Source organism: Ursus americanus, chromosome 6 (assembly GCF_024610735.1).
Source record: "Ursus americanus isolate L20-20 chromosome 6, mUrsAme1.1.p, whole genome shotgun sequence".
Taxonomy (NCBI): domain Eukaryota; kingdom Metazoa; phylum Chordata; class Mammalia; order Carnivora; family Ursidae; genus Ursus; species Ursus americanus.
The window spans coordinates 37,955,684-38,015,836 of NC_142132.1; the positions used below are offsets into that span (position 1 = coordinate 37,955,684).

The 60,153-nt window shown below is 50.7% G+C and overlaps 1 protein-coding gene and 1 long non-coding RNA gene across 6 annotated transcripts; one reads left to right on the forward strand and one right to left on the reverse strand.

Moving 5' to 3' along the window:
- The first annotated feature begins 8,577 nt into the window (after nucleotides 1–8,577).
- Nucleotides 8,578–35,687, forward strand: TMEM72 (transmembrane protein 72). Of its 5 annotated transcripts, XM_087862922.1 has the most exons (6): nucleotides 8,706–8,792; nucleotides 14,702–14,880; nucleotides 26,243–26,309; nucleotides 30,171–30,242; nucleotides 31,775–31,914; nucleotides 33,292–35,687. In XM_087862922.1, exons 2-6 carry the CDS (start codon nucleotides 14,838–14,840, stop codon nucleotides 33,768–33,770), a joined length of 801 nt encoding a protein of 266 aa, XP_087719048.1. In that variant the 5' UTR covers nucleotides 8,706–8,792; nucleotides 14,702–14,837; the 3' UTR covers nucleotides 33,771–35,687. The 5 variants fall into 5 exon arrangements, with proteins under 5 accessions (XP_045665877.2, XP_087719048.1, XP_087719049.1 ...); XM_045809921.2 differs by lacking the exon at nucleotides 14,702–14,880 and having other exon boundaries at nucleotides 8,578–8,792; XM_087862923.1 differs by lacking the exons at nucleotides 14,702–14,880; nucleotides 26,243–26,309 and adding an exon at nucleotides 30,633–31,376 and having other exon boundaries at nucleotides 8,707–8,792.
- A 10,731-nt stretch (nucleotides 35,688–46,418) lies between these two features.
- On the reverse strand, nucleotides 46,419–55,154 carry LOC123800294 (uncharacterized). The gene is made up of 3 exons (XR_006781877.2): nucleotides 54,969–55,154; nucleotides 47,460–47,643; nucleotides 46,419–47,019 (listed from the first exon to the last, which is right to left on the reverse strand). It is a non-coding gene; the product is annotated as an uncharacterized LOC123800294 (long non-coding RNA).
- Nucleotides 55,155–60,153: the final 4,999 nt, after the last annotated feature.

Sequence of the window (60,153 nt, forward strand, 5' to 3'; positions counted from 1 at the left end):
CGAGTGCATAATTCCAGTATATTTTTAAGTTTAAAAAAATCGATTATTTAGCAACATGCACGTTATCCTGTGGTAGAAAATATGTTTTCCGCATATGCATAAGAGTGTATCTAGAAGACGACACTCTAATATGGTAACATCTGCAGAGGGGTACTTTCTTAATTCTTACCCCGTTTCCTGTTTCCAAATGTATTTTATTTTTTTCCAAGTATTAAAAAACGAACCAAGCTTAATATTTCAAGAGATGATAAGAGGCTTCAAGCAGCAAATCCAGCGAAAACAATAAAACAAAGCTGTCCCCTATTCTCCGATTCCTCTCCCCAGTTCTACTCTCCAAAGAGAAACATTGTCAATTCTTCTGATACTCACTGTCCTATTTTTTGGTAATATATTCATGTTGCAATTTTTGATTGATCAGCTGTAGGCATTGGCTTCTGGCCTCCCCATCACTACCTCTCCTTCCATCTTCCTAAAATAAAATCATTGTGGATACGCTTTTTCTTCAGTTCTCAGGAATTTTCTTGTGTTACATCTTCCATACTTTTTTCCCCCCTCTGTCCGCCTTTCTGGAGCTCCCTTAGGTCAGTAGACATAACCTATTTCCCTTTCTTTGTCTTTTTGTTGTACTGGATTTTAGCTGCTAATTGTTCTATTTTTTTAATATTTTATTTGGACTTTGTTTTTCATTTTGAGATTCTTTTGCTCCCCCCCCAGTGTATTCTGTCCTTGTTTTGTAGATATAATACATTCTCATATATCTCTCAGGATTGGAATTATAGGGTTTATGGTTTTTAAATGTTCTATGTGTCTTACAAGGTCTGTACCTTCTCTCTGGCTCCTCTTACTGTTTGTCTTGGACTCTCTCCGTCATGTTGGAGCCTCTCCTCAAATACTAACTTATACCTACAATAAGATACTAAAAAACTGATTGGAAACGTGATGTGGAGACTTCGAGGACTTGGGGGTTTCACCAGAAGGTCGTGAGACTTTTCGGTCCCCTACAAGTTAATATTTAGGTCTTCTCTGGGGCTATTCACACTCTGCAGGAAAAATCCTCTGCCTGCCTCCCTGGGACACAGGGCTGCCTGCTTCTGTTCTACAGTCAAATCAGGGAAAGAGCTGAAGAGCCCACAGTTCAACACACGTCTGCCTTCAATGCCTTGCCTCACCTCCCAGAGCCTGACCCGTCACCATTAGGTTCCTCTGGACAATAAACCTCTGGTCTCCTTTGGAGGGAGGAGGAGGAGACAAGCAGGGCAGAACGAAGGGATGGGAGCCCGCAGATGGTGCGGGGTAGGGAAAGGACCTGAGAGACCAACCTCTCAGTTTCCAGACTTCTAACTATTCCCCCACTTTGAGCCCCCAGCCTGACCCTAGCTCTTTGGTCCGTGCTGTGCCTGGGTGCTGAACCTCTCAGGGGTCTGCAGGGTGAGACACTGCTCACGGGAAATACCCCTGCAGCCAAGTAGCCCCCAACTTGCCATGTTCTGCAAAATCGGTTGCAGCTCCTCCATCCCCCTGCACTTGAATTTCCCCCATCTGTTCTTGTCTTGTGTCCTTGGAGTGAACAGTTTTTAAATTCTCACCCTCCATCTTAGTGGGGAGGAGCTAAATGCTTATCGTTTAAAAAAAAAATTCATCTGGAAGCCCCCATGTTTTCAAACTGAACCTGGGTGTTTTTTTGTTTTTTAGTTATATCAGAAAAAAAAATTTTTTTGGGTGATGGTGGGGGAATGAAAGGAATCAAACGAGTAAAACATGATTTTAGCACTTACAGAAGTTAAAATGACCTTGCTTGACTTCCGAACAAAATTCACTGACAGGATTCACCCGACAGAGACTTAGACGTCTTTTCCGAATTAATTTCAACCAAAAAATCAAATCCGTTCAGAGACACTCTCACGAAAAGCACTGACGCGGAGGGGAAATTGTAGCTTCCCCTGCTAATTTCACCCCTGCCCTCACATTTCACGGCGGGTGTGGTTTTCTGGGAGATCACAGCCAGGACCCTCAAGAAGGAGCCTGCGTTCTTTCTCCCGAGCCCCCCTTGGGGCTCTGATTGATGAGGAAACCCCTTCCTCACAGCAACAACAGAGGGGGACCTTGTCTGAGGCGACGCGGCGCCTTTGACTAAAATATTATTTCCTCCACATGTTAGAGTTCAGTCCTGGGAGCACTGGGGGTTTAACCTCCTAAATGCTACAAACCTGGACAGGTATTTAGTCTCGCTGTGTCCCCTGGGAGGACTGATGTCAGAGACCAATTTCCCGAAATCCGTGGTCATCAAGAGGGCCAAGCCCGTGAAATGTTTAAAACCTCCCGTGGCCGCGCACCATAAATCTGTGTCTCGACTGATGGTCCCCGGAGAGCCCGCTGCACCGGCAGGGCCATCTGACCACGTCCGACGAGGCTTGCTCAGCAGAGCAGGTGGTCCCCGTGGCAGGCCCCATCGGGCCTGGCAATCGCTCACGCTGTCAGTCTACTCTTTCAAGACAGCTTAATTGAAATGGGATTCAGGGTTATAAAGACCACAGCCTCACTGACTTGCAAAGATCTGAAGGGTCCGGCTGCTTCATTTATAATCACCGGAAAACCAATGCCCAAGAAGCACGACCTGTCCTGGTTCACGCTGACCTTTAGAGGCAAGTTGGAGTTCGCCCCCAGGTAACTTGGCCTGAAGACCACGGCACCATCCCCTCTGCCAGAACCAGGGTGGGAAAATGACCGTCGCGAAGCCCTTGCCTGAGCTACAGCAGGACGGACCCACGGGGCTCAGCAGCCCTCCCCCTGCTCCAGAGAAGGTGTCTCACCCTGCCCTGCACAGACCGACACCTGGTGGGCCCTGGGCAGCTCTGCCTCCCCAGGAGCTGAAGACTCATGGGGAAATTGTTAACACAACCCCGTACCATAACGCGGGCCTTGCACGGGTGAATTAGTACCCCTGCCCTGTGAGGGAGCAAACACAGATGGCACCAAAGTTAGAGAAAGAGAGAGGGGTGAAGGGCAAAGAGGAGTTTACCTGAAAATGCACGCACTGTACCTTTTAAACTGTTGGGTATGTGGCTTTGCCTCCTTCCTGTGCTTTGGCTAAATTGATCCTAAAGAGTTAAAATATAAATAAAGGGTTCCCTTGGGCAAGACTTCTTCATTCATTCAAGCATCCGCCATCCCTTCGTCGAGAAATCTCGCCAGCACGTGGAAGAGGCCAACACTCCGTCAGCAAATGGTAATACAATGTGGCCAGTTGCTCGGGGACCTGCAGGTCTGGGGATCTCTGTTGTCTTCTGCGGATGCTGAGATGAGGGTCTAAGGAGGTCAAAGGTTTAGCCCAGCTCCAGGGATCTGTCTCCAGGGCCAGGCACTTGCTTTGAGTTATGCCCATGAGCTTCCTACTATTTTGTGCAAGCTTCCTGACCCCCTAACAGATGAAGATTAACATACACCCACATTTCATCTTTTCCTGACTTCTCACTCTCCCCAGAGCCATCCTGGGCATCTAGAAGTTTTGTGCTGTTATTAATGGCACACAATTTATGACCATCCCATATGGCAGGGCGTATCTGTGAAGCATCCATACATTGCAATGCACAGAAGTTCTAGACAAGGCCAGGAGCAGCTGCAGCCCAGCCTCTGGGGCCATTCATTCCCATGATCCACCGTGTGAAGACAGAGGAGCTCCTTCTCCCAAGTCCACAATCACCTCCTCCACTCTGAGACCAGTGAGGAAATCAACACCCAGTTTCTCACAGAAGCCCTCCGGAATGGTCTTCGGGGCTGCTGGGATGGGCTCTTCTCACTGGGCAGCTTTATGATGGAAGCACCTGGAAAATCAGAGGGCACAGCAGAGGGAGCCCAGCTGAGGCCACTGGATTCATTGTCTCCTCGTTTCTGCTTTGTGTGATCTTGAGTAAATGCCCTTAATCTAACATGACTGCTTTCTCATCTGTAAAATGCGAATTATAATAAGAATAGGGTTGTATATATAGTGCTTAGCACAACACCTGGAATGCAGTTAATGTTGAGCAAGCACTAGCTATTATCATTGTCACCGACATTATCACCAGTTTTCACAGCCCTGGAGGCAGGACATTTATTACCAAGCCGCTTGAATGATTATAAGCTTATTGAGTTCGGCTGCCTTCCTATGGTTACAACACATAGGAACTCTGGTTAGTGTGCAGTGAAATGAACCAATATAGTAAATAAAGCTCCGGGTGAGTCTTGTTGTCCCAAAGAACAACTACTCCCTCTAGCCTGGTTTTCCATGAGGTCAGGACTCATGAGGCTGTGCCCCAAATCGGAAGTGTTGTCGGTTCACTGGGTGGAATCCTGTTGTAACAACACCTACAAAAGGTTGTCAACAGTGCAGACAGTTTTCTTTGTTCACTTTTAATATTAGACCCCATTTTCTGGCATCTGTTTTAGACAGGTACTTTTGACACAATACTTCCAACTCAGTGAGACACCCCGTAGACCCATTTGACAGATAAGGAAGTGAGGACTGACAGAGGATAAAGAATGTCCCAGGCCACACAGCTGTTAATCACGGATCTGAGCTTGGCATCCCCTCTCCCTCTCTACACTGCTTCTTGGCCCTGGACGGACACCCAGGGACTGTGGACAGACACACAGAATAGGAACTAGGCAAGGTAGGAGATCCTGGCTCTCTTCCTTTGAGTTCTCGGTGCATCCCTGGCACTTCTCAGAGCACCTGTCTGGATTTTTTTAGGAACCATAGCCATCTGGTATTACAGACTCCCAGGTCCAAATCATCCAGTCAGTGCCTGAGAATGGCTCACAGTGTTCCCCACCTATGCACATGTGCATGCGTGCTCACACGCACACGCACACACACACACACACACACTCTCACACGTTGTGCTTGGGGGCTCCAAGGAGTTCATGACTTCCTGCATCAGCCCATCCTATCAGTGAGGAAAAGATGGATAGAACACCTTCCCCTCCCATGAGCTTCTCCCCATACGTCCCACCCATGAGTGTAAGGTTAGACTCCTTCCAATGCACCGGAGTGGAAAGTGTGCTTTCTCTGTGTGATACCCACATCACACCATTGAACGGAGCAACGGGGTCCCTGCTTCTTATACTGCTGTAATCTGAGGCTCCCTTCTTGTTCCTTGGGGTACTTTTCCACTCTTTACGCAGGTCCCTCACAGCCATCCACAGTCTGGGTCCTTCCCTCCATCCTTTCTCAAGCTTGTTGGAAGCAGAGTTCCCTGGGCAGTCCCCCGATTTCTCAGGAAGGTGCCCCTGTCCTTTTCCTCTGGGCCAATTGGTGACGACAATGTCTGAGAGCTCCACCACCTTCACAGTCAGCTTCTATCTCGGGGCCTCTGGCACTTGGTTCCTGGAAATCTTTTCTCTGAATTCTGAGATGTCTGAGGACCTTGTCTGCCAGCCAGATTTCTCCTTTCCCCATGGAGCTCCACAAATGGCTTAATGGTAGTAAGAGGGGCCAGACACTCTGCCAGAGTCCTCCAGGCAGTTTCTTCGACATGACACACCCTGGGGCTCCTCCCCATTGTGCTTTTGCAACAGGTTGTACCCTCCTTCCACCACCAGCCCAACACCCCACTTCTGTCCATCTTTGCAGCAACGCCGTGAAACAGGGGTGCCCTCTGGGGTAGAGCTCTTTGGTTCTGAGCCCCAAACCTAAGCCCAGTGTGCAGGAAAGAGTTTCCTCAGGAAAAGTCTTGGCAAGAACTCAGTTCAGGCATGACCCACCATGTCAGGCAAAACGCTTTGAGCTGTAACCGAAACCTAGGTCAACTGCCGTAACGATAAGGAACAGGTAAGCTTAGCAGCTCCCTAAGGACAGCCGGTGCCCAGTGTTGCTGCCACATCACTGGCCAGACTCCACGTGCCGACTGTGCCCTTTGCCTTGACCCTCTCAACACGACGGAGCTGCCCGTCCCAATACAGGTGCACCCAAAGAGGGGGAGCCCCGCCCATCCTCAGGCCCCTTGTTAAAAGTGATGGATGCTTTCCCAGAAGTGCGTCCGTCAGCACATGCCCCTTCCAGGTTGTTTGACCAGAATTGGGTTTCATCCTCATTCCTAAAACAAAGGCACTAAGAAGGGGAGGCTATAATCAGGACTGAGCTAAACAGACCTCGTCAACCCAGGCCTGGAAGGACTCTATGTCTTCTGTGCAGGCAGGTGTCAGATACCCAAGAAAACCAGCTGCTGTGAGCAAGGAGGAAGCAAGGCATGCCGCGGGGCTGGCCAGACTTTCCCAAGTTGCTCAGAGAGAACAGGCTTCCACAGGGCTGCAGCCCCCGGCCCCCAGCAACAACATCTGTGCAGTCTGCATCTGCCGCAGAGACCCAGGTACCAGCGTGTGGGGGAGGGGACGCACGGATGTGCAGCTGCGAAGACCTGTGGAAAACTGGGAAACTGGAGCTAATAAACACAGTCCACTATTAAACAGTCAGCTGACCCGAGAAATAAATGTGTCAAACCACACAGTTCTAAACTTGATCTTAAAGATCCATGAACACAGAGATTCAAACTCATTCAAAGGGGGGAGATGAAAAAAAAATGATAGCCTTTATGGAATATTATGAAATCTTGATCAAATTAATCAATCACATCAGAATAACTTTATTTTTTTTCATCATAATAAGCCTTTAATTCCCATCCTCGGTTTCCCCCATCGCCCCATCCACTTCCATCTGGTAACCAGCAATTTGTTCTCTATGGTTAAGAATCTGTTTTTTGGGTTGTGTCTCTCTCTTTTTTCTTTTGCTCGTTTGTTTTGTTTCTTAAATTCCACGTATGAGCAAGATCACATGGTACTTGTCTTTCTTTGACTGACTTACTTCACTCAGCATAATACTCTCTAGCTCCATCCACGCTGCTGCAAACGGCAAGATGTCCTTCTTTTTTATGGCTGAGTAATACTCCACCGTGTGTGCGCACCACATCTTCTTTACCCATTCATCGGTTGATGGACACCTGGGCTGCGTCTATAGGTTGACTATTGTAAATAATGCTTCTATAAACATAGGGGGGCGTGTATCCCTTTGAATTAGTGTCTTTGTATTTTGGGACTAAATAACGGGTAGTGTGCTTTCTGGATGACAGGGTAGTTCTATTTTTACCTTTTTCGAAAAACCTCCATATTGTTTTCCAATGTGGCTGCCCCGGTTTGCATTCCCACCAATCATGCATCCTGACCAGATCCTCACCAACACCTGTTGTTTCTTGTGTTTTTGATTTTAGCTATTCTGACAGGTGTGGGGTGATATCTTCTTGTGGTTTTGATTTGCATTTCCCTGATGATGAGTGATAGCATCTTTTCATGTGTCTGCTGGCCGTCTGGATGTCTTCTTTGGAGAAATAGCTGTTCATGTCTTCTGTCCATTTTTTATTTGGATTGTCTGTTTTTGGGGTGTTGAGTGGTATCAGTTCTTTATATATTTTAGATACTAGACCTTTATCAGACATAGCATCTGCAAATATCTTCTCCCATTCAGTAGGTTATCTTTTAGTTTTGTTGATTATTTCCTTCACTGGAAACTTAGAATTTTAATAGAGAAAAGTATCTATTCATTATATGAGGGTGTATGATCCCCACAAAGCAATAAGCAAAACAGACTATGCCTGAGTTTTTCGTCACTATTAGAATTTGGTTTAGGTGGGGTTTGTTGTTGTTGTTGTTTACCTGATTTGGTTGTTTTGCTGTCTATCCCATTTGAGCACAGGGGTAAAAGATTTCAGAAAAATGGCTGGGAGAAACCCTAGAACTTGATATCATTCAATTCCTTGCATCAATGAGTAAATTGAGAATTAGTAAAAGCCCACGATTGTCAACTTTCAGAGGCCGGGCTTCTGGGAACGGCTCTCAGGACATACTTTGAGAACCACCAGTCCAGCCAAATCCTCCCATTTATTTTCTGCAAAAGTTAGTACGGCTCACAAATGTCTTTGGGTTTCCCCAAGGTCACCCAGTTAATTATTGACATAGGAAGTCCACTCCCAAAGAGTCATAGTGATTTCCCACATCGCATGTCAGGGAAGCACATCAGGGATAAAGGAGGGTCCACGTGTGGTGTCGGCCTGAGCTACAGGTATGTCTGGTCGAGTCCAAATACACCACAGACTACAAAGCTTTCCACCTGTATGCAGAAGAATAGAAGCTTGGAACTCATGTCACAAGCTGCTTCTGCTAGTAACTTCAAGACACATCTTTCTCTCCCACACACGGACCTGTCACCTCTAGGCACCGATGTCCTAGACCCAGTGGGCCTGAGGTGAAGGTGTGAATTCCTCAGGGCTGACCAGGAAGGGAGGGCCTGGGCTGGCTCTTCGGCTCTCTCCTCCCGCCCAGAAATGGTTAATTGCCAGCTCCAGGCTGCCTCCAGCCCAGCCCTAATTGGCCTGATCTCAAGCGGCTGGCCGAGCTGGAGCTCAGCAGCTCCGGGCCAGGCTGGAGCAGCACGGAGCGGCAGGGGCATTCTTCCAAGGTAATGATTAAGCTAAGCGTCTGGCAAGGGCACAGGCAGCAGAGCCGGGAAGGTGAGCCCTATTCACACCTCAGCCAGGCTGTGGTGGCCAAGACTGGTTTGGAAGGCAGGGCCCCAGGGCACGGGGGCCCAGAGCCGACAGCCACAGCCTCCCCCTGCACACGGGCATCCAGGAGCATCTCAGGCCGGAGCCTCTGCTGCCTACCCTACTGGGACCCTGCCCTCAACCCTGGCACCATGAAGCTGCAAATGTTCTGGACTGGTCTGGAATACACCTGCCGGCTCCTGGGCATCACCACTGCGGCAGGTAAGACCCCGCCTCCCAGCTGCGGTCCCCTATGCCCTGGGCACGGCAGACAAGGCTGCTCAAGGGGTGGGAGCCAGCCGGCTGGGGACAGATGGACACATCCGGCCACATCTGCCCTCACTTTTCTTCCCAATGCCTCCAGAAACACTGCTCTGCAGGGCAGCAGCAGGTGCAGTGGGCTGAGCCTGGGTGAGGGGGCCTGGTGCTGAATGTGCACCTGGCGAGCCACCACCCATGTGACCTTGGGAGCCCTCAGCGTCCTCATCTGGCAAATGAGTAGAGAGGGTCTGCCTTTCCTCCTTGAGGGCTATTGTGAGGTGGAGGTGAGAGCTGACGCTGAAGGCATGAAAGACCCGGCAAATGTGAGAATCGGGTGCCTCGCTGTGTAGTTATGAAGACGGGCAACAGAGCCCATCATGTGGTACTCGAACCACAGCTCCATCTCATGGAAAGGGAATTCCCAGCTCTTGGGACAGGATGTGGAGATCCTGGGCTTCCCTTGGCCACTCTAACCCCGTTAACAGAGAGTCCTGTAGCAACCCAGGCCCCCTCTCTGTGGTCTGACTATAGGAACACACCGTGGGTCTGGGGTCGAAACGGTTCCCTATGCTGGACTCCTCACCCTCACCCAGCCTGATCATAGGGCAGCTCGACTCTCAGAGCAGAGCCAGAGCAGCCACGATCCTGAGTTCTGCCTGCTCCCCTCCCCAATGCAGACTCCCAACTTGTAGACCCCCAGGTCCCCCGCATGGTCAGAGTCTGTGTGCAGGAAGTGAGAAGGCAGGATTCTGAGCTCTCAGCTCTAGGCTCCACTGTCCCTTGGGAACAAGGAAGAGACACACATCGATCGCCAAGTCCTTCCTTGCCACTGGACAAAATCCAGTATGAGTCTTGGCAAATAGGAAGTGTCCCCCAGCTCAGACTTCAGCCATGCTTCTTCCAGCCCCTGCCCTGTCATTTGCTGATATGTGACCTTGGGAGAGCCACCCGGCCCCTCTAGGATAGCACTTTCCGATCAGGACCTGCTAGCCTGGTATTTTGGAGGGTCAAGGATGCACGAACTGAGCAGAGCTCAGTGGAACTGAGGGCATGCACCTCTTGGGAGAAATCCGCATGACCCGGTTCAGAGCTTGGTGGGGAGGCTGGCCGGCAGGCTCTTCTAGAGTCTAGGTCCTCAGCACAGGAAGTTAACTGTTGAAGAAGGTCTAATGATACTCCTCCTGTTGCAAGATGGAGCACTTGAGCCCAAATAGGGACAGCGACCTTGCCCAAGGTCACACTGCAGATCAGAGGGACAGGCGGTCCGGAGCCCAGATGCCTCAACTCTTAAAAAGACCAGGACTCTGGCCAAGGAACTCCCTGCTTCCCAGAGTAGGAAACTCTACCCAGTGGATACCAGGAAGGGTCTGAAATTGCTCTGCTGAGGGCCCCGAGTAAACGGGCTGGTGGGGGAGCCCATTCCAGCCTCCGCCGGAACCAACTTGTCACCTACATGTAAGGGAATGACTGCGAAGGCATACAGCTTCCCACGCTGGGGAGAGGACGGTAAACCTAAATAGGGTTCCTGTGTCTGGGGTTCAAGTCCTGGTTCACCCCTGTTGATCTTGAGCCCACCCTGCTCTCCTCTAAGCCTTGGTTTCCAGATCGGTAAAATGTACCCTTCCCAGCTGTCAGATAACTTGGTGATGGTTCCCCCTGCTGCATCCTGCCCAGAGCTGAGGCCTGCCTCCTGTCAGGAAGCCGATTTCAGATATATCTATTTTTCTAATAGCCTAGCAAGAGACAGTTTAAATGTCTGATTTATCTCAGCCAGTGGAAGGGTCTGCAGCCATACACGCGCGCGCGCACACACACGCTGTTCCTCTTAACCACAACTCTTATCTCTGTGCGGAGGGCCGCTGTTAATGCGGAAGATGGGCCTTCCACTTGGTTTTGATATAGGATCCAGGCTAAAAATAGGCCATGAGATGCCTTTTAATGGCCAGGCTTTCCAATAATCTTGTTGGAGATTTCTAGAGTGCTGGGAGCAAGTGGGAAGCTAGAGAGAGGGGCTTTGGTGCTCTTGGGCAAATCTCAAGTTTCTTCCAGCGTCACTAAACTCCTGGCCTATTTCCAGTGTTTAGGATTTGCAAATTCCTTATTCCCTAAGCCTCTTGTTGTTGAAATCTCTGTTGAGAAGTCCAGGCCCCATTTACAGTAGCACTGCTACTAGAAAGGAAATAAGACTTGAGACAAGGGCTGTCACTTTGCAGAAAGCCCAGGAGACCTAAAGTAGCCCCCGGTCCTTCTATGAGAAGAAATGTAGGTCCTCCAGAAGCTAGGAAAAGCATGTGGCCCAAGGCCGCTCAGAATGTCACCTGCAGAGACCAGGCAGCTGCCAGTCCAGCAGCCTCTTCCCTGGATCCCGTTCTCTGTAGATGGGATCTGGGGCTTCTAGAGATTCCAAGGGTGCCAGACCCCAGGAGGCCCCACCAGAATGGCAAGGCCCAGTGGCGGTGGCCTGGCTGGCTAAGTTCATCTCATCTTCTCCTCCCAGCCACTCGGAATAAAGCTTCATCAGGATGTCCAGGGGTCCCACGGGCCATTGCTGCCCCACCCCATGCCCAGCCCCACACCACCAGTGGGCACTGACCAAGCATTGCCACTGCCAAACAGGGGAAGGCAGGCCACAAGCAGACAGCACCCAGCTGAAGTGTTTCTAAAATTAGAAAATTCTCTCCTATGAGACTTTTCTTAATGACTTTGAGCCACTTATAAGGTTTCCAGGTCGTCACAGAGCTTCTCCCCAACATTTGTCTTACAGTTGGCTAGCTTCACTCATTTGCATTACCTCCCTGGCTTGGAAGGCTCTGTGTGTGTGTGTGTGTGTGTGTGTGTGTGTGTGTGTGTGTGTGTGTGTGTGTGAAATTATCAGGTGATTCTTATAGGCATGGAAAGTACCAGCTGAAATTGTGTGTGTGTGTGTGTGTGTGCGCGCACGCGTGTGTACGTGTGTGACCACTGGTGTCTCTCCTGCTGAGATGTGGCTCCAGGCGTCACCCAAAGAAGCAAACCCAACTGAGGAACTGCACGCAGACTGTGAGTGCTCCACACCTCCCCATACAGATGCCAGGCATCCACTTGTCCAACCCTCAAAGCAGGTTCTCACTCTGTCCACAGAAAGGCAGGGCCATGACATCCTGAGAGACTCAGGCCCCAGAGGATGCTCGGCCCTGTGATTTATTGTCATTACAAACCAACCATCAGGAAAGGGAAGCTGGGAAGTGCGTTTTACCGAGATGGGAGCACAGAGGGGCAGGGTGCCCCTTCTCTGTCCCACAGGACCGGTCCCCATCCCTGCTCTTGGAGAGCAGGATTGGCTTCCCTTTGACCTTCTGCAATCCTCTTAATCCCTGAGGGAGAATCTCCATGTGCTTCCTCACCACTCCGCAGCCCCGGCCCCACGTCTGTGGGGAAGAGAATGGAAAGAGCCCACCGTGTCAGCCCTTTGTGGAGACCCCCGCAGCTTTCCTCAGAACAAGGAGGCTCAAATCGGGGCTTCTCACTGCCAGCGCTTGAGGGCTTTCTTCACTCTTCCAGCTCTACCCTGGGGTCATAGCTGATAATAAACATTGCTTGAGGATTTACCGTGAACCAAGCTCTGTGCTACATGTTTTAAATGTGGTATTTCCTTTCACCCTCATAACTAGCCTTTGAAGCATCATCATGCCCATCGTCACCCCCACTGTACGTGGGGGGGGACTGAAGCTTGGAGACACACCTTGCTCAGGGTCCCACAACCAGGAAGCAAAGAGGCAAATTCTAACTGATGAGGGTCTATTCCTGAGCCTTTCTCTTAATTAGTGTGTCCTCCACCTAAATCAGGCTAAAAGGCACGTCTTTCTATGGCTTGGCAACCCCAAGATGCAGGATACAAAACACACAGAGGGTAGAGAGAGGCTTGTCTGAGGCCGTACCCTACACGGCTCAGGCAGGCGGGGTCATGGTGAAGGTGGGCACAGTTACACCGAAGCACAGTAAGCATGACCGAACACTTCCTAAGTCTAAAGACTCCGACATTTGATCCGGTTGCTCATTTGCGCTCTCTGAATAATTGCCGTGCAGACTTTCACTGGCACTACCATAACCATCCAGCCAAATCCACTCCTGGACCTCATCAGACGACAGACAGATCTGCTCACATTTCCAGAGGGAACTATCACAGCAGGACCTTCCATCTATGAGTCCAGAGATGCATAACTGACAGCAACAGTAAGATGAAGTCATGGCCTCGCTAAAGCCCCACCAGTGTCTATGGGGGCCAAACGCTGATCTCAGGCCTATTTCACCAATGAGGAGACCGAAGCTCAGAATGTTCAAGGAGCTTGGTGCGGGTCGCACAGCCAGGAGACAGCAGGTCTGGTATTGGCGGTCCGGTCTGCCCACTCCCAGGGCAGTGATGCGGTGGCACATCCGGGGGCTGTCAGCACACTGCTCCAAAGAGAAGGGCACCACACAGCCAACAAGGAAATGGGCTGGCACCAAGGCAAGGCCATTTTGAATGAGCCCCGCTTGTCAGGCTAATGTGCTCTTTCTCACAAATCAACGATTTTAGATCAACCTGGAATCACTTAGGCGTTTTGGTTTGTTCCAGGTTTTTGACCCATTAACCTCTTCTCTACATAAAGGACAGAGCCACATTCCCAACAGCCCCATTCTTTGCCAACACTCAGTTCAAAATGGAGATTTGGCTTATTAATATAGCCTAAGACAAAAGAAGCATTTAAACCCAGATGTTCTCATTATTTTTTAAAGAGTACAGCAAATGCATAGTTTGACCTTACCCCATCAAAGCCTTCAGAAATAAAAATAAAAATAAAAAACTAATGCTTCTAAGACAGCCATCTTGGGCTCTCCAGGCTAGTTTCCATCCTTCTTAAATGTGTATCCCCGTGGCCATCTCCTGCCATCTAAGGAAGCTTCATGCACTTCAACATGTCCACAAGCGGATTTATTACCTAAGCAAGACCACATTGTTTTCAGATCTTCCAAATGGATGTTGAATGTTTTTCTTTTCTGATCTGATTGTCCTGATGAGTAAATGAAATATCCCTGTTTCTGTTCCACTCTTCTACCACTGAAAGATCATATGATTTGGTTCAAACATTTTTTCTTTACTTCCTTATGCCCGTGTCTTCCTTAGATTTAGAACAAAGAATCTGTAACTCCATTTAGGTCTCATTTATTCAGCAAACATTTGCTGAGTTCCCACTTTGTACAATGTAGGCACATAGATTAGGATACTGTGACCCCTACCCTTAAGAATCACATGGTCTGACTAAGGAAACAAGCCAAAAATACACATCCTAGCATGAAGCACAGCAGTGTGGAGTTTGAGGGGTGAATTTGTGTCCTTCTCTACTAATTACTAGGTGTGTGACCTTAGGCATGTTACCTAACCACTTTAAACATCAGTTTTTTCACCTGTGAAATGGGGATAATGAGCGTATCTACCTTCTGGGGTTGTGAGCATTGAACGAAACAGTGACTAAAGCAGCAAACTGCCTGGCACGTAGATTCTCAGTCAGTGCTGGTGAATTTTTAGAGGAATGTGGAGAGCCCAGGGACCGCATAGCATGAGTGATGGGCTCTTCCTGAAGGATGGAAAAAGAAGGAAGACCAGAGGAAAGGAACCAGGCAATCTATGACCCTTGAAGCTGCAAAGTGAGGAAAGAGTTAGAACATGAAGTCTTTTCCTGAGTAACATTTTCCTTCACATTTTGAGGTTGGGTCATTAGGATCAGCCCACAGGATTTGGTTATTTCTATACTACGTGCAGTGACCAAATCAGAAGGAAGATGGTAGCCTCATTTTTTGTTTGTTGTTTGTTTGTTTTTATGGGCTGACAATTCTCTTAAAATTGTCCTTAGTTCTGAACAACCATCTGAAGAGGGCTATTATCAAAAAGGATTGTCCTTAAATACAAGTGGCAGATGCTGAGGAGAGAGAGACTTCCGTGGGCTCCCCCTGAACCTTCCTAGATTACAGAGGCCAGGAGAAGGTCCGATGAAGAAGCATGGTTATATGGCATGGATGGACATATCTGGAGGTATGGTCATTATTTCTGGCACCAGGAAAGCTGTCTTGTGGAAGGGTGGGCAGATGCATTCTTTTTTGAACGTGAGAAAGAATAAGAGGAAAATACCTTGGGCAAATACTTCGACTTGAAATCAAGACTTAGAAGAAATTTCCCCTGTAGTTCCTTACAAGAAAGATGCTACTCTGTGGTAGAGGCAATATCTTCAATAGTCTTAGTGAACCCTGCAGGGCTGTGTAAATGATATCATCACCAAGTAGCATATTGGCATACCATCTAGGCTACACGACCCTTCCTGAAGTCTGAAAAGGAAGGGATACTTTTCAACTCATTCTGTAGAACTAACGTTGCTCTAATACCAAGACCAGATAAAAGCATCATAAGGAAATTACAGACATATATCCCTCAAAACCCAGATGTACAAGTCCGAATAATGTTTTAGCAAATCAAAAAAATAAACGTCAAGGGGATAGTATATCCTAAACAAGGGAAACAGTAAGGTTGCTCTAATATTTGAAAATCAATTAATGTGATTGACCACGTTAACAAACTACAAAAGAAAACCTTATGTTCTTATGAAAATGGGTACAGAGAAGGCATTTGACAAAATTCAACATCGTTTCATGACAAAAACTATCATCAAACTGGAAAGAGAAGAAAATTTTCTCAGCTTATAAAAAACATTTACCAAAAAACCCTACAGCTACTTACAAGTAAAAGATCAAATGTCCTTCTCCTAAATTAGTAACAAGACAAGGGTGTCCACTCTCACCATTTCTAGCCAACGTTGTATTAAAGATTCTAACCAGTACAATAAGGCAAGAGAAAAAAATAAAATGCATACAGATCAGCAAGGAAGAAGAAAAACCTGCTATTCACAGATGACATGGTCATCTATGGAAAATCTGATGGAAGCTACCAGAAAAGCTACTAGAACTAATAAAGGGTTTAGTAAGTTGCAGAAGACAAAATCCATATACAACACCAATCATATTTCTACATACCAGCCACAAAAAACTACAAAATGAGACAGTTTAAGTGTAATTTATAAAAGCATCAAAAATATGAAGTACTTGGGGATAAACCTGACCCCAAAAGTGTAAATAAAAACCTGTAAACTGGAAACTAAAAAAAAAAAAAAAAATGCTGAGACATAGTCAAAAGGCCTAAATAAATGGAGAAATACATCCTTCTCATGAGTCAGAAGCCTCAACATTGTTCAGACGTCAATTCTTCCCAAAACTGCTGTATGGTCTAAATGCAATCCCAGTCAAAATCCCAACAGAGTTTTTTCTAACACTTGAAGGCTGTTGCCAAAATTGACATGGAAAAGCAAAGATCCTAATACAACCAAAACAATTTTATAATCAAAGATCAAGGACATTAACACTACCTGATTTTACACCTATTATAAGCCACAGAAATTAAGACAATACAGTATTGACACAGTGAAAGACAAATAGATTAATGGAACAGAATAGAGTCCAGAAATAGACCTACACATACATAAACAACAGACTTTTGACAAAAGTACAGAGACGATTTGGTGTAGAAAGAATAACTCTTTCAACAAATGGTACTGAACAATATCCATTTGCCAAAAAATGAATGTCCATTTATACCTTGTACCACACACAAAAAAGACTAAAACGGATTATAGACCTAAATGTGAAACCTAAAACCACAAAACTTTTATTTTTTTTTCCTAAAGATTTTATTTATTTATTTGAGAGAGAGAGAGAGACAGAGAAAGAAAGCGACACGGAGTGGGAGGAAGAGCAGAGGGATAGGGACAAGGAGATTCTGTGCAGAGCCTGGAGCCCAACACGGGGCTCAATCCCACGACCCTGAGATCATGACCCGAGCCTACATCAAGAGTCGGACACTTAACGGACTGAGCCACCCAGGCGCGCTCCTAAAACTACAAACAGGTTTATCCTGTTATCTAAAAGTAATGATAACTTGTGTAATGAGTTAGGCAGATAGTTCTTATTTACAATATCAAAAGTTCAATCCATAAAAGAACAAATGGATAAATTGCATGCCATCAAAATTAAAAACTTCACTTTTTGAAATACGATGTGAAGGGAATGAGAAATCAAGTTAACAAAGAGATATGATGGCAAATAAGCCCGTGACAAGGTGTTCCACCTCATCAGTCATCCAGGAAATGCGAATCAAAAGTAAAACGAAATTCTACTACATATAGTTAGAATGGCTTAAAATAAAGAGACCCCGCACACCGAGTGCTGCGTGTTGGCGAGGAGGGGGAACTCTCAGACCCACTGATGCTGATGTAAAATGGTACACTCGCTTTGGGAATGATTTGGCAGTTTCTTAAAACATTAATCACATGCCTACCATATGATCCAACCATTCCTCTCCCAGCTCTTTGTACCCAAGAGGAAAGAAAACAAATGTCCACACAAAAATTGTACGTGAATGTGCATAGCATCTTTATTTGTAATACCCAGAGGCTAGAGAAAACCCACATGCCCCTCAACAGATGAGTTATAAACTAACCAAGGCCTATCCAGACTTCTTAGCAATAGAAAGGCCTAACTACGGATACATGCTACCCCGTGGACAAATGTCAAAATAATTATAGTGAGTGAAAGTCAACAGCCAAAAATGAGTACCTACCATATGATTCCACTTTTATAAACTTCTAGAAGATTCAAACTAATCTCTAGTGACCGAAAGCAGATCAGTGGTTGTCTGGGGGTGGACAGAAGGGGAGGAAGGTGATATTACAAGGAAACAAGGGCCATTCTGCTTCCTATGTTCCTCATGTTCTGGCAGGTTGGCTCAGGTAGATGTGCATGATAATGGCAGAGGCAGGAGACAGCAGGCCCGGTTCACGAACCCATTTCGTATCTCCGCTTGCGTGAGGCCTGGTAACATCCTCTTGCCCAAAGCAAGTCACATTGCTGAGCTCAGGTTCATGGGCGGGGGCGTGGGGGGAACAGACTTCACTTTAATGTGGAGGACTGCAAAGTCATGTAACAACCAGTGTGGACATAGACAGGAGCATTATTGCTATCTACCACCAGGCCTTCTAGAAGGCCAAACAAAGTAGACCTCCTAGCTGGTCAACTTTGGTCTATAACTCCTGTTTAGAGAATCAAGTTTAGAGAATCCAAACTGGTGCACTCTCTTGCCTTCAGGAAACTCTCCCCACACAGGCTTGTGAGAGGTGTGAGGTGTACTGAGTGCCACGCTATACTCTAAAATCTCTTCTACTTGAATATCTAGAATTTTCCACTGTAAAATCTTGGTCCTTTCTCACAGTGTCTCTGAAACCTGGCTCCTATGTATCCACTGAACTCCTCTCAACAGATAGGTAAACCTCCCTGCCAGGCTTAGACTCTGCCACAGCTTCTCCTGAGTTAAGAAACCTACAGCTACTACCTTCTTTTCTCAATGGGTTCTTAGCAACTGCCTCCAACATCTTCATGTTCTTAGAAATGGTGCAAATCTAGCTTTTACCTCTACAATCAGCCATGACGGTTTCGGCACGTAAACCATCCCCAGCCATTGTCATCAGCTGGACCATCCTTACCTGACATGTCCTTACAGACCTTAAGACCAGTAGGAGACACACCAGACTTGAGGATGAAGAGGAACAGTAATTATAACAGGGTGAGCTATGAGGCTGCCCTCAGCAATGATGAACATGACATTCTCTTCCTTCCTCCCGGGCATCCAGAGCCAAGAGCACTGTCTGGCATGGAAAACCAGGTAATGTGACCTTTAGTGACCTCTGTGGCCCCCAGGGCACTGCACTGAATGTAAGACAGATATCAAAACTCAACCCAGCTATGGAGTCAGAACAGACAACCTACAGCCAACCTTGAGGTCAGTCCTGGGACAAAAGCAGCCCAAGGCCAGAGGCCGCCAGGATAGCCCCTCAGCAGTCAGCACCACGGACAGGCCACATCCTCGTGAGCACACTGGCCCTAAGCCCTTGGCCTCCCCAGCAGGTGCACAGAGGACACGACGCAAGAGTTGCTGAAGTGCATGGGGCTTTGGACTACTAAACCCCGGCCAGGCCTGCAGAAGGGACCTAAGACAGGAAAATCAATGAACAGCCATCGGTGTATTGAGAAGAGCTCTTTAGCCACCATAAAGATGTGTATTAATGGAAGGAAAGGATGAGAATAAAGCCTCTCTTCCCCCTTGAGAACACTTGCCTCTCTCAGGCAGGAACAACCCTCCTCTCCTGATAATTCTATTAGCCACCATCTACATTTGCACAACACTCTATCATTTACTAAGACTGAATGTTCACGACCATTTATGCATGCTTTTATTATCTGCATTTTCCGGAAGAGGAAGCAGAGGAGAGAGTGATGATTTGCTGGAGGAGTCAGGACCCAGCTTCCCTGATGCAGCCCCGTGCTCTCCCTGCCACAGCGCGGCACCCTCACTGCTCCCCCCTGCACTCTGATACCAGAGCTTCGGGATGCCCGGGAGAAGGCAGCGCGCCGTGGGTTCTCGGTCCCACACGTCTGATCCCTGCTAATCTGAACGAGAACAAAACACTCCGGAAAGCTACACAAAGAAAGCCCAGGCCCCTGGGAGAAGAAAATGCTGGGCCTCGGCCCAGACACAAGGGGCAGCGACGGGAGGGAAGGGGACAAGGGGAGGAGGCCAGGCTTGTCCATAAATGCTTGTGGAGGAAGAGTGGGCTCTAACCGGTGCCAAGGAAGCAGCCCCCGGGGGGTGTGCAGGAGGGGTAAGACAGAAGGGTGGGGCGGACAGCACTGGGCTGGGTTCCTACTGTGGTTCTGTTCGGCTGGGTCGAGGAGTCACAGGACCCCAGGGGACAGATAACAGGGCCAGACGGAAGCAGTCAACGGGCAGCTTAATGGTGGTATAAAGGTGGTTACGTTGAGCTCTGCCGGGCACCCCTCCCACCTGCACCACAAAGTCCAACACATCTAGGAACCTAGGCTGTTCTCGTGGGCAATTTCCTTCTTACGGAGAGTAGATTATAATGAAGCCCTGATTCTGGGAACATGTCTGACTTTTGTTTCCACCGTCAAACTGTCAGCTCCTATCTTCATGCCCAGCTCTGCGAAAAGGCCTCAGGGTCATTTGTTGGAGAGAATTGTTGATACGGGTTGCCCAGGTCACGCGGAACTAGAGCCCTGTGAAAGCAGATGTCAGAGCTGCCAGCCAGGCTACCTGGTCAGGAGGAAGGAGGCCAAGAGTACAGGCCAGATCCCACAAGTAGCTTAGAGGCTCCCAAACCCTGGGCCACGAACACCGCCAGAGGCCAGGGCTGGAGGCACTCATTCTTGTGATCACAAGGGAGCCAGTGATGCCCCCTCCGTGGCCCTGGGAGTGAACGCCTCCTTACGTGGAGGTTGAGCGCCTCTTTAAATTTGGGGTGTGCCTCCCTAAATTTACGATAAGCACCTTCTTGAACTTAGAGTAAGCGCCTCTTTAAATATTATGCCCAGGTGCCCTGCTCACCTGTCCCTCGTCCTGGCTCTGCCGGATGCCATAAGGTCTCTGTGTCTTACAGACAGCCCTGCCTAACTCTGGAAACGGGGCCGAGTTCCTAGGTCCCCAATTCCACAAAGCCAGGACTGTACCCATTCTCATCCATGGGGTCGACAGGAGGCCTCTGAGACAGCAGGCAGTCTACCCATGCAGTCCTGGGGAGACGGACACGCAGGACACAGGATGACCGAACCTCTTCTCACATACCAGGCCCGTTTCTCACCTACCGCTCCTTCTTCCACTTCAAGGCCGCACCTCATGCTTGTTTCCTGGCTTCTGAAATACCCCAGTTCTGGAAACTAGCCCCCTGAAAAAACATTTAGGAAAATTCAGACCCTCACTCAAAGCATCTTGGAGTCCTGCATCTATGTCACGTGGAACTCTGGTCCTTCCCAAGCCAGCTTGTCCCCAGCACAGGTCAGTGAGAACAGCAGGCTGAGAGCTTCCACGGCAATGGCCGCGGTGGCTGTCTGGGGTGAGTACTGGATTCGGTTCACAAATTTCTCCTGCGGTAGGGAGTCTCAAGTTTTGCTTTCCTTACTTTTCCGCTGGGAATCTTTGTGACATGACTCTGTGGAAGGAAGCTGCTTTATGAGGCAGAGCCTCACTGATCCTGCATGAAATCCCAAGATATCATACCACCAACAGGATTCTACAGCCCAAAAGCAGTCCCCAGACACCACCCCACTCCTGGGGGACTGCGTCTCCCAGGCTGTGCCTGAATTTGAGCAGGGGGAGAGGTGCTGCAGGACCTAGGAGCCCGCAAGCTGGCTTTCTGACAACCAAGCTGGGGACCAGTGAGAAGGGCCAGAGGCCCAAGGGACCTTGGGGGCAGGCTCCCTGCTGAGAGTCAATATACAGACCAGACCAGACACGGGGACTCGGGCCCAAAAATCCCAGGTAGTTAAGAGAATAGGATAAGCTGCTTTTCCAATTATCTGTGGCCGCATAATAAAACCACTGCAAACCTTAGTGACTTCAGGCTACATCAATTTTATTATGATTGAAATGTTGTGGCTCAGGAGCTCAGGCAGAGAACAGTGGAGACGCTCATCTCAGCGGCATGAGGGCTGGGAGCTCAGGTGGGGTGGCTGCAAAGGCTTGTCTAGGGGCCGAACGTCTGGAGCTTTGCTTCTGACTGCTGGTTTAGCTCATTGATTCTTCTCCACTTCGTACGTGCTGGGGCTGGGATGTCGTCTAGAAACTTCCTCACTGAACACGTCTATGCCTGGTGGAGAGGGCTGAGCCAGCGGGGGATGGCTGTGCATCTCTCTCTCTCTCTTTTTCTCTCTTTTTCTCTAGCATTCTCTACATGGCTCACTAGGGCTTCCTCGCACATGGTGGTCAGGAGCCTCAGACTTCTTACGTGGGGGGTGGCTGCCCCCAGAACAAGCATTGGAAGAGGGCTGGGCGGAAGCTCTTTGCGAATCAGCAGTGTAAGTCTATATCATTCTACGGGGCAAGCAAGTCGCTAAGTCCAGCCCATGTTCAAGGGGAGGGGAATTAGACTCCACCTCTTGATGAGAGGAGTTGCAAAGATTTTGTGGGTGGCTTCCATCTAATGCATCCTATTGTAACAAAGAAACCCCAAATTGCATTGCTATAATTAGGGGTGTCTCCCTCACCTAACAGTGTTAAGTACATGGGGGTCGATTCCCATTTTCTGCCAGAGAGCCCAGCAAGTGGTTTACCAGGTCTGGTCTCTGGGAGTGGTGCTGCCCCAGGGATCAGCAGGAATATCTTCACGAGGAGACCATTCCTGGCTCCCTTTCCTTAGTCATTGCAACTGGTGTGACGTTCAGAAGCCCAGGAGGCCTTTGGGGAGATAAGGGCTAGGGAGGAGAGTAAGTTCTTGCAGAAGCAGGTCTAATGCCCAGGGTACTTGTCTGCACCCAAACTGTGTGAACAGGGCTTTCCCCCAGCACCACAGGGCACAGCTTTCTCAGTGGACTTGGCTCCCTTGGAGGGGTAGAAGGAAGTTGCAAGGTGCAAAAAGACTTGAGGGTGTGGGCCCAGGAAGCCACACTGTCACTGCCCCAGGGCAGAACCTGTGACCTTACCCGGTTTCAGGAACTGTACAGAGAAGCCCACAGAACCACGGCCACAGCAGCTCCGGACTCTCATTCATGCTGCTCCGTGCTCCTGGCCCCACGGGGCCTTCCCTCTCTGCAGGGCTGTCCTCAGCTCCCAAACGGAATGGAGCCTGCCCTCGGCCGGGTCGCAGGGTGCTGGGGCCTTTTCCCACCCTCCACAGCTCTTCATTTCCTGGGTCCACGACCATCGGCCTGGCACACCAAATGTGCCATAAACGAGGGCGCAGGCTGACCGCTGGGGACTTTGGACCCTGGCTTACCAGAACAACTCTGGGGTTGCTGGGTGGAACTGCCCTGGGCACGGAGATTCGGCTGTGGCTACTTCTGACATGCAGAAGAGAACTCTGCTCAGGTGGCAGGCCCCTCGCCAGAGGCCTCGGGCGGGTGGTCACCACACCCCCGCAGCTTAGGCACCAGGCCGGTCCCTGAGGCAGTGAGGTGGTCGTTTCCTGACTCCTTCTGTGGCAGACGTTACAAAAACCCATTCACAGCTGGGCTTGGGGGACACAGTGGTCCACTGCCCATGGCAACAAGGGTCTCATCCATGTGACACCCCCCATACACATGAGCCCCCCAGTAAATGTCCTCCCCACCATCACCATTCCCACCAGAGTCCTTCTTCTGCTTCTTGGAGCCCCTGGGAATCAGCCCTGCTTCTGGCTGCCCTCTGCCCTTTCCCGCCAGCACGCTGTGGGCACAGGGCTGCACCCCAGGAGCCTTGCTGGGATGTTTCCATAAATAACATGGGGTTGATGATTCCCACCTTGAGGGATGCGTGCAGGGGGTTTGGGGGGGGGGGGTTAGTGCAGTGTGTGGCACGTGCTGGGACTTCCTCGAGAGGCCGCTGGGCTGGCACACCCGGGGGCTTCCAAACCCCGACGCCTTCTGGTCCCACGCTTCCGCCTTGCACTACCCTGAAAAAAACAAAAACCAGGCCTCAATGACAAGACAGGCCGTTCTCTGTGCCTGGGGAGCCTACCTGTGTGCCCCCCCCGGGCAGAACCAGCCCTGTTGTCCTGAGCTCCTGTGCCTACAGCAGCCTTGTATTAAGCAGGTGAACACGGTCGCCCGGGCACACCCTCAGAAGCCAGGACCAGCAGTGGCTACCAGTGTGCTGGGAGAGGGGGCGGCCTGGGGCACCCAGAGCGTGGCCCTGCCCCTCGGTCACCACCTCCTGTCTGCCGCTTCATCTCAGCCAAGTATCACCAAAGCCTCTCACCTGTAGCCCCGAGGTCAGGTCGCTTTCTGAACGGCAATCTGAACTCGTGGCTCAGTCTCCCCAACACTCGAGGCCCCCCTGGCCATGCTGCGGGGTCTGGTATTTAAAGAGCCACCCTCCCGCCTCTGCCCAAGGACTGCTCATTGCCCCCTTCCGTGCAAAGCACTTACCCGTGGTTGCCAAGGTCAGAACACACAAAAAGGGGTTCCAACTCACCTCTCTCTCTTCTCTGCTGTTTCATCGATTTGTTTTTTTAACTGCAAACCAGGGCTGCCACTATGGCATTCCTAGAATGCCCCTTTGACTATAGACCTTTTGTTCCCATCAAAAGTCACCGGAATAACTCTCCACACGCCAAACTAATCAGGGAAAAGGGCTGAGTTCCCAAGACCCTTTCCTGCCACCTGCTGGTCACTCACTGCAAGGCCAGGCAAATCTCCAAAGATTGCCCAGGGAAGGGGAGCAAGGGACTGAGTACCTGTGAGGTGCTTGGCCTCAGTCAGCTAGTTAAATCCTTCTAACCATTATGTGCAAGAGGGATAAGGCGGAATCTGAGGCTCAGAAAGGCTGAGGGACTCAGCTATTAACTAGCAGATGTGAGACTGAAATGCTGGAATGACCCAGGTTGGTAGGTTGGTTTTGCCTACACGCTCTGTGCCTCAGTTTCCCTTCTGTAAAATGAGGATAACAGAATACTTTCACTTAGGACTGTCGTGATGATTTAAAAAGTTAATAAATGCTAAATGCCAAGAACAGGACAGGATACACATTGAAAACTAAATAGATGGCATTTGCCTGCAGTGCACACGCACACCGCACACAGGTACACATCACACGCACACACGCACACACACTGATAGACAGCGGGAATCAGGAAACTGTCTGCCACCTGGAGCCAGAGTCTCAAGTTCGGTCTGCAGGTCCTTTACTCTCTGACGTGTCCTTGGAAGAACTACACAAGGTGACTGCCTGAGCCTGGCTTTCCTCCCGGTAAAGTAGGAAGGACAGATCTCCCTGTGTCTCGGGCTGCGAGAGGACAGGGACCAGGACAAGCGTGACCATTGCGTAGAAAGCATTAGTGCTCCGTAGCTTATGCCGACGCTCTGGAAGGGTGTGTGGCTGCCCAACGCTCCCAGCCCCTCGCCTGGTACAAGCCAGTGACCATCTAGAACCTGGAGAAGGCAGAGGCAGTGTCCTCCACGGCTCTAGACCAAGCCCAGGGGAGTGCTGGAACCCTCCCTCACCAAGCATACTTAGGCACCTCGCTTCCCTTCCTAGATTGAAGCGCTCCGTGCCCTTCTCCCTGAAGTACTTCCACAATCCAGTCCCCCAGACGTGAGGGGGAGGCGCTGGTGGCCCAGTGCTTCTCAGGAGGCAGCATTTCCACAGTGGACAAAGGGCTCCGGACACCGGGGAGGGAAGTTTACCCAGGGTCTCTGCCAGGGAGGAGAGGAGTCGTCAGACCCAGGGAGGCAGTCTCCCAGACAGCACAGACGAAGAGCCACACACAGGCAGCCAACTACGACAGCTTAACCCTGCCAACTTTGATTTTCTGGGAGGGAGACAAGGTGAAGCCACACTTTGGCCCATACCAGGGTGTGTCATCTGAGCCCAGAGAGAAATGTAGGATGCACGCAGTGTAATCAGTTAGGACCAGAAAGAATTCTGGTGAGTGGGCCATGTGGCCCTGGAGGAAGGTTTCAGGACACCTCAGTGCTGTCTATGGAATGTTTCCATCCGTGAGCGGATGGGGTCTGAGCCACAGCTCATTGAGCGAAGCAGGGAGAGCAAGGGAATCCCTGTGAGGAGATAGCCCGGAGCCAGCAAGTCTGGAAAGCTGGGTCCAAGACAACGTTCAGCCTGGACAAAGGGAAGGTCAGGCTCTTGAGCACAAACACCAACTGCCAAGAAGCGGTGAGAGGAGGAACGAGGCTGATCGGCTTCTTGTGCCGGAGCAAACCCTCAGGGGCTTAACCAGCACTGGGTCCAAAGCAAGGAGCCAGGAGGGTGTGATACAGCCACCAAACCAGCAAGTGAACACACAGTCACAGAAACAGCTAGAACAGTGATCTAGGCAAGGGAACAGGGGTTGGGGAGGTCCCGCCCACAGCCAAGCACTGAACCCAGACACACGGCACATACGGCTATGGCCTGCAGGACAGTGAGGCCCCTTGAGGCCATGACACGTGGAGGACAGCTGTGGAGCAGAGGGGCTGGTGGCCTGTGAGCATCAGCTGTCTCTGGGGGCATGAGGCGTGGTGGCACGACCAATGTGGGCAGAGAAGGGAAGGCATCTGTGCTCTGGGGGCTGGCATTAAAGACCTCTGGGGTTCTGCCTGAAACCCTTCTGGTTTCCAGAGACCGATCCAGAAGGCTCCCTGCTTGCTTGTATTTTCCCAGCCAGCAATCCCTGTGCCACGTGGAGAAGAGCCTACCCTGGCTCTCAGTCCCGCGGGGAGAAGGCTCACTCCGCAGCCAGGGAACCACCCACAGGGCCACCATGTGGTTGGAGCACCCGGGCCCAATCTCCCCTCTCCTCTTCCCCTCTTAGTGTTGATCGGCGTGGGCACTGAGACCTTCCTCCAGGGGCAGTTCAAAAGCCTGGCTTTCTATTTGCTGTGAGTATGTGTGCATGTGCCCTTCCCTGCCTGCCTGCTCTGCTCTGAGTCTGTCGACTAACACAGCGCAGCCCCCACCCCTTCCGCCTAACTCCATCTCATCCCACAGGTGGACGAAGTAGAGGGGGCTTCTAGGATATTCTCTGGTTTGAGCAGGGTTTTGGTCAGATCACCCCATAAATCAAACAATTATCCTTCCAGCCATCCACCTGCACACCCATCCTCCCAGCCATCCATCCATCCATCCATCCATCCATCCATCCACCCAGCCAGCCAGCCAGCCACCAACTATCCAGCCAGCCATCTACCCACCCATCCATCTTTTCAATCATCTCTTTGTTCAGCAAACATGAACTGAGCTTGTTTTAGAGAGAGCAGAATCAGCTCCAAAGACTATATATTTGAGCCTTCTGCATGCCAAGCACAGAAAAACGTTTTATTTAGGTTGTGTCCTTTAGCTCTGACAGCACCGGAGAAGGGCATACTGTCCTAATTTTTCGGAGTAGAAGATTCAGAGGGAGTAAGCAGCCCAGCCCGTGTCAACAAACACGGGCAGCAGGGCCCAGACTCAGGCCCGGGTCTGTTTAGTTCCCTAGCCTCTGCCCTCTCTTGCCTGCCAGCCACCTCCACAGATGCCTGCCGGCAGGAAGGACGTCACTGTGCAGTGGTGGCCTGAAGAGGGAGGACGGCCTGGGGTCCCCACCAGCTCTGACCAAGCGGCTTCTCAGCAGCCCCATCCTGAGGGACGAGGTACCCCTGTGCTTTGGCCTGTGGGGATCACCAGGCTGCCTCCTCCCCGTCCACGTCCACCCTCCTCCCTGCCTCACTGCTCAGGGCAGCTCTTCAATTTGCTACATACATCACACCCACCGTCTCCCAACCATCTTTAGCCTATTTCCACTGTGCCACGAAATTAGCCACCTAGAAACGGAGGGCCGTTCCAGAAGCTTCAGCCACTGCCACTGCCTCCAGGCCATACTCCTCTGCCATCTCCTGGTCTCCGTTTCATTTCTTGTCACTCAATTTACACCTCTGGAGCTTCGGACTCTTTCTCACACTCACCTACATCACCTCACCTCCGAGCTCTTGCTCACCCCGTTGAGCCCCCCAGGGTGACTTACCCGACCCCCTAAGCTCGACGTTCCCAAAGCCCGATATTCCTTCCTGGCATTCTGCCCTGGGAAGCCTGCCCTGAGCCCGGAGCCCCGCTGCCTGCAAGTGACTTCTCTTCGCTCCAACTCCCTGCATGTCTTACTGAGCCTGTCCCTGGCCACCGCACACTGTGTCCCCGGAATCCAGAAGCCAGCCTGGCCTTCCTCCTCTCCCCCTCTCTCTCTGCCTAGATTATCCACAAACGTCACTTAACAGGTCAGCTCCATAGCCAGTAGAGCCCTGCCCCTTCCTGCCTGCTCTGTGCCTGTCCCTAGGAGACACCATGCCCCTCTGGTCACTCTGTGGCCCAGTCCTAGAAGATATTATTTCCAGCCTCAGGTCCCCCCGCCCCTCGCTGTGAGCTAGTTTGTGTTCTCCACCGAGCTCTGCTCCACAGCCCCAGGGGATGGGAGCCACTGCCCGCTGGCCCATCCCCCTGCACTCACCCCCACTCACTCCTCAGGGACCATCGCAACACCCCACCCCCCTTCTCCTCCCCTCTGCCGCCCTCCCTGCACACAGGCAGTCTCCCCTACAGATCTCAGACTCCTGCCTCTGTGTACCCTCACACTCAGAGCCTTGGTCGATGGTAGCACACCCCTGTGACACTGTCACTCCCTCCCCTGGGTCCCTGGGACCTGGCACTGGCCGAGGCCCAGAGCAGGCTCCCGTAGGCACTGAGCTATCATTGGCTTTCTCCTTGTTCTGCTCCACTTCTCTGCACACCAGCTTCCTCTCGCATCTTTCTCCTTCCTTCCCGTGAGGCCCCTCACTGCCTTCCTCACACTCACCCACAAACAGCAGCCACACCATTGGCTGAAGGGTCTGCGTGGCTGGTGTGGCACCCCGGGGAAGAGGCCTTGGTTTGTGGGATCCTGCTACCACGGCAGGGCTCTCGGCGTGGATTCGCTGCCCCGCCTGAGTGACCAGACCTTCCTGACCTCAAGAAACACAGCCTCTATGGCAGCAGACAGGACACCTGGCCAGTCACTCTGCTGCCCAAGCCTCAGTTTCCTCCTTGTCCCCCATCCCGGGATGTAGAAAAAGCCAATGACGCTTGTTTTACAAAGCACACGCGCTGGGGTGCTTGCTAGGAGCACAGGCTCTGGAGTCTGAGGGCTGCGCTCAAATCTTGCACTCGCTACTGGTCTGCTGTGGGACCACAGCAAGGAGCTGGACCTTTCTGTGCCCCGATGCTCTTAGCCGTAGGCTGAGGGTTATTACAGTGCTTCAATTATAAAATTGTTAGAAGGGCTAAACGAATTGATACCGGTAAAGCCCTTAGAACACGCTTGGCACATGGCCCGTTATATAAATGTTGGTTATTCAATTTAAAAGCTGAGGAGTAGGGGCTAGGGAGATACTGGGAGACAGGGAGAGTAGGAGAAAGTAGGGCTTAAGTACTAAATGCTCATGGAGAGAGACAGAAAAATGATAATAACTAACAATATAACAATATTTATATAGTCAACACTCTGTGCCACGTTTGAAGGGCTTTACAAATATCAGCTCATTCAGTCCGTATAACAATTTTATTGTTGAAGCACTGTCATTACTGTTGGTTTACAGACAAGGGCGCGGAAGCACAGAAAGGTCCAGCCCCTTGCCTCTAGGCACACAGCCGTTCAGTAGTGGGGGCAAGACCCAGGTCCCTGAGGAAACTGTGGCCCCAAGCCACCTTCCCCTGGGAGGTAGCACTTCCTTTCACTCATTCATTCACTCCAGGGATGTCCATGGGGCACTTCACAATCAGCTATTCCCAGAGTGGGCCTGGGCTGCGGGGAAGAATTAGGGAGGGAACTGACAAAGGGAATCTACAGAGTGGTAGCCCAGGTCACACAGTAAAACAGGGAGAAGCAAGAGGTCCCAAGACAGACAAAAGGAGGAAAGAGGAGTCCTTCCAAGAGGGGCTAGCTTGGGCAAAGGCCCTGTGGCACCTGGTAGTTTCCTGTGTAGTCAGAGGACTATGAATGTTCATGTAAGGCTTTAAAGGCATGCTAAGAAATTTCAATTTTATAGGCCGGTAAGACCCTCCAATAAAACACGTAAGTTCCATTCCCGAAGATTCTGATATGTGAAGTCTGAGGCTGGCTCAGGAATCTATGATTTCACATATTTCCCAGAAGATTCTGGTTGCAAGTTCCCTGGACCACACTTGGAACGTGAGGAGCTTTTGAAGCAATCTGGACTGGGAAGACTACGGTGGCAGAAGGAGCCCTAAGGGCAGCCCGTGGGGACAGAGTGGAGGAGCAGGAGAGGGAGAGGGGAGGGCAGGAGGCAGTGCCCAAACTCAGACTGTTTGGACAGTGGCAAAAGGGAGAAGGAAAGGAGTCTGGAAGAGATCCAGCCTTTAGGTTCACACCGCCGGCAGTGGCTGTTATGCTAGTGTGACGAGTAGCTAGAAGGATGTGACTGTCAGTGGTCACACAGGGACCGGGGTCAAGGCAGCCTCCCCTGCTGGCCTATACTCCATCACCCATCTCTGGGCCCCGGCTCGCACCCCTCCACTGAGGCCCACCCAGCATAGCCCTGGCCTGGACGCAGCTCCCGGCAGATGCTGGCTGGGTGGCAGCATCAGGCCAGGAAACTCCTGGTCAGTCTGCTGGCTGGAGATGGCCAGGAGCCCCAGATGCTGTGAGAAAGCAGGCTCTGGGAGAGCGAAGGGCCGATCCGATGGCACCAGACCTCCCTTCCCTGTCTCCACCACAGGTTTGTAGGTGCTGTCCTCTCCGTGTGTGAAGGGGCCTACTTTGTGGCTCAGCTGCTGGCCATCTGCTTCCGGTAAGTAGCCTCGAGAGCAGCCCTTCTACCACCTCGTGGCCCCAGACACCCCCAGATCCCTCCACCCGTGAGGCCACAGCCCAGGTGACATGAAGTACTGCGGATAGCTTCCCCCCCCACCGTGCAGCCAGCCCCTGCCCAGACATGGGCTCAGTCCTGCAGGACCAATGATCCCTTTTCTCTGCTCCCAACCGGGGGAGTGAGTGAAGCATATGCACAGGGCCCGTTCCCACCCAGAAGCCCCAGCAGAGTCCATCCCCACCTCCAAGAACAGCCCGTAGCAGCACCCGCCATCCAAGGCACCCATGGAGAGGTGAGGACCCTGCAGAAGGCCAGATGGTCGTGGAGTAAGCCGAGCTAGATTTGAGAACTGGCTCTTCTTCCTGCTAGGACCCAGGCACAAGTCAGGGGCTGCAAGGATCTTGGGAAGCCACGGAGGCTCATACTTGCTGTCCGGCAGTGCACCGTTCACAGAAGCTGTCATCAGTGTGGCCAAGGGCTGTCCCTGGAACACGGCTCTCAGAACCTCAACAGTTGCGTCTCTAGGTAGTCAGAGAACGAGCCAGGCCTCAAATCCAGCTGTTCCGGGGCCTTGCAAGGCCATCAGCTGCCTCCCAAGGTCACCAGCCCTGAGGCAACAGGCTTCCTCCTTTCTGATGAGTGGCACTGCCAAGGGATTTTTGCAACTTCTCTGGGACAGGGGAGGAAGGAGCCCTGAATCCAAAGGGGCATTTCACCGGGCTCTGGACTCCCTCCTCTCCCAGCCAGGGTCCGCCACAAAACAGTGTCCACCAGAGGGCACCAATGAGCCATGGCTATGGTGTGCGGGAGGAGGGCTGTGCTCCGGACCAGCATCATCCTCCAGCCCCCGCCACTGTCCCAAACTAGCCTGCACAGACCTGCTCCAGACCAACGCAGAGGATGAAGGAGATGAACCTAAAGGCAAGCCCTTTCCTCCTTTGAAACCCAGAGGCAACACCGCTGAGGAAACCCGCTCGGCATCAGGCCTCCGCCAGGCCCCTGTGGGGTCCCCACGAGCCGGTTTAAAAAGAAGCCCGTCTGGACTGCTAACATCTCATGCCTAGGCTGGGCTCTGTGAGCAAGGTGGCGCTGGATTCCGGCCTGTTCACTCAGGTGGCCTTCAGCTTGCACAGTGCACAGTCTACACAGCTGTCCCAGCTGTTTCCTTCTCCACTCCCCTAGGGACCTCCCAACAGGCTCCTGAGTCTCCTATTCTCCTTCCCCCAACTTTGCTGAATCCTGGTGTCATTCAGCTCCCATCACCCTTGACAGAGAGACAGGGCCAGGCCGCCTTTCAGAAAAATTGAGGGCCCTCTAGAAGGATTCAGGCAAGACCCCTAACTGTGGAACCCATAATGAGGAGTCCAGCCCCTGGGGAGAGTTTAGCCAGAGGCCACTAAGTAGAAATGGGCACAGCAGGACCCGATCCCAGACTCCAATAGCTTTCCATGTTCTGGGGCTTTTCTGGGTTGTTTCCTGTTTCCTGCTAATCCTGGACTTCCTCCTGGCAGATGTCGACAACAGTCCCTGGCCTACAGAGCAAGGGAGAAAGCCCGCTGGTTGGGCTGCTTCCAGAAGTTCCTGGCCTACATGCTGCTGTCTGTGGCCTGCTTTCTCCACCCTGTCCTGGTCTGGCATGTGACCATCCCAGGTAGGAGCTCCAGGAGTCAGTGGAGGCAGGGAGCCCCCACCACAGGTGGGCTCTGAGCAGGAAGGGCTGAATCCCCCTCTCGCAGGCCTCGGTGACACTGGCTCCAGGGCCCCCACTGGCCCCATGGACTTCTCTGGCCTAGATCATGGGGACAAGGAAGAGTCAGGCATCTGTCATGCTGATCAAGTGGCAGGAATGTCCCGTCATGTAGGTCTAGTGGCTGCACACAGAGACTTTCCTCCAATGCCTACGTGTGGTCTGAGCCTTCAGAGGGTGTGAGATGGTCACTTCTCCATCCAAACCCTTCCATGTCTCCCCTGTGCCTACCCATTCAGGTCCAAACTCCTCAGCCTGGTTTGGAAGGCATGCCATGGTGGGACCCCTGGCAGACCCTCAAAGCCTCCGCATCTTCCCCTCCAACTCGCAGACTGTGCTAGTCGGCAGGAAGCCAGGACTCAGAGCTCCCACCCCTCGGTTTTGCCCATGACCTCTTCTGCTAGAACCCTCCTCTTCCCCGCTCCCTAGCTGTGTCCCTCCTCATGAGCCGCCGAAAATGCCAAAAGCAGACCGCGCAGGGAGACAAAGTGGAAAGGCAGAGCCTCCTCTTCCTTCCGGTGGTTTCTTTAAATGTGCCTGTCGTAGCATCTCAGGGCCACTCCGTATGGCCCTTGGTGCACTCGGGAGGATTCAGCATTGCCGAGGCCAGAGTGAGCCACAGCCTCCCACTCCTTGGAGAGCGAGAGACGCCCAGAGGCTTCCTCTGGATAGAGTGTGTCTCCTGGCAGGAGACCCAGAGCAGCAGTCTCAGCCTGAGACAGAGGGACCTCTGGCCTGGAGACTGGGGGGGGGGGGGGTGCACCCAAGAGGGGGACCCATGCTAGGCCAACCCCACCCAGTAGGATTTACACTTTCCTCCATGTTTACTGGGGAGACTGCGGAAGGAGCATCTACCCACTTCTGGGAAGGGAAGGAAGCCCAGTTCAGCAGTTGGAGCCCAGTATCCAAAACAGGGAGCAGGTCCACTGCAGCTATGGCAGGTGCCCCCCAGCACGCGGTCCTAACAGGGCGGCCAAGCATGGTGATGAGAGGCCAGGCAGACGGACCAGGGTCGGCTGTCAATAGGCAGGGGGACTCAGGCCCAGGGTCGTCGTGTTGCCAAGCAGGGTGAGACCCAGCACAGCACTGGCCCCACTGACATCCCTCAGCCACACACCAGGCCTGTCCCCTGAATCTGAAGTGGGTGTGTGATTCGATGTGCCGGCTGGAGCCCAGAGGGCCTGAGCGTGCCACAGTTGCCCTTTGGAAGAGCGGGCTCAGACAGCCTCTGGCTCTTCCCCAGCACATGCCCAGCATCCTGACCTCCCGCATCCCTTCCAGGCTCCATGCTCATCATCACTGCCCTGGCCTACTTCCTGCTGAGCAAGCGGAAGAAGAGCAAAGCCGAGCCCGAGGTGCCGGCTCCCCCAGAGCAGTACACGGACCCCTCCAGCAGTGCCGTGAGCACCACCGGCTCCGGGGACACCGAGCAAACCTACACCTTCCACGGGGCCTTCAAGGAGGGCACTGGCTCCCTCTTCATCCACATGAAAAGCATCCTGAAGGGGACCAAGAAGCCCAGTGCCCCCCAGGGCCCAGACACCCTGACGGGGCTGACTCTTGAGCCAGCCGACTCGCTGGTCAAGAAGAAGCAGGTGCACTTTGAAGACAGTATGGTCAGAATCATCCCGTCTCTCACCGAAGACGCGGATGACGGGGACAGTGAGCCAGAGGAGACCACCTCTGACACCACCCCCATCATCCCTCCCCCACCAGCCCCTATCTTCCTGTCTGCTCTCACAGACACCCACCTATTCTGATGCCTTGTTCCAGCCTGGGGGACACTCAGAAAAGGGTCTGCAGAGATTGACGGCCCTGCCTGGAGTTTCCTGATATCTGAGGCCACTCCAGGGAGCGTGGGGGCTTCGCGGGTTAGGGCTTCAAGGGGTGACCAGACATCCCCATGGTAGCTAGGCTGCTGGGCCATCGAGATCCTGCAGAGGCCTTGAGGAAGGCACAGGTGGAGCTCATGCTGCCTCAAGCCAGCAGACGTTCCTCCTTCCTGGACACGGAGCGGGGAAATCCTTGCACTCTCCCCAAGAGACCATCAGTCCCATTTCACATAAGGTTGCTTCAGCCCGGAAGCCAATGGGCTTCTCTTGCTCCTGACACGAGGGCCCAGCCCTCAGCAAGGACTCATGGTCCATCCCATCTCTGATGCAGCAATCCAGCTCCGAAGGCCCAAGGATGTGTTGGCTCCTTGAGCATCTCCGAGGCAGGTGTTGAAGGTAGCCCTAGATCCCGCCCCCCCAGGTGAGATTGCTCCCCTTGTCGGGAAGGCGAGGCAGCGAGCCCTCAGGCCGGGAGCAGCAGGAGCCGTGGGCCGCATTCTCTGCGTGCTCTGGGGCTGGCGCTGGGCAGCCGGAGTTACGGAGCCCTTCAGGAAACAATGCCGCTCTGTGTTTACTGCGGGGAAAGCCAGGCTCATTCCAGAAGCATCGCTGAGGACTTCCCGCATCCCCACCACATGAACTTTCCCGAGATTCCAAGCAGATGATGTCAACCAAAAGATCTTGGAAGACGACAAGGATCCAACAGCGTGGGTCCCAGCACACAGCGCCTACAGTGTGCGGGGTGGGGGCGGGGACCAGGGAGGCGGTGCTCCCCAGACACACAGCACAGAGAGGCAGCTCGGCCATGCTCAGCAGCCCAGTGGCAGAATAGGTGATACATATGCATTTGTTTTAAATGTAAGGGAGGGAAGAGGAGGGAAAGAGGAGGGATAGGAGGAAAGTGGGCAGGCAGCTAGCTTGGCTAGGGAAGTGACAGTTAACCCACAACAAGCAAAGAAATTTCAATCAGATATTCCTTCAAAGATTTGCAAAATGGTATTTGTTTCTAAAAAGTGTCCTCTGGTCCATGGGATAGTTGCAAGGAAGAGCAGACAAGTGATTCTTCATAGGCAATCTCAATGAACAGGCAATCTGAAGGGACAGTTTTATTGTTTCCCAGTGTGTGGGGGTGCATTGTGTGTGCCTGTGCGTGTGTGTGTGTGTGCGTGTGTGTGTGTGTGTGTGTGTGTGTGTGTGTGTGTGTGCAAGCACCCAGGTTCCGCAGAGCAACCTTAGAGCACATGCTTTAAGGTCTAGAGAAGAAATGTGTTCATTCTTGTACACTTTTCAACATCCCCTAGGAGTTACTTTGCAAATGTGTGGGACTCAGGACCCCCCCCAGATGATCAGTCTGGGGCCCAAATCCAACAGGTATCCCAAATGAGCAGCCCTCTTTCCATGATAACCCAGTTCTCCTGTAAAACCAAGTGAGAACAAATAAATAAATATGTCCGCATGAGCAGTTGATGACAGAAGCTGTGGAGCTGGTGAACCGTCACCAAGGAAGAGCTTCAGAGTCCGAGGGCCCACCGTCAGGGGAGAGTGGAGAACAGATGTGGGTGTTGGTAGACGGGAACGCACCCAATTCCTAATGGGCCAGGCGTCCCAGGCGGGCCCCCTGTGCACAGAAGGAGCCCACGTGGAGAGGAGCCAGGGGCCCTGCACCTGTCACATGCAGAAGGGGACTGTGATGGGCACAGGCATGGCAGGTTTCTGGGGAACCCAACATTTCCATTCTGTTCTCAGAACCCAAGCCAGCAGAGTGGAGACGGCTGACCAGGTCACAAGAAGCAAATACCGAAGTGTATTATCAGAGCTGTTTAATAAACACTTCTGTCAACCTGAGGAGTAGAGCGTTGTTTGGGATGGGTCTTAGAGGGGAGGCGCACGTTGGGAGTTCCAGGTGATACGATGTGCCTGCCCTCCTGAGACATCGGGCTTCCGGGTACCCATCATCAGTTAAGCAAGAGTTTGCTGGCTTTGCATTAGAGGCTCGGACAGTTATGATCTTCCCCAGCTTACAAAGTAAAGCTCTCAAACATGCTATTGCTGCCAACAACGGCCACAGCAAAGCTGGGATGGGATCATTAAACAGCCTGGAGCCCTCACCTCTGTCGGTAGAGCAGACAGGAAAGTGGCACGTCCTGATCAGCAGGTGAGCACCACGTGTCCCCATTTGATCCTCGGCCCAAGACACTCTACAGCCACATCCCTATGCACTGTTATCTCTATAAAGATGTGGTGATGACCCTTATCCCTGAGGAGAAACACAGACCAGAAGGGCTGAGCCTATCCTGTCCTTTTCCCTTTCTCAGCAGAAAGTGAGCAGACGTTGCGTAGACGTGGAACAGAGCGATGGGAAGTAGACACAGCATTGGGCTGGGATCATTGGCGCTGCTCCTAACATGCTGATTGGCCTTGGGCAACCTTCTCCACCTCTCTGGTCTCAGGTTCCCCTATTACGTGGGAATAACAGCACTTCTCTCAGAATTGGTGCAATGACTCAACCGAGAAGGATGGGGAAAGTGCTGTTCAGATTACGGATCACCCAGGTGGGTGCATGTGCCCATCACCATGGGGCCTCACGCTGTGTGTGGGTGCACTGCGAGGAGGTCCCAAAGTAAGGAAGCACTGAGGAAACACCACCAAAATATGTCTCGGCAGCAAGGCCAGTGCAGGTCCAAGAGTTCCTTTCTTCCCTCCAGATTCCAGGGCTTGAGCCTGGGAAGAGCATAGCCACCGCCTTCCAGCTTACACAGAGAGCCCCAGTGGGCCCTCGATCAAGAAAAGCCGGGCCCTGGGGGCCATCCAGTATGTCCTCTCTGCCCCCCATCAACCTTATGGGATGTTTTTCTTTTTCCTTTTCTTTTCTTTTCTTTTTTCTTTTCTTTTCTTTCTTTTCTTTTCTTAGTTTTTAAAATATATTTATTGAGATATAATCCGCACACCATAAAATTCACCAATTTAAAGTGTACAGTTAAATGGGTTTTAGTATATTCATAATCAAGTTCACCACAATCTAAGATCACAATATTTCCATCACCCCCCCAAAAAAACCTGGTACCCATTAGCGATCACTACCCCAACCCCACTCAAAGCAACCACTAATCCACTTTCTGTCTTTACAGATATTCCTATTCTAAACATTTCATATAAATGGAATCATATAATATGTGGCCTTTTGTTACTTGCTTTGTTCAGTTAACACACTATTTTTAAGGTTCATCCCTGTTGTCACATGTATCCTGTGTTACTCCTTTTTGTGGCTGAATAATACTGCATTACACGTGTACGTCCCATTGTGTTCATCTATTCAGCTGTTGATGGACACTTGGACTCTTTACACTTTGCGCCTGTCATGAACGATGCTGTCGGGAACTTTCACGCTGCGGCGTGGATATGTATTTTCCTCTCTCTTAGACATACGCCTAGGGGTGGAATTGCCGGGTCAAACGGTAACTCAACGTTTAACTTCTTGCAAAGCTGCCAACCTGTTTTCCAAAGGTGCGGCATCATTTCACATTGCCGTACAGTGTATGAGGGCTCTGATTTCTCACATTCTCGCCGACGCTGGCTACTGCCCGTCTTTTTTATTACAGTCATCCATTCATTACGGTTTTGATATGCGTTTCCCCAGTGACTCACGGGCTTGAGCATCTTTTCATGTTATTATTGATTATTTGAGTATCTTCTTTGAGACGTGTCTACTCAAACGCTTTGCCTTTTTAAAATTTGGTCGTCTTTCAATTTTGAGTCGTAAGAATTTCTTACACATTCCAGATACTAGACCCTACCAGATAAATGATTTACAAATATTTTCTTCCATTCTGTGGGTTGCCTTTTCACTTTCTTGATAGTTTCCTTTGAAACACAAAGGGTTTAATTTTGGTGAAGTCCAATTTATCTATTTCTGTTCTTTGGTTGCTTATTCTTTTGTGGCCAAATCTAAAAGGCCATTGCCTAACCAAAGGTCATGGTTTATTCCCATATTTTCTTATAAGAGTTTTATAGTTTGGGTCCTTAAACCTAGAAATATCAGTTTGGGGGTAATTTTTTTTTTTAAGATTTTATTTATTTATGTGACAGAGAGACAGCCAGCGAGAGAGGGAACACAGCAGGGGGAGAGGGAGAGGAAGAAGCAGGCTCCCAGCCAAGGAGCCCGATGTGGGACTCAATCCCAGAACACCAGGATCACGCCCTGGGCCGAAGGCAGACGCTTAACGACTACGCTACCCAGGCGCCCCCAGTTTGGGGGTAATTTTTGTGCGTGGTGTGATGTGGAGTCTAACTTAATTCTTTTACCTGTGGCTATCCAGTTGTCCCAACACCGTTTGTTGAATTTAATTGTCTTGGCACCTTTGTTGAAAATTTATAGACCAAAAATTTCTGCACTTGTAATTCTATTCCGTTGATCTGTGTATCTGTCCTTCTGACTTCACCACAGTTCAGATCACTGTAACTTCGTAGTAAGTATGTTTTGAAACTAGGAAGTGTGAGTCCCCAACTTTATTCTTTTTCAAGATGGTTTGGCTATTTAAGGTCCCTCATATTTCCAGATGAATTTTAAGCTCAGCTTGTCAATTTTTGCAAAAAAAAAAAAAAAAAAAAAAAGCCAGCTGGGATTTTGATAGGGATTTCATGGACTCTGTAGACCAATTTTGAGAGCATTCCCATCTTCATAATGTTAATTCTTCCAACCCAATATATGGTGCCTTTCCATTTATTTAGATCGTCTTCAATCTCTTTCAATGTTATGTGCAAGCTTTACCCTTCTTTGTTAAAATTATTCCTAAATATTTTATATTTTTTCATGCTTTTGTAACTGGAATGGTTTTCCTTTTTTTCTCAGCTTTTTTGAGGTCCAATTGACAAATAAAATTACATATATTTAAGTGGACAATGTGATGACTTAATTTACATATCCATTGTAAAATTATTTCCACAGTCAAGTTAATGAACACATCTGTCACCTTGTTAGGAATTTCATCCGAGTTCTCTAATTTGTCGGCGTCATGTTGTTCGTAATATTACATTATAGTCACCTTCATTTCTGTAATTTGAGTCTTCTCGCTGTTTTGCTTGGTCATTCTAGCTAAAGGATTGTCAATTTTTTTGAACTTCTAAAAAAACCCAACATTTGATTTCATTGATTTTTCTTTATGGTTTTTCTATTCTCTATTTCATGTATTTCTGTTCTAACCTTTCACCTTTCTTCCCTAGGCTAATTTTGCTGTTAGTTTGCTCTTCTGTGTTTTTCAAGTAGAAGTTAGGTTGTGATAGGAGGTATTTCTTATTTTTTAATGTATACATTCACAGCTATACATTTGTTTCTGAGTGCTGCTCTAGCTGAGTCCTGTACGATTTAATATGTGGAGTTTTTGTTTTTACTCATCTGAAAGTATTTTCTAGTTTCCTTTGATTTCCTCTTTGGCCCACTGGCCCTTTAGGAATATGTTATTTAATTTACACATAATCTAATTCAATTTCAATTTCATTGTGGTTGGAAAACACACTTGGTATGATTTCAATTTTTTCCATGTTTTCCTTTGAACATATTTATAATAAATAGCTGCCTGGAAGTCTTTGTCACCAAGTCCCACTTCTGGACCCCCTCAAACACTGTGTCTATTGCCTGCTTTCTCCCCCTGTGTATCACATGTGCATGGTGTGATTTTCTTAACAACTGGACATTTTAGGTAATATACGATAACTACCCTGGAAACTGGTTCTCCTCCTTCCCTGCCTGAGTCTCTCGTTTTTGTTTATTCATTTGTTTATCTCTTGTCAGTGTTTGCCTACTAACTTGGCTGGGCTAATTCTGTGAAGTCAATCCACTTTCCCCCAGTGTTCAGCCTCTTAGGTCCCTGCTCAGGTTTTCTTTTCCTTGTGTTTGATTTTTTAGCACCTTCCCTAGGAGTCTCGCCTGGGTCATCATAAGCCATTTATTGGTCAAAAGATGTGCTTAAGTGCCTTTGACCAGTTAGATACTTACCCTTCACCAGTGTGTGTGTGTGTGTGTGTGTGTGTGTGTGTGTGTGTGTGTGTAAGACTTGGAGACTTCTATCACAGTTCTAGAAATTTACATTTCCCCCCACATTTAGCCAGGAAACAGTAGCTTGGATGTTTCCTCCCCAGCCACTCCTGAGAGGGGACACGTTTGGACACACAAAACTGTGTGCCAAGCTATCAGGCCTATGTGTGACTATATTTGTGAGCCTGGCTTTCTAGGAGTTGCTACTAGCCCAGCATTTGGTGCTTAAGCCTTTCGTGCCAGTGAGGCATCTACCATTTGTTGATGGATCTGTGTGTGAACGGGGAAGTGATTTCAAGTCTGCCCCACCCCCTGATGATCGTGTGAGTGGGAGCAGCCTAAGAAATACACACAGCCTTCCTGACTCCCAGACTTGACTGAGATCCCAAGAAAGCTCTTCTTGGCTGTCTCTTTACCCAATTCTCTAGCAAACTCCTAGCTGTTCCTCTCTTTTGCTTGTTGCTGCTAATGCCGTGGAGTAATGAGCATCCTTTAAATTGCTCTCTACCAAGATCGCCATTATTTTCAATTGCTCCCCTCCCCCCATGCATGGAATTCTCCACATTCTGTTCTAAATAAAATCTGTCCCTTGAGACAGACCTGTGAGTTCTTCATCCTTACTGTCTGCTTTCTCCCTGGATAGAACATCTGTACCACGGCTCAGGAGCCAGAGATGGGTACAGATATCTGTTTCCCCGGAGTGACACCCCATTCTACAAGTAGGTGCTGAGATGAGACAGCCCCAGTACTCTCAGTTTGCCTCTCCCAGCGTGGAGCCTCCATCCGGGGAGTGAGTGGGGTGTGGCAGTTGAGGTCCCAGTGTTCTCAGTCCACTGTACCTGGAGCAGACTTTCTGCTAGGGGAGTGGGGACTCCGTGGAAGAAGGGAGCCTGGGTCATCTTGGCGGTGCCTCCTCAGGATAGAACTTCTGCAACACAGGGCTGTGAAGATGAGAAACACCAGCATCTTGCCCCTTTGGGGGCAAAACTGTAACCTAGACTGGGAATCCGAGGGAGAGGTATGGCCTGTGTTATCGGCCATACCTGCCCAGGGTAGAGTACCGGCATAGAGTTTCCATGAGATGGAGCTGAGAGGGGAGAAGGGAGCAGGTCATGGTTCATATGCCATAGACCCTCCCTGTTCTCACCAAGATTTAGTAGATATTCTTAAATGAGTGTTTCTCCATTTGCTGTAAGCTTTTAAGACAATTTCCAGAGATTTTAAATAATTGATATTTACAATTTTCTCTAGTTAAGTGGTTATTTCATAAGGGAGAGGCTCCCCTGAGCTCCTCAAGCTGCCGGAAGCCTCACTCCTGACTTTTTTCTGCCATACTTTGAAGAAACGTTATGCACTGATGAGAACGTTGACCATCAAGTGTACAGGACCTGGGCTTGAACCCTGGATCTGCTTTTCACCAGCTATGTGGCCAGAGTTCATATAAGCCCCTCTGAGCCTCTACTTCCCCATTAGTAAAGAGGGGATAATAATAGCACCTACTTTCAAGAATTAGCTGGTAGCTGGCAAGGACTCAGTAAATATCAGCTCCCTGGTCCCCTTGAATGCTCCTTTTCTGGAACGTGGGTGCCTGCAGGGGCTCTGGTATCCTCTGCTCCCTCCTTGGTCAACTCTGCTGGGAGGCAGCTCTCTCTGGGGGCTGTCAGTCCCACCCACTCCTTTCAGCTCAGCCTAGAGCTATCCCTTGCCAATGACATGCTTATCCTAGGAAATCCTGGGGTCCTATGTAATCCCACTCCTTACTAATCTCTCAGAGGAAACATACTCATTAATAAGTCCAAATGGGAAAACCTCTTGCTCCCTGCCTGCACAAACTTTCAAGCTTTCTCTGTAAACTGGTCAGTTATCCAGCCTGAAGCTCAGCCAGAGTCTCGACAGCTGCTGGCTGGCAGGTGGAGAGTCAGTTCGTTGACCACCCCGGGAGGGAAGGCAACGTCAGGCTCTTGGGAGACACGGGGGGACTGTCCCCATTGGCTGGATAGGGGCTGCTCCCATGGGATCTCCCTGGCTGGTTATCTTATCATTGTTCCGAGAAGAAGGAAGAACTGATGAGTCAAGACCTTTGCACAGAAGAGAAGGGGAATTTGGAGAAGCCAAGTTTCATTTAAGTGAAACATCATACTTCCAATTTCATATTATGACAAGGGTGAAAACAGCTTCATAGAAAGAAGCTTCCAGGAGGCCACGAGTATATTCCCATGGGGCTCTGCTGAGATTTGGGGCCCGAGGGAATTAAGTCATCTCCAAAAGTCCTGCCGGCTCCATCAGGGAGAGACGCCCAGCTGTGCACGTTCACAGGGAACATTTGCCCAGACCTCAGAGCAGGCCCAAGGGAAATCCAATTCTGAGTCTAAAGATAGGCTGTGCAATGTTTTGTACAGTGAGGGCTTCTGGAAATTTGCATAATCTCTTAGGACAATGATATGGGAAAGAGGGGAGCATTAGAACCAGAGAAGTATCCTGGGAATATACTGGGGCAGGTGCAAGAGCCCCTCCGATGGAATGTTCACCACCTAATAGATACTGAAAGCCTCTGCGAGTCTCAAATCACATTTCCCTTTAAAGAGAAGATAACAAGTAAAGTGGACGGGCAATGCCTGTGATGAATCATTTGTCCCTAACCAGCCGCTTCTGTGTTAGGCTGCACATGGCTCTGAGTGGGACGAGGGTGCAACAGCTCGCTATCACTTCAGTTTCCTGTTCCCAGGAAGCTCGCTGAGATATTCATAGCCCTGAAGTCTTGGGTTCCTCTTTCCAGAGTGGAACACGGCTCCTGTCTTTGAAACCAGCAGCACCAACAGAAACTTAAGAAATATGTTGCTAGAGACAAAAGTCAATTTAACTCAATAAATACTCATTAAGCACCTACTGGTGAACCAAGCACCATGCAAAGTGCTGGGCTGAAGGAGTGAGTCAGGCACGCTGTCTGATCCCATCGATGGACCGTAAGTGTGGCTGACACGAGGCAGATATAAGCATGACAATGAAATTGCACACAGTGTGCCGTGGGAGATGAACTCAGAAGGAGATCTATGAAGGTGGATCTGTGTTGAGCTTCAAAAGTAGGACTAGAATATTATCAGGCACGTAACTGTCCATCCTGAGACAAGGGAAGCGTGGCCAAGCCATCAGAGTCTGAAGCCTGTAGGTCTATTTTCCAAACATAACAAAGGAGATTTCTGTGCAGCAGAAAGAGTATAAGGCAAAGAGTGGCGTCGACAATGATGAATGGAACGACTGAGAGAACTGAGACCTGAGTGTGTGCCAGGCGTTCGGTTCTTTGTAGGTTTCATATCCTGTGATCCTCACAGCGTCTAAGACAGGGTCTGTTACGATCACATATTACAGACGAGGAACCACGGCATGAAGAATTTAGGGCCTTGCACAAGCCATACAGCTAAGACTCGGTAGAGCCAGCATCCATTTCAGGTTCCAGAGCCTGAATTCTCAGTGACATCAGGAAACCAAAGTCTGAGACTGGCCACAGACCTCACGGCCATGGCCTCGATCGTGCCCCTTCCTCTGGGCCTCTCCCCCCTCATCTTCTGAATGAGAAGAGTATGGAGCAGATGACCCTAAGATCCCTTCCAATCAAGTCATCTGAAACTAATTTTTCCCAGGGATCGAAGGAGAGGAGGCAAGGGACAGGGAGGGGTCAAGAAAGTCAGAGAGTGGGGAGAACCGAGTCAAGTGGATCAAGGCAGAAAACCAGCTCCCCACTTTGGTTGTGACTCGGTTTACCTCATTTTTCACCCTTGTGCTCACATGCCTGGGCGTGGTTTCTCTCCTGAGCACTAAGCACCCTCACCTCCGCAGACTCAGTCCGCTCTGAAGCTGTCCTGACAAATGATCCCAACAGTTAGAATCCCTTCAGGGGCTGCCAAGTTCCATTCAAAACGTATTTACAACCTGCTTGGGCAGAGAAGCCATTGTCTTCCGAAACCTTGGTGATGGTTACTGTGTTGTGACCTGGAGTTCACTGTTAAAACTGTCATCCAAACAAAGTCACGAAGGTTATTTGGTTATTAATATGATTGTTGTCACATCCTACGCAGTGTGTCCAAATTGAATTATGGTACTGGATAGAACTATAGATAAGAATGAAGCTTGTGTATTATCCATTATCATGTATCATTAAAAAACAATTGAATTTTTCTTGAAAAAAAAAGGAAAGGAAAGGAAAGGAAAGGAAAGGAAAGGAAAGGAAAGGAAAGGAAAGGAAAGGGAAGGGAAGGGAAGGGAAGGGAAGGGAAGGGAAGGGAAGGGAAGGGAAGGGAAGGGAAGGGAAGGAAAGGGCTAGACGGGCTCTTCTGCACCCCGCACCCCAACCTGATCAGCATCGGGCTATCACACGGGGGAGGGTGGGTGCTGGCATTTTTTGGATTTCCCTGGTGGCTGATGGGCCGGAGCAGAGCTAGGCCCAGCAGAGCCTGGGAGCTGTGTTCAGCCCTCCTGCATGGGCTGCCTCCAAATCCAGAATAAAAACCCCAGCCTCGGCAGGGTCACCCCCCGACGCAAGGAGGAATAGCTAAGACAACGTCATTTTGACACCAGCCCCACGGCCTCCCAAGGCTTCTTGCCCCTCCCCTGAGCCTGGAGTTTGTTGGCCTAGACTTTCCTAGCAACCGGGTGAGGGAGGGGGGAGCCTGCTGACCGCAGGTCCCCTGGGCACTCTTCATTCCTCCAGGGACATTTTCAGTTCCCATTTTTCTGGCTTGGGGGGTTCCCTTTCTCTAGCCAGGGTTCCCTCACAGTTAACCAGAGCCTCCACTGCCCCCACCCAGCCCCTTTACGTGGCACTTCACAGAGGAAACCCGCTCCCCTGAATTACTCTCCAGACTGTTTCCCTCCTTCTTTCCTTTCAAACTCTGCTCACTTATCACACGGCAGCAATTTGCCCCCACTCTGGCCCCCCTCTCGGCCCCCCTCTTGTGATAGACCCAGAATTTACCGCAGGCATTGCTGGCTTCTTCTAGGGCTCGGCAGTGACTGTAGGCATTACTGGGCTTGTTCCCAGGGACACCGTTAATGGCGGGCTTGCTGGTAGAGCCTGAATTTTCATGGTTAATCGACCTTCATCCCCTTGGCCACCATGCGTTTCACCCAGCCAGTCACAGAGGGTCCAACCTCGGTAGCATGCTCACAACCTCATTCTGGCCAGTGGGAGCTGAGGGAGATGGCCCAGTACCCCCTGGAAAAGGCTTCTTTGCTACTAAAATGAGCTGCACTGGAGCACACCCTTTTTCTTCTTCCATTGAACGTGGTCATGTCTGCCAGGAAGTACAGGAACCATTTGCAAATACCAGGGAGAACTAGACCGATATGCTGAAGATGACAGAATACGGAGGTGGGAAGAACTTTGGTTCTTGAAGATGCCTTTGGGACCTAGACTTAACCCCGGAACTACCCATTCCTGGGCTTTTTTTTATTATATGAGATGTTAAAACCCACTTTGAGTTTTTTACTCCTCACAGCTGAAAGCTTCCCAACCCAGGGTGTAGTTTCCCCACCCCTTTGTGCCAGGTTTCGCAGGGAGAAAAGGTCTAATATCACCCCAAACTCAATCTTTCCCCATGGACCAAATCAGGCGGCCCTCTGCCTGTTTTTCTAAATAAAGTTTTATTGGAACACAACCACACCATTCATTTCAGATTATCTATAGCTTGAGTTGTGGTAAGAGAAATGGTGTGGTCTACAAATACGAAAATAGATATTCTCTGGCCCTTTACTGAAAATGTTTGCCAACTTCTAATTTAGACCAATTTGGCCAATAGAGAAGCAAATTTCCTCAAAAATCGCCACAGATTACATAGGTACATTAAAACATGAAATCCCTGGGAAAGAAGGCACGTCACATCCTGAAGAGTCTTCGAATGCTCAGTATCTGCCACAGAGTCTGTCCTCAGAAGGACAAGATGGGGTATAAACTGTTGGCCAAACTCACTGATTGTGATGGTTAGTTTTCTGTGTCCACTTGGCTAAGCCATGGCACCCCATTCCATGGTCAAATACCAGTCTAAATGCTGCTGTGAAGGTGTTTGTTGAGATGTGATTAACATTTAAATCAGTAGACTTCCAGTAAAACAGATTACCTTCCTCCAGAACGGGATGGGCTCACCCAGTCAGTTGGAGGCCTTGCAGGAAAGACAGAGGTTTCCCAAGGAAGATGCAATTCTGCCTCAAGATTGTAACGGAGAACCCCCGCCTGCGCTTCCGGTGTGCTAGCCTGCAGATTCTAGACTCCAGACTGCAATATCAAGTCTTATCTGAGTCTCCAGCTTGCCGGCCTGCCCAAGAGATTTAGGACCTGTCAGCCCCCACAATCACGTGAGCCACTTCCCTAAAATAAATCTCAATATCTCTCTTTCTCTCTCTCTCATATCTATCTATCTGGCTATCAATTTCTCTGGAGAACTGTGACAAATACACTGATTGCTCTAATTCTGTCCCAGCTGTAAGGTTGACATCCTGTTTATTATGCCGAGAGGGAGTTTCCAACGTGAGATGCCAGAGACGATTCCCCAATGGACACAAAACCTAAGACGTTTATTATAGGGCATGACCCTGCCTTAGACACACAGATCTCGAGTTCACAGTTCCAGAGGCTGGGAAGGAAACTTGGGGAAGCTAGCCCCCGGCACACCAAGAACTAAACAGGGGTGGCTCTGAGGGCAGGTTCAGAGGTGAGGCCAACCCCGCTGAAACATCTTTTTAAACACAAGGTTAACGGGTCAAGTCTGGCCCGCGCGCCCCTTTCCCGTTGAGGATGTTTCACATTCCTTAGAAACTGCATGCTTGGGAGAAGAGCTAGAGGGCTGTCCTTCCTTCCAGAACACAGCAGCAGCCACATTCTCTGGCTGGGGAGTCTCCCCAGAGTGCCCTGAGGATGGTCTTCTTTGAAATACAAAGCCCAGGAACTGGACAAATGGCCCTTGTTTGCGCAAATGCTCTGTGCTCTCTCTCTCTCAAGGTTCCTTTCTTTTCCATCTGGAAAGCCTCCACTTCCTTTGGCTGTTTAATATCCTGGCTTGAGGGAAGGTCTTAATCGTTTATTCTTTTGCCGCCTCGGATCTCAGTTGGTATCTGGCTGTTCATAGGAATTCTGGTTCCCAAGCAGCACCAGACTCTCTGTAGAGGGAAATCCTTACGTAAGACGTTATACTTGGAGACACTGTCCTTTCATAAACCCTCCTGCCCTTGTACTGTGTCAGGCCGTGTCCGGCCAACAGTCTTGCCATTTCTTTTTTTTTAAGATTTTATTTTTTTTATTTATTTGACAGAGATAGAGACAGCCAGCGAGAGAGGGAACACAAGCAGGGGGAGTGGGAGAGGAAGAAGCAGGCTCATAGCAGAGGAGACTGATGTGGGGCTCGATCCCAGAACGCGGGGATCACGCCCTGAGCCGAAGGCAGACGCTTAACCGCTGTGCCACCCAGGCGCCCCATAGTCTTGCCATTTCTTAAATGAATCGAAATACTGAAGAGCATGAAGTCATTTCCTGTTATTGAAATTTGAGTTGTTTGACAATTAATATATTCAGACATCTTGCATTGTCATAGTTATTTTACCTTATTTCTGAGATGTTAGCAACTTGTGGCCATTACGATGTCCACTCATGATCATCGAGTTTCTGGCAGCCCCACATCGTCAGCATCCTCCAGGAGCAGAGCCAAGTAGAAGGTGGCAAGGTGTGTGAAGTGTGGGTGGTGAGGTGACATAGATCTGCGGGAGGCCTGGGAAGGCAGCGAAAGCCTAAGGAAGGGAAAAGATGTCCCTTCTTCAGCCTTCTGGTTTGTACTGTTGGATGAACCGAAATCATATTTATATGTATATATATTCACTGTCAGGAAACCAGGGAAGAAAAGGTGAAGGGAAAGACCTTTGACCCATTACACCAGACCTCCTTATGCTCTCTGCCTAGAGATGTTCATGACATCCTTGTCCTCACATGTCTTTAGAGCAGACTTAGGGACAGTGACATCCTTTTCTCAAGACCAAGTAGAGAAAGGGCTTGAGCTAAGCCAATATTTTTCCCCAAAAGGAAGTTTCAGGAGCAATTTTTAGCTATCTCACCTTTTAAAGCAAGCTCTCTCCCTCCTAGAAAACCCTGTGCCTAAGCCCTTAAGAATTTTCTGACATGGGTATGAAAGTTTTCCAAAACCTAACCATAAAGGACAAATAATACGTAATAGGGAAAGTGCACATGTGCGTGTGTGTATATGTGCATATATGTATGTGTCCATTTAACCAGAAGTCAGTTATGTGGCATACGTTACACAAATTTATGTCTGTTTGGCGAATAAAGTCTCATTTTCAGCCAGCCTGCATGGGTTGTAGAGTTCCCTATATTAACCTGAAGTTATTATTTATATGCTAACAAATGGAGTCAATGAAAACCATTTCACATAGGAAAGAAGGGGAGATGGTGTGCGGCTTATTTGAGAAGTCATCTGAAAACTGACGGCAAATCCTTCTGTATCAACATTATGCAATGGCATGACCTCACTACCCAAGGAATCCATCAAAGCAAGTGGTAGAAGAAGCATTCTCTAAGTGGCCTCTTCCTGCTGGTGGGTTTCATAAAACAGAGCCCATTAAAGGCAAAGAAAAGCTGTTTGGTTTAAACTGGATCTTACAGACCTCAGTCGAGTGCAATCATTCAATTGTTTTCTCAAGAACATACATTTGAAATCATGAAGGCTTTGAAAAACTGCTTTAAAATTCACTTGTTCTGAATCTTATGTCAGAGACAGTCAAGGGAAAAAAATCATACCAAGTCATCCAGGCAGTTAACCAGCAATTTTCACTCAAACTCCCCTTTGCTGTTTTCAGAGAATGGCCTTGAAAATGATCCTCATTATTAATAGCATTTATGTTAAATCATATAAACCTATTTTTCAAGACTCAGAGAAACCTAAATTACATCTCAACAACATGTGATTATACCCTAGCATTCTCATGACTTGCCTCTCGAGGCACCGGAGGAAAGAAGGTAATTTCTCAGCCTTCTTAGAACAGGACACTGGTGCCCAGAAGCCACGAGCAAAAGCAGAGCCCTGCACCCGTCCCCAGTGGCAGCCTTATCTGGTGCAAGAAGTCACGTGTGTTCTATCAGACGCGGGCTCCTTTACATGTAACCCCTTGCAACTCAAACACAAATTCATTCTTGTCGTTCTTTCTTGACTAAAAATGTTGGATCGTGAGTGTTTCCATTTGGCTTTTTATGGATCTTACAAGTCAGTCTGTACTGTCCACAAAATAATGACTTTTCTAAAGACTTTCTGAGGCAAGAATGCTAGAAAAAGTGAAACTGCCAAGACGAACAGGATAATGCCCCATTCCTTAGTGGACTCCCACCGCCCCCCTCTACTGGGGTGATGCACCAGGGTGAGAAGTCTTGCAGAGACTTCTGTGTGGCCTCAGCTCCCCTGACGTCCGACCTTCCAACAGAGGTAGGTGTTGTTTTACCCTCACTCCTTGGTGGCACAAACATGACCCCCTGGGACCACCAGAGTGCAAACCCAGATTCTACCACTTTATTCACTGTGTCCCCTTGGATGGGGTATTGAACCTCCCTGAGTCTGTTTTCTTTCCTGAATCTGGCAGAAAGGGGGGGCGGGGATCATACACCAGATATTGGTTAAACACTACCCATTCCAGGCAGAGTCAATAGCTAACGCAACAGAAACAGTCTTAATGAGTCTCCTCCCTCCAGGAGCTCATGATAAAGAAGTGAAACACACAGCTTGCCAGAGAGTAGAATGTACGAGCCAGTGAGAAGCATTTTAGTTAGGGGACCAAGAAAGACCTTGAAGAGAAGGTGAATTGTGAATAAAGACCTGAAGAAGGTGAAGGAACATGTCCTGTGGACATGTGGGGGAAGAGCCTTCCAGGCTGAGGCAACAGGAAGTGCAAAGGCCCTGTGGTGGGATGGGCCTATGCAGGAAAAAGAGTATCACCAGAGCAGAGAGAAGGAGGGCAAATAGGAGGAGATGAGGTCAGAGAGTCAATAAAGAGGGCGAGATGATCTAGGAAAAGAGTTAACAAACTACAGCCTAGGGTCACATGTGACCCACCGCCTATTTTTGTAAATAGTTTTACCGGAGTCATGGCCAAGCCCTTTGGTTTACATGTGGCCTATGGATGCTTTCAAACTACAACAGCAGAGTTAAGTAGTTGCAACACAGACCATTTAGCCCACTTAGCCAAAGTATTTACTATCTGGCCCTTCATTGAAAACACGAATCTCTGGCTTAAACAAATAGGGGTCTATTTTTTTCCATGACAAGTCTAGAGGAGGCAGTGCGGGCATGATACAAGAGCTCCATGGTGTTAGTAAGACCCAGACTCTTTTTATCTTTATGGTCCACCAACCTTAGCATATGGACATGTTTTATCATGATCTCAAAAGAGCTGCCAGTGCTCCAGAAATTACACGTGATATCCACATTTGAGACAGAATGGCAAGTGAAAGGCATATCTGTTCCTTCTACCAGGAAAGCAAAAGTGGACTTCGCCCCCACCCCCAGAACACTTTTCCCTGTCTCTTCACCCAGAAGTGGGTCATATGGCCCTGCTAGTTTCAAAGGAAGCTGGGAAAGTCATGAAAAGGATTGTCAAGATTGACCTGGTGGCTTTCAAACACTTTTGACCATAGCCCACAGTGAGAAACACATTTCATATCAGCCTAATGCATGTAACCGAAACATACATAATGCAAACAAAAGTTTCATAAGACACAACTTATACTTACTTTGTGTGCTATCAACTGATATTTTCTCTTCCATTATTTTTAATACAAGTCACATCATCCACTAACTTAATTTCATGACTCAGGGTTGGGTTGTTGCAAAGCACCATATGAAAAATGCAAGTGGTCATGTTCTGTCACTAGGGCTGGCATGGCACGCTCCAAACAAGTTGCTGGCTCTCCCTCTCTCTCTCAACTTTTTTCCTTTTATTTTCTCAAAGATTTTATTTATTTATTTGAGAGAGAGAGAGAGAAACAGAGAATGAGCAAGGGGGAGGAGCGGAGGGAGAGGGAGAAGCAGCTCCCCGCTGAGCAGGGAGTCCAGTGCGGGACTCGATCCCAGGACCTGAGCCGAAGGCAGACGCTTGACCAACTGAGCCACCCAGGCACCCCAACTCTTTTCCTTTTCAGTTCCATTCCTTCCTTCCTCTCTTTTTCCCAATGAAGACAATGGATAATGGATTGGCAACTAATAATATCTGAAACACCCACCATAAATGAGCTGGAGACCAAATACAGTTTCATTGAAAACTAAAGGAAAAGATGGTTCTCCTCCCGAGGAAACTGAGGACCCTGATGATGGACACTTGTGTTCCATGTAAAATCCAGGTGGAAATACCCATTCCCTGGGGGTGTCGAGGGGATTGTGTGGGATCCCCAACGTATTGCACTAGCACAGCGCACGGCACATAGTGGGAGGGCAAGGCACATCAGTTGCTTCCTCAAACACAATCATCACTCCAGGCTAGTCCTGGTCCTAGACATAGCATCAACTAGATAAGAGAAATGATTCATTCTCAAGTGCTGGAAAGCCCCAGGGAAATTGTATGTTACCCTGGTGCTGTGTTTATTTATCCCGTTGGGCATGGAATGAATACTCAGAGGTTAAGGGCTATGTTGAATTTTGCCCACTGTTTTTGAAAAACTTTAAGAAGCACCAGTTATTGGCCTCGGCTTTGATGACCAGACCTGTGGGCTAAGCAGGAGTGGGGGGTTCCTGACCACAGGGAAGCCCTGAGCTGGCCAAGGATGAGTTATTCTCCACAGATTCATGCAATGGCCAAGTTGAAGAATCTGGTCATCTTTGGTCCCCTCATTTTTGCAGGTGGGGAAATTGAGGCCCAGAGCAGTTGCAACATGGCAAGGTCATGCAGGAAATAGACAGCAGAGCCCAATCTCTTGACCCCAAATCCCACAGCCCTGACAACAATGATTAGCACAGCCCCTCTCAAGAGGGGACCAGAGGCCCATAAACTCAAAACCCAGGCTGATTTTACCTGCATTTTTCTAGAGGGTACATATCAGGTTCTAAAACAACCATCTGTTTCTACAAAGATTAAGACCCACAGATCGAATAACACCAAAATGATTTCTTTTGAGAGTAGGGGAGAGGAGGTCCAGAGGTCAGGACTAGGGATGGTGATACAAAACAGAAACTGCAAGTGTTTCCATCAGCCTCTTCCCCGCCCCCCACCCCACCCCCGCCACCCCCATACCCCAGAAGCACTGAAGTCTCTGAGCTTCCGAAAGGCCTCGGTGCAGGCAAATCCTCCTTCAGCCGGCAGCGACTGAAAGAGAAGTTCCTCTCCTCTTCACCATCGGATCCGATTTCTAAAACTCGGTGGAGCTCTGAGAGTCCACGCCCAATCAAACAGCAGGACCACACACCAGTGCCCCGTGAGTAAAAAAGATGACAATGCTCGGGCTTTAACTGAAAACGTCCTCCCCAGTGCTCACTAGTAATTTCGGCGCCCACGCAGCGGCCTTTGTTGGAAACCCAAGGGTCTTGGTCACCCAAGGGTCCGGACTCCGCCCACACCCTGAACCCTCCCGGCAGAGTCTGGGCTGCTTCCTCCAAGCGTCTCCGGGAGCCCTCGTCATGGTACGAGGACATCTCTCGGGTCTGACTCCCCGAACCTTCCACGCAGCCCCTCCGGCACCGCCCGGAGCCCACCCTTCTCGGTGTGCCGGGGGCGGGGCGGGACGAGCGGGGCGGCGCCATTGGCCTGCGCGAGACGAGGGGCGGGGAGGAGGCGGGGAGGGGCGGGGCGGAGAGGGACAGATGGGGCGGGCCATTGGCCAGCGCCTGGAGAGGGGCGGGGAGGGGCGGGGAGGGGCGGGCCCTATGCGCCGAGCCCCGGGGACCTGGGGCTTTAGCCGCTGCGGACACAGCTCCGGTGAGGGCGAGGGCACAGCAAGGGCAGCGGCTTCTGGACTGCGCGATGAGTGGAGGGTGAGTGATGCACAGGCAAGAGTTTGGGGGCGTCCGCGGAGCACCGTCTCCGCCATCCCCGAGCCCGAGACCGCCCCCAGCCGTGGACTCTGGAGCTTGGGCACTGGTGCCCCTTGGCTGCCGCGTGCAGAGTTCCCTCCCCCTGCCAGCCTGGCGCAGCCTGGGCCTCAGGCCCATCGCTGAGAGTGGGCACTGCGCCAGGCACCTTCTCCAGGGGGAAGGCACTTCAGGGGCTCAAACCTGGCACCACAGGTGAGAGCGGCCGCAGGCTACACCTTTGCTCACCTTGTCTTTCATCTTAGGCATTCATCTTAGTTGGGGGGGGAGAGGCTCAAAGAGGCTCTGGCACAACTCTCAGATTTCACAGATGGAAAACCGGCGCCGAGATAATAGCAGAAGGAGGGGCTTGCCTCACCACGCTATTTATAAAGGATTTGCCTGGTTCCCAGACCTGTGCAAAGGGCATTAGCACAATATGGCACCTACTTCTCAACAGCCCTGATATTTTCATTATCCCCATTATCAGATGAGAAGACTGAGGCTTACAGAATTATGGAATTGTCCAGTTTCACCCAAATGAGTCAGTGCTGGAGTCAGGATTTGAACTCAGACTTCATTGTGCCAGGTCTCATTCATTTCACCCACTGACTTCAGAGTTCACCCTGCCCACCATCTTGTTCTCCCCCCATGCTCCTGCCTCTCTGATTCTGATGCTTTTGAACTCTGATGCTTCAGAGTTTGTGCAATGTGACAAAGCCCTGTGGGAAGGAGGGCCTTCTCTTACACCATCAGTGCAAGGCCAGGGCTGGCCAGTGCTTTCTTAAAACACTATAAGGAGATCTTTAGTAACCTCACTTCATAAACAAATTAAATATAGTTGTAGCAAATGGGGCCGGGATTCTGGAATATGAAACCAGGCAGGTTAGACTCCAAAACCACACACCTGCACTGGCAGAAGAAACCCCTGCTAGCTTCTCTGTAGTTTTAAACTACTCAGGGTGCAATCAAGCTTTGTCGCCAGTAGCTATGATTAAAAAAAAAAAAATCAAATGAATTGGTAGAATTAACAGGTGAACACAGGTCTGCCTGCCTCCTGCTCCCCTGTTTAATTCCTGAGCTGCCACCACCAGGGTGGGAAGTGCTAGAGGGAGGAATGGAGGAAGGATAGATTGCGGGAGTGAGAGGAGAAGAAGAGGGAGGAGAAGAGGGGAAGGGAAAGAAGGGAAGATGATGGAATGCATTGAATTCAGGTCAAAAAATTTCTGGCTGGAAGTTGTAATGGGGTGTATTTCAGCACTTTGTCAGCAGTGAAATGTATTTGCAGTAGTTCTTGTCATAATTCTCTCTGTGTGTGGTGCCGGTGGTTCAAGACCTGACAGTGAAAGTGGGGTTGAGGCCACAGATTAGACAGCCCCTGTGAAAGTGGGAAGGGAGGCCCTGTTTCCACCCTGAGACTCCAGTGGGTGGCCTGGAGGTGGAGAACAGAGTGAAGGTCCAGGGTCCCCCTGGGACAAGGTCAGAGGGACAATGCCAGAGAACCAAGAACATGAGCAGAACTCAGCATTTCGCAGTTGAGATCCTGTCAACGCAAAGCCTCACAGGGAGACCCTGACTAGGAGGTCTACCAGAAGGCGCTCCAGACGGGCCCCTGGGCACTTGGGCCCTGGTTTTGAGAGTAAACTCAGCCATATGTCCTTGTTCACAGCCACTGCAGCTGGGAGGACTGCCGTCCTCTTTGAGTCCCACATCCCCATCTCCAGAGCCCTGCCATCTCTTCCAAGTGCCATAGCGACCTGTCATGGGAGCTTCGGTTTATTAGGGGTGAGCTCCATGTGAGGCCCATCTCACAGCAGTCCGTGATTCAGCTAGTGAGGAATCTGAGGTTCGGAGAGAGAAAGGGACTTTGTCTAAGGTCACACAGCTGACGCATCGCAGAGCAGAGCTTTAAACCCAGATCCTTGTAAAGGCTGGGTGGTTATCTGGTCACAGAGTACATTGAAGGAAATATTTTGGACTTGTTTTAAAGTAAATTAAGATCAAATAGGAAGTGGCTGTACTTCCCAGAGCCTCTTCTCTTATTAAAGGGGAACTTACATTTTGCTCAGTTTTCTTTTCTGGCTGCCTGACCTCCTTCCCCAGGATGCACTGCTGAGGGAGAGATTCGGAACCCCTTCCGCTTGCCCCGCCTGACTCTGGGGGTGAGAGCAGGGAGCTCACGTAGCCCCATAGCTGCAGAGCTGGGAAGAGCCCTGAGGACGTTCTGGACCAGCTGCCAGTACAATCCTGGCTAAACTGAGGCCCAAGGGATGGCGCAACATGCTGGAGTCACAGGCCAGGTGCATGTGGCAGCAAACCCCACCCCCAGACTTCCCTCCCGGAGGCCCCTTCGCCTGCTCTCTCTCACTATGACACGTTTCAGCAGAAGTTCTTAACCTGGCATCTGGGGATCCAGGGGCACGTGAATAGGGGCCTGAGGCCCCGGCAGTGGTATGCAGATTTGGTGTGTGCATCCTTGCACACTCATGCACATATGTGCATTTTCCCGGGGAGTATGTGTTACGCTTTCAAGAGATTCCAAAGGGTTCTGTGGCCCAGAAGATTCTGAGCCACACAATGTCTCACAAGAAAGCACCGCCAGCCCACAGGCCTGGTGCGGTGGCCGGCGGAGGTGGGGGCAGCCACGGAGAGCCCCCGGGGCAGCCCCACAGCGGCAGCACTGAGCTCTTGGAGGGCTTGCCCCCCAGACTGCCCCCACCTCTGGCCCCTGGCACTCAGGATCTTGGTCATTCTGAGCACCTGTTTGGCCCAAAAAAACATGGCTGAGAGGATTCCTGTTTGCATAGATCCCGTCTTCCGCAGGCAAGAGGAGAGCCTGGCTTTGGCAAGAAGGGCCCTCTGGCCACAGGTGTGTATGAGAGAGGGAGCAGGAGGTTGGGAAATGCCTTTCCTGCCTGAGGTTGCCATGCCTTGAAAGCCAGAGCAGAAACCAGAAATCCTGCCGCAGGGGCCTGCATGAGGCCCTGCGTCCCAGCTAGGGCTGTCTGGAACATTCGAGGAAGGCCAGCCCGCTCAGGCGCAGAGGGCCCAGCTCCTCCAAGTAAGGGCAACAATGTCAGGGAGGCCTGTGTGCCAGGATGGGCTCAGGGAGACCTGTGGGTGGGAGCCCAGGACCGTGGGGGTGGGAAGCAAGCAGCAGAGGGAGCTGGGGTCCCTGAGTCAGCCAGGAGAAGGCAGTGGGGGAGGTGGCTGGCAGCTCGGCAGCCAGGTCTCCTGCTGTCCCTCAGCCCCCATCACCTCCATCTGGACTGTGCACAGTGTGTCACGCCCCGCCCCGCCCCATCCTCCTTCCTAGCTATAGGGCTAAGGCAGGGAGGGGTGGGGCTGAGCCCGAGGCAGATGGTGGGGGGGGGTGTGGGAACCAGAGAGGAGGGTAAGGACGGCAGCGTGGAGGGGCAGGGGCAGCAGCTGCTGAGTCGCTGCCTGTCATCCGTATCCCCAGACCGGCTTTCTCGGCAAACATGTGCTGCCGAGGGGCAGCCTGTGTTCCGCCAGGCCCCTCGCAGAGGCAGCTGGTACGGGCAGCGGGCACCGCTGCTTCCTCCCCGGCCAGGCTCCTGCCATTTGCTGGCTGACAGGTGCTGGGGGTGGGGGGTGCCTTTAAGGCTCCTTGTTTTCAGTGCCTCCTGCTGCCTCCCCCCCCCCCCCCCGCCCAGCTGGCCTTTGGAAGTAGTGGTCATGGGCTGCTGAGCAGGGAACTCAGGCTTCTCAGGAATGTGAGGCAGTGTCCCTGCACCTGCCCTCTCTCCCTGAGCCTCCTGCCTCCTTCCAGTCCCAGCAGCCGGGGCCTGAGGCTCCCAGCTGGGCCCCACAGCTCTGCCCTCCTTTCTTTCGCTTCCCACGTCACTTTATTTACACATTCAATTTTAATCATGCCTAAATAAGAAAATAAGCATCATCCTTGTGTAAAGTATTAGAGCTTACCAGGTCTCCCAGACATGCCCAGAACATTTAAATTTGGATATTGATGCATTTGCCATTTGGCCAAGGGAGGACAATGACCATCTATTTTTGCCATCATTTTATGAAAAGAGAGGGCATTGTAAGAGTTTGGAAAAGTAGGCAGCACAGAGTCCTGACAGCAAAGGCTTTCAAATGCACTCAGTTTGGCTTCACGAGAACCCCACTCCCTTAGCCTTTTTCTCCTTTGCCCCTGGCCAGCAGGATGGGGTGGCAGCAGTGACCGAAGAGCCACAAAGCTGCCTTCTTCTGTGATAACCGGCTCCATGACCACAAACGGGCAAAAAGGGCCAAGCCAAGCAGTTGTAAAGGCTTCAGTGTCCTTTGTCCCAAATCAAAGGCCAGGGACAATAGCCAGGGCAGGCTGTGGTGCCGCCCGTCCCCAGCAGCCCCTCTGCACGGCCGGCAGAGCAGCCACTGACGTGGAAAGCAGAAACAGTTCACTGTCTGTTCACTGGGGATAGGTAACCGTGGCTGGCGCGTCGCCCTGGGGCCCCTTCTCTGGGGACAAGAAGCCCTGGCTGCACTCTGAGTCCTCCGGTTGTGAACAGAGCCTCCTCCAGCCTGAGAAGAAAACAGGGAGGCCTGAGCCGAGCCCTGGGGCCAGGGGGAGGGGAGCAGGCCGGGACAAAGAGGGCTGGCCTCCCAGAGCCGCAGGGCTTGGCCTGTCCAGCTGCGTCTGTCACTCGGGTTTTTACACCGAGCCTGGGTGGCAGGCCGGCTCCAGCCCGTCCTCTCCCCCACTCCCGCCCCAGCCAAAGTAGCTTTGCTTTCATCTGCTTGTGAGTTGGGCTTCTGCCTTTACAAGTAAGATTGTGTGTTTTATTAAAGGTTGAAAAGCGCTCCCTGGGAGATTCTCCAAGGCCCTGTCCAGCACATGAGGAGAGTGAATGTTTCACGGGCAGTTTGGGGAGCGTGTTCTGAACACAGAGGGATCTCTGTTTGCTTTCTTCCTGGGGGGTGCTTGCTCGCTCTCTCTCTCCCCTCCCTGCCTCTCTCTCCCTGCCTTGCAGCTCTCTCATTCCGCAGTTGTCTCTAATGGCCTCCGAGTTACAAGTGTACCTCACTCGAGATCTCTCCAAGATGCAGGGATGATCAGAACGAGTCCGTCTGGTAGAGGAGGCCCAAATGCACGGTGTTCAGAGTTGTAGGGGAAGTCTGCGAGTGACCCCCAAGTTTAGCTCTGGAACTCAGGGACGTGGAGATGTTGTCTACTTGGGGTGGAAGGGTGGTCATGTGAGAATCAGAGACAGATGATGGTCAGAAGACACTGAAATACGTGTCTCCAAGAAGAGACTGTTTTTCCAGGGTGGTGAGTTTCTTACCCCATAAGGCTTGGACCCAGCCCAGCAAGTTGGAAGAGACCCTCTTTGCTGACGTGTCCCCTTCATTGCCACCCCGCAGCCTTGCTCACCCATCTTCTGCCCTCCCCTGGGATGGCATGCCCCCTTCTCCATCCCTGCTGAGCTGAGCTATTAGCCCCATGGGTCACCTTCCCCTTTCTCCTTTCACTTGACCATCTATAATCCCAGACCATTCTTCACTTTCCTCCTGACTCCTTCCCCCGCTGGTGCCACCCAACCCCAGCTGGAGTCGCTCAGCATGTTGGTCATGTCCTTTTAAAGAGCAGATTCTAGACAGTAAAGCTCTCTGGAAGGTCAGTGCAGGGAAGGTCTCATGTGTTACTTAGTACTGTGCTTTACAAATAATATTATCCAGAGTCTTAGGCAAAGCCCTGGATGGGGCTCCCCACCACTCACCTCACGGTTGACCCAAGCAGCCCCCTTTAACCTGATTTACATAAGTATTCCATTTGAACAAAAGTTCTACAGTTGAGAAAATTGGAGATCAATAGTCCCATTGTACAGATGGGAAAATGAAGGCACAGAGAGGAAAAGGCCGACAACTGAAGCCATGAGGGTCTTCAGCCACTCCCGGCCCAGAGCTCTTCAGGAAGCATGTTAATCACTAATCATTGCATGACTTACAGAGGCCCCACTTGCAAGTTTTCCTGCTACATAGCAGTGTCGGCATATTCCCCACATGCTGTGGGAGAATCAGTGTTGTAAACTGGGTCCTGTGCTGAATCAGAAGTCCCACTCTGGAGCCCCACTACGGACATCTGTCTTGCAAGTGGGTTTTGTCTGGCTACATTTTATTTTTAACTGTATATTTTTAATTGAATAACTTCCTGCATGAGTTGGGATAGTCTAGGTTATGCTGCAGTAACAAATCCCTGGGGCACCAGCAGCGTTTCCCAGCAGAGCATGATTTTGCTTTCCCAGTCCGTCTCCACAGTGGGTTGGCCGAGGACTCTGGTCCACAGAGGCACTCGGAGACCCAGGCTGACCATCTGGAAGCTGCACCAGTTGGGACATGTGGCTTTCTGGGTCACCATGGCAGAGAACAGGGTCACACACGGCTCGAAGGCACTAACCTGAGAGTGACACACCACCCTTCTTGTATGTGACATGTGACGTGCTAGTCACATGGCCCCACAGGGGGCTGAGGAACGTGAGCCATCACAGGTCATTCCCCTGGAAAGACTTCCGGGGGCAGTCAATGTCTCGGCCACAGCGTCCACCTTTACACAGAGAAATATAGCCCGCGCGCATCCAGACTTCTGGCTTCTCATGGCACTCCAGAGAAGGAATGTGTCCCCCAATTCCCCGTGGACTCCACTGACCAGTGGCTCAGCTGAGGCACTTCCCTGACCCCTGGAGACGTTTACATGTTTTATTCCAGCTGGATAGGCACGGCTCTGGGAACGTTGACTTTGGAGGACCCCGTGAGGCTTCTCAAAGTCATCCAATAATTTCACAGCCACCGTGGACCTCCTGCTGGGTGTCAGGCTCAGGTGTGGGGCTGGAAACAGGAGGTGAGCCAGAAAAGTCCTGTCCCTGGTGTGGAGGCCCACAGCTTCAACCTCCCCTCCCACCTACCCACCCCCCCCCCCAGCTCCCTCACACACGGGTCAGGCCGTGTAGACCCGGCACAGCCAGGAGCCCAGAGCAGGGCTGGACCGGAAAGGTGTCTCCCGATCCTGGAGGAGGTGGCTCTTGTGGCAGGGGTTCCGGTGGAGCCCACAGCAGAGTGTAGGGCAGGGAGGACAGGGAACAGCACCGTGAAGACCCGGAAGGAGGACAAAGCGGAAAGCCCGTTAGGAGAAATGAGGGCAGCTCAGGGAGGCCAGCGCTCAGAGCAGAGAGTGAGGAGGGTGGGAGAGAAGCTGGCTACAGAGGAGGCGAGAGAAAAAACCTCC

Excerpts from the sequence above, each read along its gene's own strand:
- TMEM72 (XM_045809921.2), top strand. The coding sequence starts at position 8,723 with ATGAAGCTGCAAATGTTCTGGACTGGTCTGGAATACACCTGCCGGCTC. Across the intron at positions 8,793-26,242 it reads GGGCATCACCACTGCGGCAG|TGTTGATCGGCGTGGGCACT; the intron begins GTAAGACCCCGC and ends TTCCCCTCTTAG. Across the intron at positions 26,310-30,170 it reads AGCCTGGCTTTCTATTTGCT|GTTTGTAGGTGCTGTCCTCT; the intron begins GTGAGTATGTGT and ends TCTCCACCACAG.